The 59,043-nt window shown below is 51.2% G+C and overlaps 2 protein-coding genes and 1 pseudogene across 2 annotated transcripts; all 3 read right to left on the minus strand.

Moving 5' to 3' along the window:
* Positions 1-8,182: 8,182 nt before the first annotated feature.
* RCCD1 (RCC1 domain containing 1) lies at positions 8,183-11,694 on the minus strand. Its single transcript, XM_040969069.1, has 7 exons — positions 11,529-11,694; positions 11,079-11,451; positions 10,829-10,950; positions 10,616-10,732; positions 9,924-10,088; positions 9,242-9,271; positions 8,183-9,088 (listed from the first exon to the last, which is right to left on the minus strand). Exons 1-7 carry the CDS (start codon positions 11,692-11,694, stop codon positions 8,937-8,939), a joined length of 1,125 nt encoding a protein of 374 aa, XP_040825003.1. The 3' UTR covers positions 8,183-8,936.
* Positions 11,695-17,603: 5,909 nt separating this feature from the next.
* On the minus strand, positions 17,604-35,481 carry ZSCAN2 (zinc finger and SCAN domain containing 2). Its single transcript, XM_040969139.1, has 3 exons — positions 35,427-35,481; positions 30,968-31,465; positions 17,604-20,018 (listed from the first exon to the last, which is right to left on the minus strand). The coding sequence occupies exons 2-3, from the start codon at positions 31,377-31,379 to the stop codon at positions 18,652-18,654; spliced, it is 1,779 nt and encodes a 592-aa protein (XP_040825073.1). The 5' UTR covers positions 31,380-31,465; positions 35,427-35,481; the 3' UTR covers positions 17,604-18,651.
* A 10,212-nt stretch (positions 35,482-45,693) lies between these two features.
* On the minus strand, positions 45,694-46,121 carry LOC121149427 (annotated as a pseudogene).
* Between the last annotated feature and the right edge of the window lie 12,922 nt (positions 46,122-59,043).

Raw genomic sequence — 59,043 nt, forward strand, 5'->3', positions numbered from 1 at the left:
ACTATTTATTATTTGAAAGAATTATAGAGAGAAAGAGATCCATCTCCTATCCACTGGCTCACTCCCCAGATGATCACAACAGTGGGGGCTGGGCCAGGCCAGAGCCAGTCCCTCCAAGTCTCCCATGTGTATGGTATAAGGCCCAAATGCTTGCGCTAGCCTCTGCTGCAGTTCCCAGGCACATTAACAGGGAGCTGGATCAGAAGTGGAGCAGCCAGGACTCAAACAGATGCTGGCATTACAGATGACAGGTTTAATTGCACCAGCTCCCTTTCTATAGAGTTTAAACCCAAGTCAGGAGGACCTGAGAAGCTTGGCTCCCTTTCTCTTCACTCAACACACACTGCACAGCTTGTGGGATGAAGGCACTTGCACTGAAGACTCTGAGCTGTGGCTGCTGCAGATGGTACACAGGCCTTCTGCCTCTGGAGTTCCTGGAACTGAGGGGAGCTGTTCCATTACATGGGGTCCTGAGGTCAGTTACACCTCCACCTCCACCCCGGTGCAGCAGGCTCAGTGTTTTCCTCTCCTGCCTGGGCAGCTGCTGCATCTTCCTCATTTGGGGGAGCCACGTGAGCCCAAAGCACCCCAGTTCACCCGCTGACGCCGGCCTTTCCCACTTAGTTCTGGTCGTGTGTGTGTGCTTACATGTGTATGAGTCTCTTTGTTTGTGGCTGCCTCTGCCACCTGGGAAGCACCTGGGTACTGCCCTGTGTGGTCAACAGGATAAAACCTTGCAGAAAGCAGGGACGAAGGCACAGTTGCTCAGGGGTGAATTTGCTTGAGCCAACAGGCTACTCACCTTGCTCCTGTTTGAAGAGAATACTGTACTGGAAAAGAACAGAAGCCATGTCAGTCCTGGTCAGATTTCAGCCCAACACCCCCTTCCCAGCAGGTACAGTCCCTACAGTGTTAGCCACTTCCTCTGCTATCACCCCGACTGCCCTCAGGCTCCTGGACTGAGAACAGTCAGACCAGAGAAAAATTAATTGGGAAACAAAGGGAGACTCTCCCTTCTGCTCCCATCATTCCTGAGGCCACAGGGTGCTGACAGACTGTGCTTCCCTTCTCTGCTCTGGTCACTGGGAAGCTCATGGCCCAGCACGAGGCAGTGGAACTCTGCAGCCGTGCCAGTAGCACAGTCCACTAGCTTTGCCCTTAATCCCATCTTTAACCCTAACCTGTCACCAGCACTCCCTAATCCATCACCAGCACTCCCTAACCCATCACAAACACTCCCTAAGCCATCACCAGCACTCCCTAGTCCTGGCTGAGTGACTAGCAGCCCAAGGCACCGGGCTCTTCAGGAACAGAGCAGACAGGTGCTGGCTTTGCGACTGCACTAACCTAGACTGCCATCCGGCCATCAGGTGGCCACATCATTGGATGTACTTGTCTGCAACGCAGGCCTTACCTGGTTGGTCATCTCCTTTACAAGGACGCAGGGCTAGAGGCCGACAGCTCTGTGGAAACAACACCAGACCTTCAGTCAGGGCTGTGATCGTAACAGAGGAGTGACAGGGGACACCCCTTGGCCAAGAAAGAAAAGCAGCCCCATGTTGATCACTAAGGATCATTTGCTGGAACTCCCTTCACCAGCCCTGCCAAGTGGCAGGATCTCTCCATTCTGAACTTCAGGATTCAAACAAGTCTTGGAGAATAGATTAAGAGGGTCTGGCAACCGTAGCCTAATGGCTAAAGTCCTCGCCTAGCATGTGCTGGGATCCCAAATAGGTGCCAATCCTCATCACTCCACTTCCCTTCCAGCTCCCAGCTTGTGGCCTGGAAAAGTAGTGAAGAACAGCCCAAAGCCCTGGAACCCTGTACCAACAGTAGAGACCCAGAAGAAGCTCCTGGCTCCTGGCTTTGGATCAGCTTAGTTGAGGCCACTTGGATGCAAGATCTTTCTTTCTGTCTCTCCTTCTCTCTATAACTCCAACTTTCCAATTAAAAAACACAAATAAATCTTACAAAAAAAAATTTAAGGGGCCGGCATTCCAGCTCAATGAGTTAAGCCTCCGCCTGCAGTGCTGGTGTCTTCATATCATACAGCCAACTCAAGTCCCATCTGCTTCCCATCCAGCTCCCTGCTAATGAGCCACGGAAAGCAGCAGAAGAAAGCCAAAGGAACCAGTGGATGGAAAAATCTCTCTTCCTCTCTCAAATAAACAATAAATTTAATGTGTCAGGCCACATTAAGCATTCTTAACATTTTGTGTATGCCACAGGCCCCTCCCCTAGGAGCCTTGCAGAGCCCGATTGCAGGAGGCGTTGAAGGGCAGAGAACACACAGCAGGATCAGGGTCACCAAGTCCAGTGGGCTCTCCTTAGTCAGGGCACACTTGTTTCATCAAGTGGTCCTGCTGTGAGGCACTGCTCCTCTGAGGAGGAAGGCTAAGCTCCTGACAGCCGTGATGTGAACCTTAGTAGCTTCCACAGTAGCTAGAGTAGTAGCATAAGGAATTCAGCACAGGTAAAAGCCATAACACAGTGCATGAAACCCCAAGGAGCCATACCCAACTGTGCTCTTCCATAGCAGGAGGTGGTGGGGCACCTGCTGCAGGGACTGTCACGGACATGGTGCATCTGCTGCAGGGAACCCGCCCCTCCCCCGCCCCCTGTGAGATGATTCACTCCCCAAGTGACTGCAACAGCTGGTGCTGCGGTGATCAAAGGCAGAGGCCAGGAGCTTTTCCGGGTCACCCATGCTTTGGGCCGTCAACTGCTTTCCCAGGCCACAAGCAGGGAGCTGGATGGGAAGTGGGGCTGCCTGGATTAGAACTGGTGCCCATATGGGATCCTGGTGTGTTCAAGGTGAGGACTTCAGCCGCTAGGCCACAGCACCGGGCCTCTTTCTTATACTTTCTTACTGACAGTTACCTGACAGTACCTGGGACACAAATGTCCTTAGTTACAAAGCCTTGATTTGTTTCTGGAAAAAGAACAAGAAATTTTTTTGCAGACTGTTTATATTGAACAAAATATGTAGTTACTTCTGTGACAAACCTGTATCAGTGATTTGAGATAATGAAGCATCAAAAATAGCCAGTTCGCCCTTAAATTTAGCCTGTTTCTAAAACTAAAGTAAATGCAACCATTTTGCTAGATCATTCCGTTTTCCTGAAGCAAATAGTTGTGTTGTCCATCATCAATAATACAAAATACAGTAATTAGTGGAAAATTTTTAAGTTTTGAGTTCAATATGTATTTTTCAAAAAACCTTTTGGGCCATATTGGTGAGTGGAATCCGTGTAAGTCTGCTCAGAGGTGTGAGTGTCTGAATCTCGCAGCCAAGTGGCTGTGGCTGGGGGAACTGTGCTGGGTCGGGCTTCCTGCTGAGGATCCTAGCTCCCTGTTCACCACTGCCAAGGAGTAGGCAAATCCTGAGCTTGTCCAAGCCCAAGGTCCAAAAATTTCCTCCGTCCACAGCAATCATGCTGTGGGTGGATCTGAGAGCTCTGTGCTTGCTCAGGACTATGGCAAATCCTGAGCTTGTGGGCGGCCAAAGAACTGACCGTGTCAGGCTTTGTCCGCTGGCTGCCCAGCGGCAAGTTCTGGGGTTTGGGGGGTGTGGAATTACTGCCTAGGGACATCCATGCATAAGGCAACTGTACTTGTAGGTGAGGAATGAATCCTGAAGGACACCCCACAACAGGGCCAAGTAAGTGAGGGGACTGAGACCTAGGGGCTTGGAGGGGAGACTGGAAAAATCTGTATGAGTAAGAGTGATGCACCAGATCAATGTGAGTTGTGAGCTGGGCTTGTTAGCGTGGAACATGGCTGACCACCACACACCAGTCCACATAACAGGGCTGGGGGCCTGTGTAGCAGGACTAGAATCCAGTACCTGACTGAACACTGGAACAGAGGATGGGTCACATTAGGCAGAGCCATGACACTAACCAGCACACAAAACAACCAGGGCTGGGGGTAGATTCTTCGTGGGATACATGAGCAAAACCCTGTAAATACAAGTTCCGCTGGTTAGTTCAAGAGTTGGGGTACATGGGCCCAGCATGATAGTGCAGTGTTTAAGGTTTTCATCTTGCTCTCACCAGGATCCCATATGGTCGCCAGTTCTAATCCTGGCAGCCCCAATTCCCATCCAGTTCCCTGCTTGTGACCTGGGAAAGCAGTTGAGGATGGCCCAAGGCCTGCATCCTCATGGGAGACCCAGAGGAGCTCCTGGCTTTGGATTGGCTCAGCCACAGCCACTTGGGGAGTGAACTGTCAGACGGAAGATCTTCCTTTCTGTATATCTGTCGTTGGGGTACAGTGTAGCCTAGTGGCTAAAGTCCTTGCCTTGTATGTGCTGGGATCCCATATGGAGATTAGTTCGTGTCCAAGTAGCGCCATTCCCATCCAGCTCCCTGCCTATAGCCTGGGAAAGCAGTCAAGGATGGCCCAAAGCCTTGGGACCCTGCAGTAGTGTGGGAGACTTGGAAGACTCCTGGCTTTGGATTGGCTCAGCACCAGCCATCGGGGCCATTTAGGGAATGAACCATCGGACGGAAGATCTGTCTTTCCTCCTCTCTGTATTATCTGGTTTTCTAATAAAAAACAAAATCCTGGGGGGGGGGGTGTAACTGGGGTGGTGATGGGCTGAGCTAGGTGTTACCACACAACCTTTCAACACTCGTGGGTACAGGGACCGTGAATAGGTTGGGCAGATCCAGGTTGTAGCAGCCATATGTGCACCCTAAAACAGTGTGGGGTGAGCCAGGTCACAACATTCATCAACCCATACAAAGGCTGGAACAGAGGGTGTAGGTTATGTCGGGTAAGGACCTAGCACCTCAGGGCATGTGTCAGATCTGGGTCTGGGCCGAGTGGGGGAATCTGGGAAACTTCCCTAGGGGGTGATAGCTCCTTCTGGTGAGCACATGGCTCAGGCCTTGGGGCTGGGCAACCTGGGCAAGATAGCTCCAACTGTTGGCAAATGTGTGGGTTAGTTTTGGAAGGGGGCAGACTGAGCAGGGCTGAGCAAATCTTAACAAGTGGAGAAACCAGGCTGAAGTGCAGGTCATGCTAGGCTAGGCTGCCACACCTACTGCTTTGTATGATCCAGGGATGGAGGAAGACTGGGCAGGGCCAGGTTACAATAACTGACAGTCAGAGTTGGGACTAGGGGCTGACTGCAGCATCCAAAGGCAAAGGCCAAGATAGATGAAGGACTATGCCAAGCAGGATTAGAGTAACCACTAGCGCAATTTACGGCTGGGAATAGGCCTGGTTGAGGAGCAAAGGGGATGCTCTGGCCAGGGTGTGATTTCCATTGGTGAGTGCAAGGGTCAGGTTTGGGGCTGCAGTCTCCTTCAGCACAGGTGTGGACTGGGTCTGGGGGTATGCTAGACTGGACTAAACTCCAGCACCTACTGGTACTCATGAGAACCAGGGTGGTTGTAGGACAGGCTGGACTAACACTCTACAACTACTGAGCCATATATGAGCTGTGTCTAGGTGTGGACCAGGCTTTTCTGGGTTGTAGCATCCAACAGCAAGAATCTGAATGGGTGAGGTCCAGTCAGGAAAAGCCAATATTCCTGCTAGGACAGGAGGTGGACTAAGTAGGGGTGGCTCACGGACCCATTGTATGTGCAAGATCTGGCATTAGGGAGAGGTTCAGATGGAGGAGTTTGGGGAACTCCTCCGTGAGGACACAGTCCCTGCAGGTGAGCACAAGAACCAAGAAAGGGAACAGCCCACACTAGATCAGGTAATGTACCCACCAGCATACATTTGGCTCACATTGGGGGAAAACCAGACTGGGCCATTTCATATCACCCGAGGCAGAATCTGAGCACCAGAATGGAGTGTGATCAGGTCAGGACTCAGGGGCGAGCTGGTCTGGGCTAGGCTGTAACACCCACCAGCGTGAGCTAGAATTGGGGGTGGGTTGGGCCCAGTCAGCCTACAGCACCCATTGGCAAGTGCCAAGGTAAGGCGGACCATGCTATATTGGGCCATGGCACCCAACCAGCACATTTGAGAGTCAGAGATGGGAGTGGGGTAAACCCGGTAGAGGGGTTGCATTGGATTCCCCTGCTGGATAACTACTCCCACTGGTGAGCGTTGAGTTGGGATGGGAGCAGACCAGGCCGGGCAGGGCTATCACACCTGTGGGCCTCATGTGAGTTGGATCAGGGAAAAGCCAGAGTGAGTATGGGTTGGCTGGACTTCGCTGCAGCATCAGCTGGCAGATGCTGGCACTGAGGGCTAATTCTGTCAAGTTAAACTGCAGAATCACCTGGAGAGTTTAAGATTCGGGAGTGGCAGTGGGTCCAGCAGGGAAACAGTGGGCACTTCCCTCCTGGGATGCCACTGTTAGGTGAACATGAGAACCAGGACTGGGGCAGGTATGGCTAGACAGTGGCACCTGCTGGCATGTGTGTACTGGTTGAACTGGGTTTCAATGCACATTGACATGTATGAGAACTTAATGGGATGTGGGACAGAATAGACAATTCTGCTGTACATACTAGCAAGCACAGGAACCAGGGCAGGGGTGGGACTACTGGGGGTTATTGCGGGTCACTTCAACTAGGTTACAGCTCCCACTGGTTTGCGTGAGGGCCAAGTGTGTGATCAGCAGATCAGTCTGGGCTGCAACACCTATTGGTTTGTGCAGAAGACAGAACTGACCCATCAATTGTAATCATTAGCATGTGCATAAGCTGATTGGAGTGACGAACTATGCAGGACCTGTACTGGCAAGCAGACACAAGAATTTGGTCTAGATTCACCTCAGATGAAGTTTCTTTAGGAATGCCCCAACTGAATTGCTGGACTCAACCCCAAGCATGAAGAGAATTGCAGGTTCCATGGTCTGACCGTGGAGGGCATGATTCAAAGCTGGGCCTCCTCAGTGGCTTAGATGGAGTAGTGGACAGCATACCCAGGTGCACATGGAGGATATGGCAGTACATTGCAGTCTGCAGAGGACACCTGGTACCATAATAGGTGATGGAAGACAGAACAAATTGATCAACTACCCCAGCAGTGAGTGTCTGGGCAGACTCTAGGGTAGATTATGTTGACCAGTGGATTCTGGAGAGATTTCATCAAGCTTGGAGTGGTATGATCAGCAATAATTCAGAATTGCTGAACTATCAAAACCTCTTGGGCAGGACCCACAGAGCATACCCTACATCAGGGACCCTGAGGTGGTGGTGGGTGTCTGTCTTCCATTCCAGGGTATAGAAGCATTTGGGAGGCTGGGTGTGACTTCTCCCCTTATCCCTCCCCATCCCCAGATACAGGATGGAAAAAAAAGACAATGTGGAAATAATGGTCTCACCCAACCTTCCTGTAACCCTTGACCCTGATCACCCTAATCAACTATGTAAAAATCATCCCCCAAAAAAATATTGGGGGGAAAAAAACCAAAAAAACCTTTTGGGAACAATGGTATAGAATAACCGGTTAAGTTACCACCTGCAATGTTAATATCCCATATGGGCCTTGGAAAATGGTGAAAAATACCTCAAGTTTTTGGGTCCCTGCACCCATCTGGGAGACCCAGATGAAGCTCCTGGCTTTGGCCTGGATCACCAATGACTGTTGTGGCCATTTGGGAGCATGAGCTGGCAAATGGAAGGTCCCCCTCCACCTCACTCCCTCTCTGTATAACTCTATCAAGTAAAATAAAATAAATGTATTCATCTGAGGAAGAGAGAGACAAAGAAAGAGCTCTCACCCACTGGCTACTAGCCAAATGCCTGCAATAAGCTGGGGCGGGGCAAGGACTGGAGCAAGGACCACTATTCAGGTCTTGCAGGCAAGCGACATGAGCCCATTTACTTGGGCCATCGGTATTGTAGCCAAGACTCACACACAGGAACTCTTGACGTGGACAAAAGCACCTAGATGAGAGGGTTAAATACCCATTCCATGTGCTCTCTATCATACAACCTAACACAGGTGAGAGCTGTGTTGCCGCCAGGTAAGTCCCTGCTTGGGGTATCCACATTCTCTACTGCAGCGCTCAGGTTCAGATCTCACTCCACGCTAATAATGCCTGGGAGGAAGCAGATGAGGGTCCAAATACTGCGTCCCTGCTGCTCACATGAAAGACCAAAATGGCTTCTAGCTTTGGCCTGCGCCTCCTCCAGTTGATGTGGGGTTACTGTAGGTGAACCAGTGGATGACAGATCTCCTTCAAATCCATTAAATAAATCAAATGTTAAGTAAGTAAATCAGATCACTGAACATCCACATGATACTTGAGTCACAGTAAACTCCACACAACTTGCGAGCATACACAACTACCTGGCAAAGTGAAAAATATTATTTGACCTCCAAGTTTTACCCTGAATATTCTGCAGAAGGTCACAAGCACCTGTGCCCACACTGCTTAGCACAGTAGTCACAACCAAACACCAGAGAAAAGGATCTCCTCCATGTTCACATAGTGGAATCCTATACAGCATAAAATCATGGGACTGGCACCATGCCACAGTAGGCTAAGGGTGGGAAAATGGGACATAAACGAACACACACAGGATTCCAGCTACCGACTGACCAGTAAAACACAAACAGAGCTGCACTGGATAAGGACACCACGGTGCTGAGATTCTACAAAACACCGGGGGAGTGAACAATGATAGACAGAGATGACCTAGAGATGGCTTCCCACCATGATCTGGGGGAGACTTGGGGGAGCTCTGAAATCCCACAGCAGCCAGGCCCCATGTCAAGTGACTCAGGTCAGCATCTGGGGTGCTGGTCCCAGGTGTTCAAACACTCCCCAGGTGTCTCTTAGGTACAAAGGAAGGGGCTTCCTCTAAGGAAGCTGACGGGAACGGGCCAGAGCAGGGCTGGCAAGGATTCACCTGGACCCAAGTGGGAGCCTTCCAGATGTCTAACTTCTGCATGTGTATACATTGGTTCTATGCATTTTCCACATAATTGAAGAAATACATGCTCACACAGGCTTATCAGCTCTCTTCTTCCTCCACAGCATACACGTAGGTGTTCCAGGGCCCACAGGTGACAGTCGTCACTCGGAGTTGTTTATTCATGAAATACTCCACCCGGCAGGGCCGATCCATGCTGGCAGTATCCTTGTGGCCAAGCTGTCCGTATTTGCCTGGAGAGAGTCCTGTCATCACTGGACTTATCACAGGCAATCATCCTATTGCCTGTCCCCCGACTCGCCTGTCAGTATGGCCGTCCAACCTGCACTGCCCTCCCAGATCTGCTCTCCCCTTGGTTCAGGGGTTCCAGGAGGCAAACCTCTTACCCCAGCCCCAGGTGTAGAGCTCGCCTGTTCCTGCAACAGAAGGACAGAGTAGCTGTCACCAGTGCTATATGACAAGGCCCCTGCCTGGTCTGGCCCTGGCCCAAGCCACCTCCCAACTGGGTGATGCAGAAGCACTGTCACATCACACTGGGTGTGGTCAACACACCCAGACCCAAACAGCTCATGTTCCCAGCTGCCGCCTGCCTCGACTTGTGTGGCTGAGTTCAGGGGTCTCGAGGTTGGATTGGGGAGACCACCACACCAGGAAAGGCTGGTGTTTGTGGTGGAGGCTGGAGACCAGCAGTCATTCCAGAATGAAGAACCTTCTGTGCCTAGGAGGTTGGGAGCTCCCATCTCAGCTCCTTGGGAATGAGGCTTAGCAGCTGAGTGAGGCAGTGTGAGCTTCAGATGGGACTTGAGTGTCTGCCTGGGTGGAAATCTGATCCCCTTGGGGTGGCAAGAAGGGGATGACAACTTAACCCAACTCCAGGGTACAGGGTAGCGCTGCCACCCTCGAGTCCTGGTGGTTCTTTAAGAACTTGCTGCTCAGTCAGCAGGGGCTTCACTACATTGACCCAGCACAGGTACACAGGCAGCTGCACAGCCAATGATGCCCCACAAGGCCCAGTAGGCTGGTGGCCATCCCACTCCACCCCAAGCCAGCATGCCTAGCCCCACTCACGTGTCACCACGGCTGTGTGTCGGGACCCACAGCTGGCCTTGGCCACCTCTGCGCCCAGGGGGAGATCCAACAAGGCTGGGAAGGGCTGCACAGCTATGAAGGCAGCAGGAACCGCATCTTCATCCTCCACTGCTCTCTCCTCTTCCGAGCCATCTTCCTGCAGCCCTGCGCCTTGGCAGTGATTGCAATCGTTCAGTTAGCTCTGCCCTCATTCACACATCACCTCACTGCTACTGCAGTCCAGGGGCACAGCTGGCACTGCCTTGCACAGAGCTGCAGGAGCCAGGAGCCATGCACACCTGGGCTTCTTCCCACCATTCCCAGAATGCCTAAGGTACGGTGGTATATTCTGGGATGGCCAGGATCTCACCACCCTTTTTGTTTTTAAACATTTATTTTGTGTTTGAAAGACAAAGGTAGAGAGACAGGAGACACAGATTCCACCTGCTGGTTCATTCTCCAAAGGGATCCCAATAGCCAAGGCTGGACCAGGTGGAAGCAGGAGGCCAAACACTTGGCCCATGTTCTGCTGTTTTCCCAGGTGCATTAGCAAACAGCTGGGTCAGAAATGGAGCAGCTGGGACTTGACCCCATAAGGGATGTTGGTGCCACAGACGGTAGCTGAGCTTGCTGTGTTAAGGCCCACCCCTTCCAGCTCCCTCTGTGCAATGCAGCTTCCAGGCCGGCTGCACCCCACCCAGTGGAAGCCGAGGCAGCCTCACCTTGCCCTGAGTCTCCCGCCAAGCTCCTGGTAGGCAGAGCCAGCTGTCCTGATTCATTCCATCCCCAGACATAAACATCCCCAGCCTCTGAAAGACAGCAAGGGGACCAACAAAGTGTGACTCCTCCTCCACTCAAGCTCCCTGGAACAGCAGGCAGCGCTGGAGAGGCTCTGTCTCACTCACCACTCACACACACCGAGTGCCAGCCCCCGGCCGCAACCTCGGCCATTCTCAGGCCCTGCAACGCCTCCACTGGCCTGGGCTCAGCTTCAGCCTCCAGCCCGCCGTGGCCCAGCTGCCCGTGTCTGCACGCGGGGGACAGAGTCCGTCGGCCAACACCCCCAGGAAGGGGCTCCCCATCACCCCCACCCGACCTCGCTCACCAACACCCCCAGGAAGGGGATCCCCATCACCCCCACCCGACCTCGCTCACCTGCCCCCGCCCCAGGAGAACACTTGGCCCTGGGCGTCCAGCAGCAGCGCGTGCTCGGCGCCCAGCTCCAGCCTGCGCGCCCGCAGCCCGGCGGCCAGGGCCCGGCAGAGCGGCGGCCGCGGGCTCACGTAGGCGCGGGCACCGGGCAGCAGGGGCAGCGGCCCGGCCTGGGCCTCGCTCTCCCGCAGCACCTTCTGGGCCCAGAGGGGCTCCCCGCGCAGCGCCGACTCGGGCGCCCAGGCCCGCAGCAGCTCGGCTTCTTCGGGGCCCGGCCCGCCGCCCATCACCACGAGGAGCCCCTCGGAGGCCCACACGGCCCTGCAGCCGTCGGCCGCGCCGCTCGCCGAGCCCGACAGCTCCACGCGGCCTGCACCTGCGGGCCGGAAGGCACGGGGGTCAGGGTCGGGGCGTCCCCGGGACGTGGGGAGCAGGGGCGAGGCGGGCGCTCACGGGTCACGACGGCCGTGTAGCTCCAGGCGGCGCTCACGCAGCGGACGGCGGTGCCCCCGGGCAGCGGCTCCGGGCTGGACACTTGCGGCCCGCGCCCGCGGCCCAGCGCCTGTCCGAAGCCGCAGAAACCGAAGCCGAACCAGGCTCCCGGCCGCTGCTCGGCCATGACGCGGACCCGAGCCCCCGGCGGGTGTCACGCCACGGGCCCTGACGGGACGCCGACGGCTCTCCGCCTTCCGCGCTGTGGGGTGAGGCCTCCGTCCTGAGGCGCCGGCGGCTGCGTCCCGGGGCTCCCGCTCGGCGGGCCGACGGGCGGCCTCTCCACTCGACCAGGAGCCGCCCGCTCGCCCGCCCTGGAGCCTCGGGCGGGGCTTTCGGAAGGAGAGCCCGGGGCGCCGCGCTGCCCTCAGCCGACAGGCCGCGGTCGCTCGGCGGGCGACACCGAGAAGCGCCGTTCAAGAGCCGCGCGCCGGGCGAAGCGGCCATTGGCTGCTGCGCGGCCTCCCCGGGCCAATCCTCGGCGAGCGCGGCGCCGTCATCGGGGGCGGGCCTCCGGTCCAAGCTCAATGGAACCGGTTCTGTCCGCTGCAGGTTGGCCCGGGCGGCTGAGCCGGACCCTCCGGTGGGCGTGGCTCCGCCCCGCCGGCGTCCGCGGGACTCGGGATAGCTGCATCCGGCTACCGGGCTGGCGAGATCGCCCGCGCTGGGCGGGGCCGCGCCGACAGGCTCTCTCATGATTGGTTCGCAGCCTCTCAATCAGCGCTGGTGAACCAATGAGCTTTAATCCTGACCTAGCCCTCAGATGCGAGACAGGCTCCCGGGTGGCCCATCCAGGCCTTGTCCTCCAAGTGGGCTCGGCTGCTAAGTGTGGGAGACCGGCGGTCGATCTGCACTGAACCGGTCAGCCCACTTCCCCTCGGACAACGAAGGCACAGAGCTCGGACACAGTGTCAACACACGCTCTTGGAAGGCCAGCATCCCCTACGGACTCATCCTACAGGAGCCCTGGTTCGAGTCTGGATGTTCCACTTCCATTCTGGCTCCCTGCTATTGCACCTGGGAAGGTAACAGAAGAGCTATATGGAACTCTTCCGACTTTGGCCTGACTCGGTCCTGGCCATTGTGGCCATTTGAGGAATGAAACAGCAAATGGGAGATAGTTCTCTCTTTCCCTGTAATTTCCAAATAAATAAAAATATTGAAGAAAGAGGAAGCAGCAGCAGCGTGGAGCACCTGGCCAGCTGATCGACCACCTGTGAGGCAGCTGGGCTGCTAGGGGAGGCTCGATGGTGAGGCAGTGCTGGCCAAGCCCACACTGCCCGAAGCCCTGTGCATTTCCAGTTGCTCCTGGTGGAACTAAGGGCCATTGGGGGCTGGTGCAGAGGTCAGGGGGTTAAACCACTGACTGGAATGCTGTGGTGGGCATCTTTCATGGCTACCAGTGCCAGTCCTGGCTGCTCCACGTCTGACCCAGTTTCCTACCCTGCCTGGGAAAGAAGAAGATGGCCTAAGGCCTTGGGCCCCTGCCACCACATGGGAAACCCAGATGGAGTTCTAGATTCCTGCCTTCAGTTTGGTCCAGCTCCAGCTATTGGAGCCATTTCGAAAGTGAAATAAATAATTTTTAAAAATGTATTTTTTTTTTTGCAAAGTCAGACATATATAGAAAAGAGGAGAGACAGAGAGGAAGATTTTCCGTCCAATGATTCACTCTCCAAGTGGCCACAACAGCCAGAGCTGAGCCAATCCAAAGCCAGGAGCTCTTCCGGGTCTCTCACATGGGTGCAGGGTCTGAAGGTTTTGGGCCGTCCTTGACTGCTTTCCCAGGCCACAAGCAGGCAGCTGGATGGGAAGTAGGGTCGCTGAGACACAAAACGGCACCCAAAATAATTTTTTGCAGGATTATTTATTTGTATATTTGAAAAGGCTTGACAGAGAGAAAAGGAGAAACACAGAGATTCTCCATCCTCTGGCTCACTCCCCAGATGGTTGCAGTGGCCAGGGCTGGGCCAGGCCAGGCCAAGTCAAGAGCCTGGAACTCCATCTGGGTCACCCTTGTCAGTGCAGGGGCCCAAGGTCTTACATCATCTGCATCTTCCCCAGGCACATTAGCAGGGAGCTGGATCTAACATGGAGCAACTGGGATATCAACCAATACCCAGTTGTAGATGCTGGAGTTGTAGATGGCGGCTTAACCTACAATTCACGAAACTGTACCCCAACAAATCCTAAAAAAAGAAAGAACTAAGGGGAACCTAGCACTCATGCCATAAGTCACAATGGTAACACAAGAGGCTGAAGGGGCCCTGGGCAGGATCCCGGTGTATCCATGTAGGCCTGTCAAAGCTCGCTGGTTGTCCGTCTCTAGGGAAAGAAGCTATGAGATAACGTGCTGGACCCAACTGATTCTTCCCTTACCACAGAAGTACAGAGTGAGCCTCCTCCTTCCTCCCCAAGCATGAACTTTGCCATGGGCACACAGCCGGGGTCATGGCCAGCCCTTCAAGTCAGCCCTGAGCTGAGTGTAAACTCTCACCTACCTTGATCAATGACCCAGAGGATGAGGCTGTTGTTGGGCTCCTTAGGAGACTTGAGGGATACCACTTTAATCAGGAGGGTCAACGTTATCCCAGCCTTGGCCCAAGAACCCCACCTCTGTCAGCAGCTCCAGGAGGTTCCCAATTAGGACCTTCGGCTTGCGGGCAGGATCTGGCAACAAGATGACACCGGTGGGTTCCAATGTGGCCTGGCCCACGTGGACCCTACGACACCAGGGGGACAATGCGAGGGATCATGTGCAGGCTGGGCCATGGGCTGAGCCTCGGCCTTCCCCTCATGCACCCAGGCTGCTTACAGTCCAGGGGAAGTCATGGTCATCACCCTGGATTCCCCCATGGGATCCATGGCTACCAAGTCCCAAGGGACCAGGCCAGCTCTCACTCACCCACAATGATGGCGCCCTCTTTGCCTCGGAAACCCTTCTTGACACCTTCCTTGAGGGCATCAAACATCACCTGCAGTAGGTGGCAGGCAGCCAGGGACACAGCCTAGTTGTCCACACCCAGGATGGAGACCACTTGCCGAGTCCCCAGCACGCTCAGGGTTACCACTGTCTCGGGTGGGAGAGAGGTGGATAGAGGGCTCTGTTTAGGGAAGAGTCTGTAACTCTGAGAGCTAGTGGCCAGATGGAGAGAAGACATCTGGGGGAGACTAGCTCCAGGGTCTTAGGGTGTGGCCCAGGATGCTGCCCAGACAAACCTGTTGGGAAGGCTTCCTAAAGGAAGTGTTCTGTGGGAGTCCCCCATGGCCTCTGCTCTGCTTGGTGCTGAGAAAGCACCAGGAATACCACAGCCCTGAGAGCAGTGAGGGGACATGTCAGCCTGGCACAGCCACCTACCTGGCCAGCAGGCCCAACGCACCTGAGTCCTCCCACATCCCAGTCCTGAGCTCTGCCACACTGTGGTGCTGTGGACCTGCATTTCTGAACTGGAGAACCCCAGAAGGCTTAAGATTGCCCTAACAGGTTGGGGTTTTGTTTCTGTGAATGAGTCAGATAGACAGCTGACAAACCTATGGCTATTGTTCTCTTCCAGCATAACCATGGTGGCTGCTTTTCAATGGTTGCTGACCCAAGGGAGCAAGGGTGAAGGTACGCATAAAGAAAATGCAATGCTGGCAGGTGGGGGATGATCACAAGATGCTTGTTTGAGGAGGTGACTTCCCCATGTGGAGAGAAGGCAGAGGAGGGTCTGGGATAGAGAGGCTGGGAATTTCTGCTGAGATGGGGAGATAAGCCCCTGCACCAGGATGCAAGACCTGGGTCCACGAAGAAATCACCTGCACTTGTCTGTTCCTGAGAGACTCCTGTGCATGCAGGGAGGTGAGTAGGAACTGGATCCTGCCCTTGGCTCAGCTGTGTGTGTGTGTGTGTATGATGTGTGTATGCATGCAGGTAGCCTGGTCCTGCCTGTGGGTGCACGTTCCACTGTGTGTGTGTGTGTGTATGTGTTTGTGTGTGTGTGCAGGCAGCTATGTGTATGTGTATAGCTAGCTAGCCCTGGTTCCAGGTGCAAATTTTACACAGGTATGTACATATGTGTGTGTCTAGGGATGTCCACTTAACCAGGCTGGCCTTTAGATAGGATCAGAGGTCACTTGAGAAAAATGGAGAGAATGGGAGTAGGGAGCCAAGAGCGTCTTGGACCCTGGTTTAGGGGTGAGCTGAGGTCTAGGAGCTGAATGCTTCAGTAAGGAAGAGGTAAGAGGAGGGTGCTTCAAGGACCAAGGGCAGGGAACCCAAAGATGAGCTTCTTCTGCTTATTCAAAAAAAAAAAAAAGAAAGAAAGAAAGAAAGAAATCTGGGTCTGGCGCGGTAGTGTAATGGTTAAGGTCCTCACCTTGAACACACTGGGATCCCATATGGGTGCTGGTTCTAATCCCAGCAGCTCCACTTCCCATCCAGCTCCCTGCTTGTGGCCTGGGAAAGCATTCGAGGATGGCCCAAAGCCTTGGGACCCTGCACTCATATGGAAGACCAGAAAGAAGTTCCTGGCCCCTGGCTTCAGATTGGCACAGCACCGGGTGTTGTGGCCACTTGGGGAGTGAATCATGGGACGGAGGATCTTCCTCTCTGTCTCTCCTACACTCTGTACCTCCTACACTCTGTACATCTGCCTTTCCAATAAAATAAATAAATCTTTAAAATAAATAAATCTGTGCATAATTGTTTCAAAACATATTTTCATCAACTTTTAAAAAAATTTATTGATGTTTACATAGTTGATCAGGATGGGAAGGATCAAGAATCGGGGGTAGTGGGTGATTCTTAATTTTTGAAGGACTCTCAAATGTATAGATTTCAAAAAGTTGTGAAACTGGGTCTTGGCACTATGGCATGGTGGGTAGAGCTGCTGCATGTGACACTGGCATACCATATGGGTCTTTGTTTGAGTACCAGCTAGTCCATTTCCAATCCAGGTCCCTACTACTATGCCTGGGAAATCAGGAGAGGGTGGATCAAGTGCTTGGGCCCCTGCACCCACATGGGAGACCTGGAAGAAACTTCTGGCTCCTAGCTTCAGCTTGGTTCAGAGCTGGCCATTGCAGCCATTTGGGGAGTAAACCAGCAGATGAAATATTCTTTCTCCTTCATCTCTGACATTCAAATAAAAACATCTTTGAAAAAATGTGTTTTTTTTAATCAAAACAAGCTTATAATTTAATTCATTTTTTTCAGGCCCAGCACAGTAGGCTAGTGGTTAAAGTCCTCACCTGGCATGCACCAGGATCCCATATGGGCACCAATATGGATCCCAGCTGCTTCACTTCCTTTCCAGCAAACTGCTTTTAGCCTGGGAAAGCAATAGAGGACAGCCAAAAGCCTTGGAACCCTGCCCCAGTGTGGGAGACCCAGAAGAATGGGTAGTTGCCTTCTGCAGGGACTTCTGGGTGCCAAACTCTCCTCCACGTCCCGTCCCCTTTCCACTGGGCAGGCCCGGGCAGCCCCTCCTGTCACCTCCATGGTGGACCACATCCTGAGACCTGCCAAAGGGGCAGGGCCCATAGTCAGTGCGGGAAGTACCCAAAGTCAAGGGTGCAGGGGGACTCCCAGTGATTGAGGCAGTTGTTTTGCCTTTTTACATTTAGCATAAATCCTTAACTGTCCCGAGGTTATTTATCCCTGTGATCTTGGAAGTAAACTGGTGGCTGAAGCTGAGACCCTGAAGATACACATTGAGGGGAAACAGCCAGGGGTGCAGCCAGTAGGTTATCGCGCTGGGCCTTGGATGTTTCACTTGTGATTCAGCTCCCTGCTTATGCTCCTGGGAGAGCACTGGAAGGTGCTGCAGGTACTTGGGCCCCTGCCACCTATGTGGAAGACCCAGATGGGAGTTTCAGGCTCCTGGCTTTGGCCTGGCCCAGCCCTGGCTATTGTGGCCATTAGGAGAGTGAACCAGCAGATGGATGGAACCATACACACACATACACTTGGCCTTTTGAATAAATAAATCTCTTAAACAAAAAACAGACCGACTCAGGAAGAGAATGAGACTCTACTTTATTGGGCAGCACTGAGTCTTCATCCCGTAAGAATCCTGGCCCATTCTCCACACAGGAGGCGACAACGTCCCACTTCCCAGAAACACCTGACCTGCCCTCTCCTTAACAAACCCCTCAAGGCTCAGGACAAAGCCCTGGCAGCCTCCCAAGGTCGGTGGTGACATCGCAGGACAAACTCCTGCTTCAAGCCCAGATGGCTCCAGATGCTCTGACATTGTCAAAATCGGCACTTCTTCAGAAGTCCTGTCTTGGCAAACAGAAGCTACCCAATTCTAAGTCTGCATATACAATGTAAAAACAGCAGGGAGGTCCCAAGTGCCTAGGGGATACACATTTGCTGGGAACTGGACTATCCAGTCCCTGGAAGAGACCACCCACCCCAGCAGGTGGTTGGGGTTCTCATACTTGCACACATGAGCCCCAGGGGCAAGGATGTTCCTCTGGCAGCCGACCTACAAAGGTAGGCCTGTGATTGCCTCAGTGCAGCCCTTCCTGGTAGGTCCTTGACCCCTGACTGGCCCCAGATGCAGGCCACTTACGTTTCTGTGCTCTGGACAGCTGACCTCCATGCACTGGACTCAAAACTGCAGAAACTCCTCCATCATGGCCTGATACCAAAGCCCAAGGCTCCATGGGCAGGAAAGCAGGATCTGCCATGGGCAAGGGGCCACAGAATGCTGGCAGCTTAGGGTGAAGGTACCAGAGCCCAGCTCAGTGCTGACAAAACAACCAGAACCACACAAATAGTTCTGGTATTCTCTGAAGATGCAGCCCACACAGTGGGCCATACCATCTTCCATCCCACACAAACATTCCCCCCCCACACCAAAGAGGAAACTGAGGCACGGGAGAACTGGAGGAAAGGACCACTCCAGCCGTGGAACGTAACAAAAGATGCAGCTTTTCCGACATCTGGCTCCTGTACTCTTTTCCTGAACATGGCTGAGATTGGGCTGACCAGCACGGTGCCAGCGCCCCAGCAAACAGAGCAGGTGCTGACCGTGGCAACAGGAGACCCCGGGGAAGGCCGAGGAAGAAGGGCCCTGCCTCTCCCTTCTTGCCCTCAGTACGGTTTCTCCTTCATGTGAGTCCGCTGGTGGGTGATGAAGTTGGAGCTGTTGCTGAAGCCCTTGCCACACTCGGGGCATTTGTAGGGCTTCTCGCCCGTGTGGATTCGCTGGTGGATGATGAGGACCGAGTTCCAGCTGAATCCCTTGCCGCACTCGGGGCACCGATAGGGCTTGTCCCCCAGGTGTGCCCTCTGGTGCATGACGAGGATGGAGCCGCGGCTGAAGCTCTTGCCGCACAGGACGCACTGGTAGGGCCGCTCGCCGGTGTGCACACGCTGGTGCACCACAAGCTGTGAGCGCTGGCTGAAGCCCTTGCCGCACTCTCCGCACTTGTGCGGCCGCTCGCCAGTGTGCACGCGCTGGTGCTTGACCAGGTTGGAGCTCCAGCTGAAGCTCTCGCCGCACGCCCGGCATTCGTAGGGCTTCTCGCCGGTGTGTACGCCCTGGTGCGCAAGGAGGCTCGAGCTCTGGCTGAAGCTCTTGCCGCAAGCGCCGCACTTGTAGGGCTTCTCCACCAGGTGCGTTCGGCGGTGCGTGGCCAGGTTGGAGCTGCGGCTGAAGCTCTTGCCGCACTCGCCGCACTGGTAGGGCTTCTCACCGGTGTGCGTGCGCCGGTGCGTGATGAGAGCCGAGCTCTGGCTGAACCTCTGCCCGCACTCGGGGCACGCGTAGGGCTTCTCGCCCGTGTGTATCCTCTGGTGCCGGATCAGGTTGGAGTTGTAGCTGAAGCTCTCGCCGCACTCTTTGCACGCATAGGGCTTCTCACCCGTATGGATGCCCTGGTGCGTGCTGAGGCTGGATCGGTTGCCGAAGCTCTTGCCGCACTCGGGGCAGGAATAGGGCTTCTCCCCGGTGTGCGTGCGCTGGTGGGCGATGAGGTTGGGGCTCCTGCTGAAGCTCTTGCCGCATTCGGCACACTGAAAGGGCTTCTCGCCCGTGTGGATCCTCTGGTGGGTGATGAGGTTGGCGCTGCGGCTGAAGCTCTTCCCGCAGTCCCTGCACTTGTAGGGCTTCTCCCCGGTGTGGGTGGTTTGGTGCCGGCTGAAGTTGGAGCCGTCGCTAAAGCTCTTCCCACACTCGTCGCACTTATAGTACTTCTCACCCGTGTGGGTACGCTCGTGGGTGACCAGGTGGGACTTCCGGCTGAAGCTTTTCCCGCACTGGGGGCACTCATACGGTTTCTCGCCCAGGTAGGTGCCCTGAAGGCCTATGAGCTGGCTGGCGTCCCCACGAGGGCCACCTCCCCGGGGACCCCGGGAGCCACAGCCCCTCTCGCAGTGGCTCTCCGCGTCGGGCACCTCTGCATCCTCATAGGTGCCTGGATTCAAGTTCTCCCCGTTTTCACTCTGCGTCTCAAAATCTGCGACAACGAAAAACACACAGCCCTGACTCACCTCCCTGTCAGGACAAGAGAAAGGAAACCTAAGGGAAACTTTGGCAGGTTAAACTCATAAATGAAGAGGCTAGGAGGGTCTGGGCGCTGGGGTGGAGGGGTTATTTCCTCCCAACCAACTTCCATCATTGACTACCCCTACCACCACCACTCCGTGTCCATCAGCCAGATTCAAAAGTCCTAAATGTTCCCTGTGTCTCTCGCTGTTTCTCCTCTGGGAAGCAAGGTCAGAAGGGAATTTGAAAATCCCAATGAAAGGCCAATAACAAGTACACAGTGACCTCTGCCCTGGCCGTGGTGTCCGATTCTCATGAGATGCTCAACCCGACGACTGGGGCAGTGTTTGGCACAGTGGGCTGGGTGCCCACGTGCCTGGTGGATGCCTGGCTTTTGCACTCAGCTATGCTGCTAGTGCAGACCCAGGCAGCAGTAGCTGATGGCTGCAGCAGCTAAGGAGACCTGGACGGTGTTCTAAGATGATGACTTCCACCTGGCTGCTTCTGAAAGCACGGGGGAGTGAACCAGTGAGGGGGAGAGCTGAGTCTGCATGCTTTTCAAACGCATAAGTAAAGATTACATAAAGCAATAAATCAATCTGATGAACGACTGCATATTTTGTTTTGTTTTACACTGGGACCAGAGAAAGTTTCTCTAAAGCTCAGTCTCCTTTCAAAGGAACTTACATAGTGACCTGTTGCATTAAAACATGTCTAAGGGCACAGTGCGCAGTAGCCTAGTGGCTAAAGTCCTCACGTGAGCCAGGATCCCATATGGATGCCAGTTTGTGTCCTGGCAGCTCCGCTTCCCATCCAGCTCCCTGCCTGTGGCCTGGGAAAGAAAAGGATGGGGACCCTCAAAGCCTTGAGACCCTGCAGATCTTTGTCTCTCTTTCACTCTGTAAATCTAATTTTCCAGTAAAAATAAATAAATCTTTAAAAAAATGTCGAGTGCTTCTCCAACTGAGTATTTGGCCTTTAACACAGGACGAGATGACAGCCCTTGCAAACAGGCTCCTCAAAGGAAAGGAAAGAGGTGGGGACTTAAAGGAGCCCTCTAATTTGTCTGAGTGTCAATTGACATGAACTTTATAGCTTCTTTTTTTTTTTTAAGATTTATTTTTATTGCAAAGTCAGATACACTGAGAGAAGCAGAGACAGGGAGGAAGCTCTTCCATCTGATGATTCAGTCCCCAAGTGACCGCAACAGCTGGTACTGTGCAGATCCAAAGCCGGGAGCCTGGAGCTCTTCCAAGTTTCCCACATGGGTGCAGGGTCCCAAGGCTTTGGGCCATCCTCAAATGCTTTCCCAGGCCACAAGCAGGGAGCTGGATGGGAAGCAGGGCCTGCCAGGATTAGAATTGGCGCCTATATGGGATCCTGGCACATTCAAGATGAGGACTTATAACCACTAGGCCACCGTGCCGGGGCCCAACTTTATAGCTTCTTTAAAATTTATATTCTATTTTTAAAAAGATTTTATTTATTTTTTATTGGAAAGTCAGATATACAGAGGAGAAGAGAAAGAGAGGAAGATCTTCCAACCGACGACACACTCCCCAAGCGATAGCAACAGCTGGAACTGCACCAGTCCAAAGCTAGGAGCCTGGAGCCTCTTCTGGGTCTCCCACGTGGGTGCAGGGTCCCAAGGTTTTGGGCTGTCCTACACTGTAGGCCGCTGGATGGGAAGCAGAGCCACTAGGATTAGAACCAGTGCCAATTTGGGATCCTGGCATGTGAAAGGCGAGGACTTTAAACTCTAGGGTACCATGCCGTGTCCTAAAATTTATATTCTTAATTTGAAAGGCAAAATAACAGAAAGAGATGGGAAGAATCTTCCATCCCCTGGTTCACTCCCCAGTCCACCACAGCCTGGGTTGGCTCAGGCTGAAGCCAGGAGCCAGGGATGCCATTTAGGTCTGCTGTATGGGGCCAACAGGGGCACAAGCACTTGGGCTGTCTTTGGCTGCTTTCTCAAGCACGGAGGGAGAGGCCTGGCTGGTCATGAAGCACCTGGAACTTGAACTAACACTCTGATCTGGGATGTGGGTGTTTCAAGTGAAATTTGACCTATTGCACCACAACACCCACTCCAAATGGAATTTTTAAATTGGTAGTAAGACTTTCTAGTTTGCAAGAACTTGTCAAACTCCCCTTTTGGAATACCTAGCAAGTATCTGGGTAAAAATGATTGAGCAGGTGTTTGGTGTGTGGAAAAGTTGCCACTACTTCCATGACTGCAGTACCACCTGGCTCAAGTCCCAGCTCCTCCGTTTCCAATCCAGTCTCCTGCTCAAGCGCACCCTAGGAGGGAGCATATGATGGCTAAGAGCCTGTGTCTCTACTGCCCTCAGGGCTTTGGCCTGACCCAGCCCTGGCTGTTTCAGGCGTTTTGGGGGACTAAACCAGCAGATGGAAGATAGTATACACACACTCTCTCTCTCCTTCTATCTCTTTCTTTCTCTGCCTTATCAACAGAATGAAAATAAGGAAAAACCAGGGGCCAGTGTGTGATGGAGGTTAAGCCACCCTGTGATGCCTGCACTCCATAACAGAGTGCCTGGTTCGAGTCCCTGCTCCTCTGCTTCAGCTAACTCTTACCACCACCCTTGGAAGTGGTGGCTCAACTGCTTGAGTCCCTGCTACCCCCGTGGAAAACCCAAATGAACGTTCACCCCTGGCTTCAGCCAGGCCCTTCCCTGGCTATTGCAGGCAACTCTTCTAACACCGTTCTGCTCGTTCTCTTTCAGAAGAAGAAAAAAAAGACAAAATATATGTTTTTTAAAAAAAACACCAAGGAGGAACTGCTCCAGGAAGTCTCCTTAGACGAGAGACCCCTGGGGAAGCTGTGGGAGGAAGGCTGTGCGTCTGAGCACATGGTTCTGGACCCTGTCCCCCAGCATAACTGTTTCCTGTACTGCATGCTGGGTCAACAGCCCTGGCTGACATGGACACAGACCCAAGGAAGCGTCACAAGAATTAATGGTCTTGGAATGTGAGACTGTCAGGAAGTCATTCACTATACTGTTTACCCCACACAATGTCCTCTTGATGAGCCTGAAGAACTTCCCTCTTGTATTGAATGCCACCACTCTTGAGTGACCAGTTTGTGTCCACTTCATGCGGTAAGCACCTGTCACCATGCCTCCTGGGGAGCTCATAGCCAAAAGCTCAGTGGAAGAACACCGAATGCTTTCACAGCATGCATTCTGTATATTCTGATTTCAGGTTCTTCCTCTCACTACGTTTACTATCATTGTCATGTGCTATCTTGCTGGAAAGTATCTATATATATATATTTAGACACACACATTTTGAATTCTGTGGAGAGTAGAGAAACGCATGTATGCATCACAGCCTGATAAAGCCCTGGTGAACTCTGATGCTGTCTCAGGTCAGCTGCTCACCCATCACCACCCCTAATTTCTAGAAAGTAATGAAAATGGCAAAATCTGACATGCCTCTATCAAGCAGAGCCTGCCTTCTAGTCAGTACAGGATCACAATATCTCGTGCGTATGCACACACCTGCTGCAGGTGTCCTTTCGGCCCACACCCTGGACGACAGGGAGGAGGGCACTGCGTACTCCCCACCTGGCCAGAGCCAGGAATTCAGCTCTCTGGCTCCTAAGACGGCTGTCCCTGCAGGTCCTGAGCACAGAGCTCTGCACTTCTTCCTTAGGGTGTCTGGGTCAAGGTCCCAATGTATTTTTGGCAAGCTAACATGATCAAAAGCATTTGGTGGGGGATGTCTTTAGTAACTACTGTCTTCTGAATAGATGACATCAACTAATAAGGCTTTTTGCTGTTTCACAGTTAGAGCCAGTAAGGTTCTGTATAAACTCAGAGGCAACAGTGAAAGCAGTAAAGGGCACTGTGACTGGTTATGCCACCACCTGGGGCACCACCTCCCACGTGAGAAGGCCTAGGACTGCATCCTGCCTCTGCTTCCATGCCAACTTCCAGCTAATGCAAGCAGCAAGTGATGGCTCAAATACCCATGCAGGAGACCCAGTGGCATTTCAGGCTCCTGGCCTTGGTCTGACCCGGATACATGCTGTTGTGGGCATTTGAATTAGGAGAGGGAAGATCCGTCACTCTGCCTTCCTAGTAAATGAAAAGAAATAAAGTTTAAATACAGAACAAACCACAGGGCTGGCATGGTGGCTCAACAGGCTAATCCTCTGCCTGCCAGTGTCTGCATCCCATACAGGCGCCACTTCAAGTCCTGACTGCTCCACTTCTCATCCAGCTTTGTTTATAGACTGGGAAAGCAGTGAGGATGACTCAGGTCCTTGAGACCCTGCACCTAGATGGGAGACATGGAAGAAGCTCCTGGCTCCTGGCTTTGGATTGGCTCAGTTCTGGCTATTGTGGTCATGTAGGGAATGAACTAGCAGTTGGAAGATCTTTGTCTCTCCTTCACTCTGTGAATCTGCCTCTCCAATAAAAATAAATGAATCTTAAGAAAGCAAGATGCAATTTGCAGACACCAAAATACATGCTTAATTTTCACAAAGCAGCAGAGACTGGGGAGAAAGGCTGTCTGAGAACGGTAGAGGAGACACCAACATGGACAGTGTTCTCACCCCAACTCCCACCAGCACAAAATGCGCTTGGGAAGTGGCTCAGCAGGACTGGCCTCTTTGGCTCCCAGAAGGTGAGGGGATGGGCAGGATGGCACAGCAGAGCCATGTGGCCAGGGAAGGGGAGAGCCTGTGCTTGCACACAGCTATGACTTGCACACCACCCTCCACAACAGCAGGGCCATGAGGAGGCACTTGCCTAAAGGAAAAGTCACGGGGCAGAACTGGAGGGAGAGGTGGTGGGAGAAGAGGAAGAGACAAAACACAAGCTGGCAGGACTGGGAGCAGTTGGGGACATGAGCATTATAGGAAATGGAGCCAGCGTAGGAAGGCCCACAGAGGATCCCAGGCCCGCACCTGGGAAAGAACAGAAAGGAGAAAAGTGAGAACAGCAATTACACGAGCTGGAAACAAGGTTAAAAAGATGATAGAGAATGGCAGAAACAGAAGTGAAGTAAAAGGAGAACCACTCTGTAACCAGAGCTTTCCAACATGGAAAACTCAAAGGAACTGAACAAATGCTTCAGATAAAATCTGCAGAAATGTTACCACATGCCAAGGAAAACCCAACTCAGAACAGTCAGTTGTCAGGCAAGTCGGCCCCGTGCAGAGGCACAAACTACTTTTAAAAGGCCTCTGAATTTCTGTCCAGCAATACCCAACACCTGCAGTCAGGACAGCAGTAGCTACAAAACGGGCAAGAAAATTCGGGTCGCAGGCTTTGTGTTCTGTAAAGCTGTCCTTCAAGTGTAAAATGCAAAGGCAAACAGCCTTGAGCACACACAGATTCATGAACTACTTACTGTTCTCATGAGCTCTCCATGGACAAACTACTAGCAAGTGAATTTCTTTCTTTTTTTTTTTTTAATAAAGATTTATTTATTTTTATTGCAAAGTCAGATATACAGAGAGGAGGAGAGACAAAGAGGAAGATCCTCCGTCCTATCATTCACTCCCCAAGTGACTGCAATGGCCAGTGCTGCACCAATCCGAAGCCAGGAGCCAGGAACTTCTTCCAAGTCTCCCACATGGGTGCAGGGTCCCAAGTTTCTGGGCCATCCTCAAATGCTTTTCCCAGGCCACAAGCAGGGAGCTGGATGGGAAGTGGGGCCACTGGGATTAGAACTAGCGCCTATATGGGATCCCAGAGGGTTCAAGGCAAGGACGTTAGCCATTAGGCTACCATGCCAGGCCCATAGGAAGTGAATTTCAACCTCAATCAAACATGAGAGGAAGAAGACTCTAGCACAAAATGACTGTGGATGAATACTTAGTAATCTTAACTTCATTATTAAAAAAATTATTAAAGGTAGAATTAGAGGAAATATACACAGAGAAAATTAATTGTATTAAAAAAAATTTCTCAGAGATTTCTTAGAGAAATCTTCAGTGCAGATTCACTCCCTGAATGCCCACAGAAGCCTAAGCTGGCCAGCCTGAACCCTGGGGCCAGGACCTCTCTGTATGTCTTTATTATTTTTAGAGTTTTGTTTAAGATTTATTTATTTTATTTTTATTGGAAAGGCAGATATACAGGGAGGAGGAGAGACAGAGACAAAGATCTTCCATCCAATGATTCACTCCTCAAGTGATCGCCATGGCCAGTGCTGCACCGATCCGAAGCCAAGAGCCAGGAGCTTCTTCTGGGTCTCCCACACGGGTGCAGGGTCCCAAGGCTTTGGGCCATCCTTGACTGCTTTCCCAGGCCACAAGCAGGGAGCTGGATGGGAAGTAGGGCTGCCGGGATTAGAACCAGCACCCATATGGGATCCCAGCACACCAAGGTGAGGACCTTAGCCAGCTCTGGGCCCTGTATGTCTATTTCTAAACTGCCTGTTTATCCCTCTCACCTTTCGGTCTAGTGGGTATATGATGACCTTTCCCACTCAGAATCATGAAGGCCCCTTCTCCTCCTTCTGATCCAGGTCCCCTGCATAGATCTGTACCATTCCTCAGTCTCCTCTTGCATAAGCTGTGGAGCAGGTCTATGTTTGACTTAGAAAGCAGGACCCCACCTTCAAAATGCCTGGAGCCCTGTCCTAACACCAGCCACTGCACAGTCCTTTGACTGCCCCTCCCCTTCCTGGCAGGTAGGCAAAAGACACCATCATGGCTGAGTCTAAACCAACATATCCTGTGTTTTCCTTCCTGGGACATGGCTCTGGACGCGAGTGCCCAGTGGGCTACTGTGGCTGCTCAAAGGGTCTTTGCAGGCTGTCGGCCTCTTCCTTCTTCACACTAGAAACCTTCTCAGAATGAGTGTGACAAAAACTGGTGTCAATTTGGGGTATCTTTGGACTCATTTATGAGGAAATATACCGATGTCTTACACTGATGTGGTAGTGTGTATCTGATTCAAATCTTCTAAAGCCTGCCTGTGATCACACTGCGTTGTCAGCACTGGCCAGAGTCACAGCTCTAAGGTACTGAATGCCTCTGGTCCTGATTTTGCCCACACTCAGCTCTTGCCCATGCCAACTGGCAGTCTCCCTGGAGGAGTGCTGTTCTGGTGAGCCTGGGGAAACCTGGCTGAATCTGAGGGGCTGGGGACAATGTCCACTGAACTCTGCTGCCTAAAAAGGGGCAACCATGTGGTGACTTAGCAAGCTAATCCTCTGTCTGCCAGTGCCTGCATTCAATATGGGCACCTGATCAAGTCCTGGCTACTCCAAGTAGTAGAGTATGGCCCAAGTCCTTGGGCCCCTGTACCTGTACAGGAGACCTGGAGGAAGCTCCTGGCTTCTGATTGGCTCAGCTCCAACCACTGCGAACATTTGGGAATGAACCCATGGATGGAAGATCTCTCAAGCTCTCCTCTCTCTAAAATTTGCTTTTCAAATAAAAATTTAAAAAGAGGGCCTGGCATGGTAGCCTAGTAGCTAAAGTTCTCCCGTTGCATGCACTGGGACCACATGTAGGCACTAGTTCTAATCCTGGCAGCCCCATTTTCCATCCAGCTCCCTGCTTGTGGCCTGGGAAAGCAGTCAAGGATGGCCCAAAGCCCTGGAACCCTGCACCTGCATGGGAGATCTGGAAGATGCTCCTGGCTCCTGGCTTCGGACAGGCGCAGCTTTGGCTATTGTGGCCACTTTGGGATGGAAGATCTTTGTGTCTGTCTCTCCTCCTCTCTGTATATCTGCCTTTCTGATAAAAATAAAAATAAAAATAAATAAATCTTAAAAAAAACAAAGCAAACAACAACAACAACAACAACAACAAAAAAAAAAAACAGAAAAAGGTGACAGAGGTGTTTCCCAGCACGATACAGCTGGGCACAGGGAGAAGCGGCTTCCCGCGGAGGGCTGGCTAAGCATAGTATCAGGAAAGTATTTTATCCAGAGATGAGCAAGGCCATTCCAACGCTATAACTCAGGCACAAAATGCCCAACACAGGTTACATGCAGGGACCAGAAAGGTCTGCTCTTAATGCAACAGGGGCCTCAGCAGGGGCATCGGAGAGGCAGTTTGGGGTGCAGTGGGAGTGTTGGGCCAGGAGTGCCAAACAGAACAGGGCGACAGCAGATCTGTGGGTACAGGGGAACTGTCAAGATTCTCAGGCATATCACTGTGGCAGCAACAAAGAGTGCCCAGGAAGGGGAGGAGATGGGGGGTGCTGGTGGCAGATTAAGGGGTGCAGCACTGAGACCTGAGGACTGCTAGGGTATGGGAGACACAACAGAGATGAGCTCTGCCATTTCAACTCTTCACTCACTTTAAATATGGGCACTCAAAGGTGCCTGTGGCCAAATGTCAAACCTTCACCATCTAACCAGACCTTGAAATGTCTCACGCTGGCCTGGGCTGGACCCACAGGACAGAGGGTTGGCCGACCCTCTGAGGGAGGGCCATCATGAGGGAGGGGGCAGCACTGGCTAAATGAAGACCACCTCCTACCAACACACATCCTCCTGGGAGGCAGCAGGTGATGGCTCAAGCCCTGCCACCCCGTGAACCAGGATGGAGTTCCCAGTGCCTGGCTTCAGGCTGGTCCAGCAACTGACTGTGGCAGGAGGGTGGGAAGGGAGCCAGGGGACGGGAGCTGTCTTTCTCTCTCTCTGCTTCTCAAGGAATTTTTTTTTAGTGTTAAAAGAGGGGGTAGGGGCAGAAGTCAGAATCCCAAACCCACTCATCTCAGCTTCCAGTGCAGACAGGAAACACAAAGCCCTCAGTGCGGGCCACCATGGATGCTGCTGACATCAGCTGCTCTAGGACTGCAACCCCCAGCCCCAACCACAGTATCTGACTGAAGATCCTCACGTTTTCTACACATCTGTTGCATTCATCACGAAACAGGATGTGAGGTTGCTAGTTTATTTTTTTTTCTTTAAGTAGGACGAATAAAATTCGCTTCAAATGATAGGAGCTCCCAAATACTCACAGAAGCCAACAAGCCTGAGCGTGAATCCCAGCTCCACATCCAGCTTCCGCTTCCTGTGTGTAAAACACCTATCCAATCCACCTTCCGGGATTCTTAGTGTTCCTGACACTTCTCTGTCCCAGGCAATGGCCACAGACTCTGCTCCGTCACCTCTCCTTCCCTGCCCTGCCTCTCCACATCTGGCCTCCTAACCCTTCCAGGCCAGATAACACAGACCCTCATTGTCTTTCTCGCCAATAACCATTCCCTTGCAATACCCAGTTAGGAAGGCCACCACAGCGGCATCCATGTGATGAGAGGTTTACGATCAGTTGCCACGTCTTGTCCTCACACACACAGCAGTCTGAACGGTGCCTCTGAATTTGCAGGAATCTCATCACTTCTCTAGCAAAGATAAACTCCATCTTTCCCCCACGGGGTGCCACTAGGCATACCAGGCACTTGGTCTGGCCTCCAGAAACAGCTGGGTGCATGCTAGCCACTGCCAGTTTGAGCTCCTGCTCATGTGTCCCATTTGCTTGATGCCTGTTGTCCCTGCTCAGCCTGATCCCGGTCACCGTGTGCCCTCCAGTCGCTTCCCCCACCAAACTCCTGGAATCAAACTCACATCCTGTTGGCAGAATCAGCTTCCTCCCATGCCCCCAGGGACCTCGTTCAAAAACCAACAAGTTCAGTCTCTCCCTCCTTACTCTACTTCCCACCACTTCCTCATGGTACACTTTCCTCTCCAGCTGCCAGCCCTCCCATGGCCACCTGAAGCTGGTCTCCCTTCCCGCCCGGCTTTTGGGCCACACAGTTCCTCCCAGGAGGCACAGAGATTCTGCCCCAATCTGGGCCTTTCCAAGTCAACTTCACTCTGCAAACTCCAGGCAGGCTTCACGTCCTCCACCGAGCCTGCCAGGCCCACACCTTTCCTCCCCACTCCGCATGCCCCGCTCTCACCTGCAGGTCTCATCCTGTCTCTCTCAAGTAGTCCTACAAACAGGTGGACCCCAAATGAGTTATCTGACAATCTAGGGGGTCCAGTTTACAATGGTGGCCCTCATGTAGTCCTGGCACACAGGGGGACTCCAAATAATTATCCGATAATCCAGGGGGCCCAGTTTACAATGAAGACCAAGGTGGAGACAGAGGAGTCAGTGGCAACCCACCCAGGAGACCCACACAGCCTCCACCGCCAAGAGCTCAGGTTGGGACCTTTAAGAGCCCGGTATGCTCTGGGATGCCTTTATCCCACAGGGAGTGCTTCCTGATTATTAGCTATTTGGCCATTTGTCTTGGTTTTGTTATCACTTTGAAAAAAAAAATTCAGGTGTTTAAAATCCTGGAGTTGTTTTTAATCTGAAAGGCAGAGTGACAGAGAGAGAGAGAGAAAAAAAAAAGAGAGCTTCCATCTACTGATTTACATATCAAATTCCCACAACAACTGGAGCTGGGGCAGGCCAAAGCCAGGAGCCAGGAACTCTACTGGGTCTCCCTCAAACGCATGGACCGTCCTCCCCTGCTTTCTAGGGCCATTTAAAAAGCAGCTGGATTTGGAGTGCAGCAGCTGGGCCTCCAACTATCATCCTGCTGGGGAATGCAGCATTCAAGCAGCAGTCTCACTCCCTGGGCCACAGTGCCAGACTGCTGGGCTATCTGGATGCTTATTGACGGGCAAGTGCAGAGGCTGAGGGCTGCTTTATAAGGTATCTTCAGCTTCTCTTCCCACAGTCTCCATCAGCTTCCCACTCATGGCAAATAAACACTTGAGCAAAAAAAAAAATCCACTGTACTCATTCTGCAAACATGCTCTGTGTCCCACCTGGACAGGAATTTTCAGCCACCACCACACAACACAGGGCACGACAGGGCAAGGAACTTGCTGGCTGCCTGTGAACAGGCAGAGTGCTAGCCCCCACCTCATCTTCCTCACCTAGCATACTCCCGCACCCCGGTGGGCACTCTCCCTTCTCACCTCTGTCCCGAAGACTCTGGGTCAAGTCTTCCACCAAGGCCACCGCCTCCTCGCTGCTTTCCGGCCGATGCTCTTGTAGCCAGGCCTGGATTTCCCTTGGCAGCACAGTTAGCATCTGCTCCTTGGTGTGCGTCTCTGGCCTCAGCCAGCGCCGACAGAGCTCCCGGAGGCGGCCCAGGGCTCCCCGTGCTGCCCCAGGCGCCATCTCCTCCTGCGGGCTGCCCCTGCCGCCACACCGGGCAAAGGGCTCCGACTCAGGGCCGTCCTCCTGCAGCACGGCTTCCTGCACCCAGGAGTCATCCTCTAGGAGCCCAGGGGTGGCCTCCTCCTCCTCTTGTTCATCTTCCTCCAAAGGCACCTGGACTGAGGAGCTCAGGGGAGCGCTCATGCTTGGCACTTCAGCAGCCATCATCCACGTGGGCTTCAAGACTCGCCCCTTGTCTTCTCCAGCCAGGCCCTCTGAGAAGACGCTACTTTCCTCAAATCCCAAGGGCCGACCTGCTGGGAAACAAGACAGAGAACCAAAGCACTTAACAGCAGCTCAGCTCCGGTCACCAAGTCAACCTTACAATCAAACCGAAGAGAAGTTTCCCATCCCTCTTTATGGCATAACAGCATATTCCTGAAAACAAAAAAGCAGCCATTGAAGGAAAAGCTGAGCAGGACCACAAGCATAAAAAGACAGCACCGTGATGGCACAGGCACTGTGAGTGCCAACTGGTGCCCTGGCTACTCTACTTCCAACCCAGCTCCCTGCTAGTGCACCTGGAAACGTGGAGAAGGATGGCTCAAGTACTTGAGCCCCTGCCACCCACCCACATGGGAAACCCAAATGCAGTTTCTGGATCTTGGTTCCCTCCTGGCCCAGCTCTAGCTACTGTAGCCATTTATAGAGTGAATCAACAGATGGAAGATCTCTCTGTGTCACTATGCCTTCCAAGTAAAAATAGAGAGAATGAAAGAAAAAAAGAAAGGATAGATATATGAAGCCAATAAAAAGACCAGGACATAGGGTTGGCACAGTGGCATATCAAGCTAATCCTTTCTGATCTTCATTTCCTTGTCTGAGAAACAAGGATAACTCAGTGTCCTCTTTAGGGAGCTGGTGAGGATTAATGAGCTGATGGAAAGCTCCTTGTACCGCTCTTAGCACCTGGTGGTTGCTCCATAAATGTCAATGACAGGTGTGTAGTAGGCTAACCCTCCACCTGTAGCAAGTCCCAGCTTTTCCACTTCTCATCCAGCTCCTGCTAATGGCCAGGAAAGCGGTGGAGGATGGCCTAAAGCCTTGGGACCCTGCACCCATGTTGGAGACCCAGAGGGAACTCCTGGCTTTGGATAAGCTCAGCTCTGGCTATTGCAGCTATTTGGGGAGTGAACCAGTGGATGGAAGAGTGTGTGTGTGTGTGTGTGTGTGTGTGTGTGTGTGTGTGTGTGTGTGTGTAATCTCCTTTCTCTGTAAAATCTGCCTTTTTTTTTAAAGATTTATTTTATTTTTTATCACAAAGTCAGATATACAGAGAGAAAGAGAGTCAGGAAGATCTTCCATCCGATGATTCACTCCCCAAGTGACTGCAATGGCCAGTACTGTGCCAATCCAAAGCCAGGAACCAGGAGCTCTTCTGGGTCTCCCACATGCGTGCAGGGGCCCAAGGCCCTGGGCCGTCCTGGACTGCTTTCCCAGGCCACAAGCAGGGAGCTGGATGGGAAGTGGGGCCATCGGGATTAGAACCAATACCAATACGGGATCCAAGTCTGAGCAAGGTGAGGACTTTAGCACTTAGGCCACCGTGCCAGGCCCTTCCTATATACCTTTAAAAAACACTTATTTTGATTTACTTCAAAACAGAATGTGAGAGATCTTTCATCAGTTCATTCCCCAAAACATCCCCAACAGCCAAGGCTGGGCCATGCAAAAGCCAAGAGCCATGCACCACACCTAAGTGTCCCTCCTGGGTGGCAGGGGCCCAATTACTGATGTGTCACCAGCCACCTCCCAGGGTACCCCAGCAGAAAGCTGGCAGATGGCAGAGCAGCAGGACTCCCGGCGCCTAAGCACCCTCCACCCGACACCTACCCCTTTTCCCACATGCTCTAAGCCATCTCCAAGTCACTTCTTACGTGGAATCTGCACAGTGGTTAAGATGCTGCTGGGGCACCTGCTTCCCACAGCACAGCCCAGGTCCGTGTCCTGGCTCTGTTTTGGATCTAGCTTCCTGCTACCATGCACCCTGGGAGGCAGCAGTTATGGCACAAGTGCTTACTTCCCTGCCACGCATAGCGGAGATCCAGAGGGAGCCCTTGGCTTCCCGCTTTCCCAGCATGGCCACTTGAGCAATTCAGGCTGTGTGAGCCAGCAGACCGAAATTTGATTTTTCTTTCTCTCTCCCCTTTTACAACAAAACAAAAATAAAAGTTTAAAAATATCTGCAACGGGCCCGGCACGGTGGCGCAGTGGTTAAGGTCCTCGCCTTGCACGCCCGGGATCCCATATGGGCGCCGGTTCTAATCCCGGCAGCCCAGCTTCCCTTCCAGCTCCCTGCCTGTGGCCTGGGAAGGCAGTCGAGGATGGCCCAAAGCTTTGGGACCATGCACCCGCGTGGGAGACCCAGAAGAGGCTCCTGGCTTCGGATCGGCATAGTATCGGCTGTTGCGCTCACTTGGAGAGTGAATCATCGGATGGAAGATCTTCCTCTCTGTCTCTCCTCTCTGTATATCTGCCTTTCCAATAAATAAAAATAATAAAAATAAATCTAAAAAAAAAATATCTGCAACAAAAGAATGGCTAATAAGTAACAGCTAGGGGTAAATATCCTGGTGCTGCAGCAGGTTAGGGTGCTGCCTATAGCCCACACATCCCATAGGAGATCCAGTTCAAGTCCTGGCTGCCCCACTTCCAATCGCCCTCCCTGCTGATGGGCCTGGGGAAAGAGTGGAGACTGGCCCAAGTGCTTGGGCGTCAACACCTGTGTGGGACACCCAGCTGGAGTTCCATGTTCCAGGCCCAGCACCACCTGTGGCAGCCATCTGGGGAGTGAGCCAGCAGGCAGAAGACCTCTTTTTCTTTGTCCTTTCACTCTGCCATAAATAAGTAAACATTTTAAAGATTTATTTATTTTTATTGGAAAATCAGATTTATAGAGAGAAAGAGAGAAAGATCTGCTGGTTCACTCCTTAAGTGGTCACAATGGCCAGAGCTGAGTCAATCTGAAGACAGGAGCCAGAAGCTTCCTCTGGGTTTCCCATGTGAGGGCAGGGTCCCAAGGCTTAGGGCGGTTCTTGACTGCTTTCCCTCCGCACAAGAAGGCAGGTGATGGGAAGTGGAGCAGCCCTGATTAGAAGCTTAGAAGCGGCGCCCTTATGGGATCCCAGCACATGAAAGATGAGGACTTTGGTTACTAGGGTACGACGGCAGGCCCCACACATAAATCCTTTTTTAAAAAAATAATTACCGGGCCCGGCGTGGTGGCGCAAGTGGTTAAGGTCCTCGCCTTGCACACCCGGGATCCCATATGGGCGCTGGTTCTAATCCCGGCAGCCCCGCTTCCCTTCCAGCTCCCTGCCTGTGGCCTGGGAAGGCAGTCGAGGACAGCCCAAAGCTTTGGGACCCTGCACCCGCATGGGAGACCCGGAAGAGGCTCCTGGCTTCGGATCGGCATAGTATCGGCCGTTGCGCCCACTTGGGGAGTGAATCATCGGACAGAAGATCTTCCTCTCTGTCTCTCCTCTCTGTATATCTGCCTTTCCAATAAAAAAAAATAATAAAAATAAATCTTAAAAAAAAAATTACCACACAAGCACAGAATAAAACGTAGTTAAAAAGTGTGCAAACCCAACAGCTGCTTTCTGGACGGGTAGAATATTGCCTGGGAGGAAAGGGGTCCCTGGGAGGGTTCTGGGGTGTGGGATTTGGCAATGACTCAAGCAGGGCCTGCATACCAGGGCTCCATCAGCTCACTTCGCTGAACATATTTTTAAATACTTTTAAAATCAGATTGACGATGCTGTTTATCATGAATGATTTGTTAGTACTCCTGACAAGGAAACAATAGATTAAAAAAAAAAAAAAACTAGGAAAAGCCTAAAAAAAAAAAAAAGCAACAAAAAGCTAATGACAAGTCAAAGCTCTCAACGCCTGGAAGGCATTGGGGTTAGCTGATCCTCCATCCGGATCTGGGGGGCCCGCCCCCTCCCCGCCTCAGTTTCCCCATCTGGGATCCGACAGGCTGCACAGGACGTCGTCGAAGCCCCCTCTTTCCCAGTTCAAGCCCTGCAAGGAGCTAGCTCCCTGCCAGGAGAAGCGCGGGCACGGTGGCTTCCCTCAGTCCGTCCGGGCGCCTCAGAGGGGGCGTCGGGGGCACGGCACCCCTCCCCCAGCACGGCTGGCCCCGACCGGGACCCCCTCGCCTCAGCCTGCTCCCGGGGCCCGCGGAGCTCCAGGCCCGGCCTCCCGGCTCACCTCTCCCGCGACCCGAGTCCGCGCACACCGCCGCTCGCGCGCAGAAGCGCCCCCGGGCTCGGTCCGGCCCCTCCGCATTCACCTCAGCTCTAGCCCGTGGGGCACCGAGAACAATGTACGGGGTAGGCCCGCCCACCACCCTGCTTATTGGCTATATCCAAAAGCCCCTGGAAATTCTGCCTTTCTATTGGTGAAGACAGTGCCAAGCCTGGCGGCGGGAGGGAGGCCGAGCCCGTAGCATTGTGGGAAGTGTAGTCCATCCGAAAGCGGTGCGGCGAGCCCAGATTGCACTTGGTAGCCTGCGGGCACTGCGCGTGGGCAGGAGACTCCGTTGGCTGCAGGTCAGGCCTTCGGTCTCTTCGGAGCGGGAGACAGGTCTTTGCACTCCTCCAAGCCCTCCGTGTATCGTCTATATATAAAAAGGCGAAGATTGGGCGGGCAGACTTGAAAGTCCTTGTGGGCTGCAAACTGGATGACAGGTGCATATTTTCAGCATCTCTGAGAGACCAGAGTTGGCCGTTATCGGCGAACAAACGGAGCGGTCCTCCTGGGGCCCGCCCGCGGCTTTGTAGGGGCATGTGTGCACGCGGCCTCGCACGGCGCCTTTGTTTTTGCGCATGGTTTCCCTCCTCCTGGGTCTCCGTCCTGCCCTCCTCGCTGCAGCATGCCCTGTGACCACCACCCTCGACGCACACCTGTTGTATCCATAGTGTTGCCGTGTATGGGGCTGCAGCCGTGGAGCAGGAGGTGGCAGGCATTGTAGAGGGGTTTCTAGAGTAGCATAGTGGACGTCATGAAAACACCCGAGACGTTTGTTGTTAAACCCCATGGAAAGGGACCTCTGTGAAGGATGAAGGAAAGGCAGCCTCTGTGGTCTATGATAGAACTTAAACCAGTGTTCATTTGGGATGCCAACATAGCAGGTGGCAGTTTCGCCCACTACATCAAGATTCCAGCTCCCTTTCTTCGTTTTTGTTTGTTAATATTTATTTTAGTTTTTAATTTTACTTTTTATTATTCTTTTATGATACCGTTCCGTAGGTCCTGGGACTTCCCTTGCCCTCCCTCCTAATATTTATTTTATTTTTATTAGAAAAGGCAGAGGTAAAGAGAGGAGAAACAGAGAAAGATCTTCCATCCCTAGCTTACTCTCTAAATGGCTTCAATGGCTCGAGTTGAACTGATCCAAAACCAGGAGCCAGGAGCTTCTTCTGAACCTCCCACATGGGTGTGGAGGCCCAAGGACTTGGGTCAACCTCCACTGCTTTCCCAGGCACATTAGCAGGGAGCTGCATCAGAAATGGAGCAGCTGGGACATAAACCAGTGCCCATATGGGATGCCCTGGCATTGCATGACATTTTTATGTGGTAAAATGTACACATCTTGTTATGGCCTCTGAGTTTTGTGTCAGAAAGTTCTGTCTACCAGGCTGAAGATTACTTGAAATTCACCTGTTATTTGCTAATACACCTCTTTAAGTTTAGCACAAAGGAGCAAACTGGTGTCAGGCTTGGCTATCAGATGGTGGAATAGGAAGTTTTTCAGCCCAACAGAACACAGGCTGACCGCGCCCCCTTCAGGCAGCCCTGAGAAGTGCACATTCAGTGCCCGCATAGGTCCACCACCTGGTGCGGGGCCAACATCTGAAGAGGCAGAGGTGATGGTGGCATGGGGCAGGTCCATGGGTTATCAAATGTTTGTTTCTCTAGTTGTATGTCCTCTGCAGGAATAGATATTTTCACAACAGGGAAATGGGTGCAAGACAGAGTGGGATGTAGTCTGCAATAGCCCGAGAGTCCTCCCACCTCTCCCTCAATCCCAAGTCAACCTTGACTCCAACTGCCCGCACAAGCTGTGCCCGTGTGCACACTTCTCTGGGAAGCTCGCCCTGAACCATGCCAACATTAAGCAGAGAGCAAGTCACACTGAAGACCATTTTGTGGCATAGCGATTCTACTGAGAAGGACGCTGATACATGCATGTCTGCTCTCCAAGACCAGCCTGGGACAGGGAGGCAAGGCTGGAGACAGCCAAGTTCAGGGTGGCTCCATCCACTGTCCTTTCCCATAAACCTGCCCTGGTTGACTTGGGCCAAAAGGACTCAGGGAAACATTACCAGGAAACTCATGTCCAAGAGCCAGGGAAGCATAAGTGTGTGCCCAGGAACCACTGGAGGAACCTCTCAGGCAGTGAGGCCAGTGTGTGCACTGCAGGGCTCTGCCTTCCCGCCTGCTCACACCTGGGGCACAATTTGAAAGGTGATTGGAGGGCCCGGCGCGGTGGCGCAAGTGGTTAAAGGTCCTCGCCTTGCACGCCCGGGATCCCATATGGGCGCCGGTTCTAATCCCGGCAGCCCCGCTTCCCTTCCAGCTCCCTGCTTGTGGCCTGGGAAAGCAGTCGAGGACTTTGGGAACCTGCACCCGCGTGGGAGACCCGGAAGAGGCTCCTGGCTTCGGATCGGCATAGCATCGGCCCGTTGCGCTCACTTGGGGAGTGAATCATCGGACGGAAGATCTTCCTCTCTGTCTCTCCTCTCTGTATATCCGCCTTTCCAATGAAAAAATAATAAAAATAAATCTTTAAAAAAGAAAGGTGATTGGAGCTGGCTCTGAGCTCTTCCCTCAGTACCCCTGCCCAGGGTCACCCTCCCAGCTCCAGGGGCTAAAGGCACCTTAGGACAAGCTGGACAAGCAGGAACTACTTGGGACACTAGTTGTCTTATTTTTTGATAGTTTATTTTTATTTGAGAAAGAATCTTCCATCTGCTCAGCTGCTTACCTGCTTTCTTACCCCCATCTCCCATTTACCTGCTTTCTATAACACCTGGTCACAATCAAGGCCAAGGGCTCCTAAGCAGATGTGGCTTGAGCCTCAGGCCCAGGGGCTGCAGGATTCAGCTGCAGCTCCTATTGTTGTTGCCGAACTCCACCCACTTCCTCCAGAGCAAGGCGCTCTGGTTGTGCTCAGGTGTCCTCTGTGTGGTGCTGCGAGCCAGGGCCATGCAGTGTGATGGGGCGAGGCCGTGGAAGTGAGCAGTGCTGTGGGGAAGTGTAGGGCTGACCTACTCAGGGGAAAGGACTGAGGGAGCGGGCGCTGATCGCAGAGCTGTGGTGAGAGAGGAGACACAGGACCATGTTTCGAAACAGGAGTATGAAGGACAGGTCACTGAGCAGTTGTGAAATCAAGCCTCAGCATGACCTGGTCGAGGGAAGAGCTAGAGTAGAATTGGTTGTTTTGAATGTTGATGTTTTGCATCAGGTGTGATAGTGACAGAAGGAGGCGCTGGCATTGCGAGCCTCCTGAGCTTGTGCTGCCCCATGGGGGCTGCTGGCTTCTCCTTGACTTGACCTGTGTGACTGGGCAGCCCGGGCCTGTTCCAGCCCCTTCATCCCCAGCAGAGGGAGAGGATCCCACGCATCAGCCTGTCCCCACACCCCGCTCTGAACTGCTCTGTTCAGGCACATTTGTGGGAACACCTCGGGTGCCCTGGCTGTCCAGCCTGACCTGGAGGCTGCCTCAAAGTAGGGTGCTCTCAGCAAGGACACAGAGGTGAGAGTGGCACCCCAGCGCAGCTTGGGACACAGTGTGGGATCCATTGCCACAAGCTCCAGTGCCCCTCCAGGTGTTACAGGTAAAGATGACTAAGATAGGAAGAAATAAAATGAGCAATTTGCATAGACACACACACACACACACACACACACACACACACACGCACACGCATGCGCAATACCAAGAGACTTCAAAATAACTGGTGGAAAATGCAATGCAAAAGGAAGCTTAATGGGGACAAATGATAGGAGGGAAAATGAGGAGATGGATGGGTTGGGCAGGATGAACACTCATGCCCATAAAACTATGTCGTGAAAAATAACAGACAAGAAAGGGCAGCTTATTTTGAAACCCATGCGTGGGTCTTTCATGATACTCTTTTCTTCATGAATTTTCTGAAGACCTTGTGTATAGGCCCTTGAGTGTTTGATTCATAGGAAGAAAATGAGTCTGTAAGTGATTTTCTGACTGCTGGGTGCAGATGAGGAAAACGCTTGCAACCTTCAGTAAAGCAGTGCTTTTGGCAAGCAAAAGTGACTTCAAGGCTAGTTCCTTAACTGGCTTGTTAAACCCTCCTAGCCCACTGCTATTTAAAGTACCAAAGGCGCTAACTGTGAGATGTATGGAAGCATATGGCCTGGGGTTGTTGAGAAATCCTTGGGGAATTTTTTGGTTTCCAAGACGGTGCGTGGGTTCTACTGCTGCATTTTTTATGTACTTCACACAGACACACACATACACACCGAGAGACACAGGCGTATATGAGCAACTTGAAACTTTTACTACCATAACACTAGTGTAGCCAGAAGTCATGAAGAAAAATAGAGGCAAATCTGAACATAAGAAAAATTTAAAAAAAAAAATTGCAGCATATAATCACTAACGAGGTGAGTGGGTAATGACCAGAGCTGGCATTGTGGCACAGCAGGTTAAGCCACTGCCAGCAATGCCCAAAGTTCAAATCCTGGCTGCTCTGCTTCTGAGCCAGTCCCCTGCTGATGCATCTGGGAAGGCAACAGATGATTGCCTGAAAACTTGGGGACCCTGGCTGTGCTCTGGGAGATTTCGATAGAGTTGCTGTCTCCTGGTTTCAGCCTGTACCTGCCCTGGCTGTTGTGGCCATTTGGGGAGTGTAACCAACAGCTGGAAGATTGTGTGTGTGTGTGTGTGTGTTTCCCTATCCTCCATCTCTGTAATTCTTCCTTTCAAATAAATATTTTGAAAAAGAAAAGAAGGCAAGAGAGAGACAAAAAACTTAGACCCATTAATAATTTTGAAAATCAAAAACTAGCATCGTATTTCTCCTAGAATATCTGGTGCAGACGAAATGTTAAGGCATGATCATGTCAGGTCATACTGACTGGGCAGTGTTTCCGTTTATGCTGTTGCTGGCTGCACTAAGTGCTGCAGACATTGGGAGGGTGGCCAGGCAATCCTATTGCTAGGGATATATCATATAGATGGGATTGTAAAAGTATGCTGAGATAGGCACAAGAGTATTCAGTGTACACCATTTAAAACAAGAAATAGAATTAATCTGGATATTTATGGGTAGAAGGCTGGGTAAAAAAAAATCATATATGTATATGTGAACACCTAAGCCTCAGAATTTTATTCAGCTGCTTGAAAAGATGAGGTTGCTTTCCAGAACTATGTTATTAACAGAAAGATCTTTAGATGGGTGGGAAAGGGCAAGCTGTAAACCGTATACATACATTTTGTGAAAAACTGTGAAGGAGAGAAACATTTAGGAGGTGGGCTTTTGGTGCTGCCTGGATTCTGTATTACAGGGATTTGTCTCTACTCCACTCCTGAGGCCAGCTGCCTGCTAATCTCACCCTAGGAAGAAGCAGGTGAAGGCTCAAGTGACTGGGTCCCAGGCGCCAGTCCCCCATGTGGGAGACCAGGATGGAGTTCCAGGCTCCTGGTGTCAACTTCACTCCATCCTGGCTGTTGGGGCCATTTGGGGAGTGTACCAGCAAATGGATTTCTCTCTCTCTCTCTCTCTGTAATTTTGCCTTTCATATCAATAACTCTTTATTTTATTTTATTTTATTTTATTTATTTATTTTTAAAGATTTATTTATTGGAAAGTTAGATATACAGAGAGGAGGAGAGACAGACTGGAATATCTTCCATCTGATGGTGGGCGCAATGGCTGGTGCTATGCGGATCCGAAGCCAGGATCCAGGAACTTCTTCCGGGTATCCCACACGGGTCAGAGTCCCAAAGCTTTGGGCCATTCTCGAATGCTTTCCCAGGCCACAAGCAGGGAACTGGCTGGGAAGTGGAACTGCCGGGATTAGAACCGGTGCCCATATGGGATCCTGGCACGTTCAAGGCGAGGACTTTGGCTGTTAGGCCACGCCGCCAGGCCCAATAACTCTTTATTTTTTAAAAAAATTATTTGTATTGGAAAGGCAGTTTTACAGAGAGAAGCAGACACAGGGAGAAAATTTTTCCAACTGCTAGTTCATTTGCCAAGTGGCTACAATGGCTGGAGATGAGGCAATCTGAAGCCAGGAGCACGGAGCCTCTTCCAGGTCTTCCCTGCGGGTGCAGGGTCCCAAGGCCTTGGGCCATCCTCTACAGCTTTCCCAGGCCACAGGCAGAGAGCTGGATGGGAAGTGGAGCAGCCAGGGCAGGAACTGGAGCTCTTATGGGATCCCAGTGCTTGAATGGCGAGGATTTAGCCACTGAGCCATGGCTCCAGACCCAATAAATCTTAAAAAAAAAAAAAAAATTGTTTTGTCTTAAACAAAAGCAAAGGGATCATGTGATGTTGACTTTTTGAAAACTTTTTTTTTTTTTCCCAAAGATCATGGATTTTATGGCTCTCAGCACTCCAGGGGAACAACATTAGCACTGCGAATGTTTCCTTCCTTGCATTCTTTGTTGGCTGCTTAGTGGAGTCAAGCCAAACCACAACAATCAGGAGCCATCTAAAAATGTTTCCAAAACAACAGCATTCACATAACTTAAGATACCTGTATCCCTCTCTCCTGGGAGTCCTTGGGCACCCTTTTCTGACTCCAGCTTCTTGTTAAGGCGGACTCTGGGAGGTAGCAGTGATGACCATTCACTGGGGAGACCTGGATTACCTTCCTGGCTTGGACATTTGCGTAGTGAACCAGTGGATTGAAGCTGCCTCTTTCTCTCTCTGCCTTTCCGGTAAACGAACACATTTTAAAACATTTCCAAAAAATACATGAATCTAAAACCAGCTCTGGTCTTGAATCAGGCATTTACCTCACTGTTGGAGCTGCCTTTTCCCTGAGGTTTGTGGGATTTAAGGGAGTGGGGTGGTGTGTGTGGTTGTGTGTGTGTGACCTGCTGCAGACAACAGAACGACTTGGGTGTCCCAGCTGCTGCTATCTCTGTCATTGCTCTTTGTCACCACGAGGTGTCACTCTCTGATGTCTCTCCATGCTCCCACTCAGGTGGGACTGACAACCATAGAATCAGGCCAAGGCCATTAGGCTCTTGATAGCATCATTTGTTGGCTGTCCAGAATGATCGACCTAGAAAGAAAGACGGCTGGGAAGTGTACTGAGTTTCAATCCTACCTGTGGTTGCTTTGATAGGGCCAGAACAAATGATGCTATGGGTTAAGATCAAACCATCTTTGTCCCTGCCTGAGAGGCAGGGTTGCGCTGTCTTGGCACCTGTCATTCAAGCCAGAGCCCTCCCTGGTCCCCTGGGCTTGGTTACTGGGGCCAAGCCTTTCATGCCCCCTAAACGGTCCCCCTCCCAACCCACACTCCGCCCCTGGCATGCTCAGTACCTCCTGGATGACTTTTGCCCCTGACAATTCCCTCCTTGGCCTTTCTCACCCAGGTTTAGAACCTTCAGGCTAACCCAGTTCTGAGCTACAAATCCTACCCACCCCACCCCTCTGCCACAAGAGGACCTCAGGCTGATTTGTGACATCTTCTACCTTCTTCCCCATAACGGTTGCTTCCTGATTTCTCACTTCCCGGGACACCAGCCCCTTCAGTTCCCCAGAGGAAGAATGTCTCCATGGAGTCTGACCTTGTCTTAATACACCCCAAGCTAAGTGTGAACAGAGCACCTGCTGTATTCCCGAAGTCCTTCATGAATTATTATAATCATCTGTAATTGTGCTCGCTTCGGCAGCACATATACTAATAATCATCTCTAATGGCTGAATCTTATGATCCTGCTGTCATTTCATAATAATTTACTTATAATAAGGTACTTCAGTTATTCTTGTTTTTTTTTTAGCTGTATTTGAAAAATTTTTTCAAAGTTTGTTATTTAGGGCCTGGCGCAATGGTTTAGTGGCTAAAATCCTCGCCTTGAATGCGCCAGGATCCCATATGAGTGCGGGTTCTAATCCTGGCAGCTCCACTTCCCATCTAGCTCCCTGCCTGTGGCCTGGGAAAGCAGACGAGGATGGCCCAAAGCTTTGGGAACCTGCACCCTTGTGGGATACCTGGAAGAAGCTCCTGGATCCTGGCTTCGGATCGGCGAAGTGCCGGCCGTTGCGCTCACTTGGGGAGTGAATCATCAGATGGAAGATCTTCCTCTCTGTCTCTCCTCCTCTCTGTATATCTAAAAAAAGTTTGTTATTTATTTTTATTTTAAGGGCAGATTTATAGACCGAGAAGAGGAGACAGATCCTTTATCTACTGGTTCATTCCCCAGACGGCTGCAATGAGCTTCTTCCAAATTTCTGCACGTGGATGCAGGGGTACAAGGAGTTGAGCCATCCTCCACGTCTTTCCCTGAGAGCTGATCGGAAGTGGAGCAGCCAGGACTGAAATCAGAGCTATGATCTGGGATCCGGCCTGGCAGGTGGCTACTTAACTCACTGTGCACATACCAGCCCCATTTCTTGCTCCCCAAAGGGTACTGGTGTGCCTGAGTTCTGATGTTGCCCTGTTTCTGGGATTCTGCCCCTTAGATTTTCCTTTTGTGACAGCCTGGGATTACTTTGACTCCCTGTTGCCTGTTCTGACCTCATTCCTGCTGTGTGGACACAGAGTGAAAACATGCAACCAGACCCCTTGTTAAAACACAGTGCCATCAGACACCCAGAACCCAAGTCTGCTCACACACAGGCCGACAGCTGGGACAAAGTACGGGTTTGCTGCAAGGTGCAGAGCTGCTGCCAACTTCCAGGAGCCTTGGGGACAAGGGGGACAGGACGTGAAGGATTGAAGTTGGGAGTGAGAGATGCACATTTCACCCAGGCCCACCCAGGTCCACCCAGATCCTCCCAGGTCCCAGGTCCCATCCCTCCTGGGATGGGTCAGCGATGTCATGTTATTTTGGGAAACTGGATGATGACAAAGACTGCAGCCAGGCAGGTGGGAGCAACTTCTGGCTCAGGGCCTGGCTTTCCTGGAAATACCCTCCGGACCAGAGTAGCACTAAGATGTTATCTGCTGGGGAGGTCAATGGTCCTGTGACCTGGGACCTTGTGGGCTGGCTGTTTCAGCTGCGAGAGGAGGAGGGAGGGGAGCTGGGAGACTGTGGACAGCCAGGACCTCACGGTCCAGGATCAATATCTGAGGCACCACAGGGACCTAGTTTCCATAAGAGGGGAGAAGTTTCAGGAAAAGCATGGGAAACACAACGGGATTTTTTAGTTTAAGGCTTTGGGCGTGGGGAATCCAGTAAGTGGACCCATCAGATGTGTTAGCCCCAATTATTCTTATCCATAAAAATGCAAGTTAACTGTGCTTGGTAGGATGCAATTGATTACTGCTTGGTGGAGCTGCCTCTTTTGAAGTTGTTTAGAAATTCATTTTATTATTTCTTATCTACCTCTACACATCTACGTACGTATGTGTGCGTGTGGTTTTTTTAAATTTCAAATTCTTATTCTTTTCATTCATTTATTATATTTATTTGAAAGGTAGAGAGGGAGCCGACATTGAGGCAGGGTAGGTTAAGCCTCTGTCTGCAGCACCAGCATCCCATATGGGGTGCTAGTTTGAGTCCCAATTATTCCACTTCTAAACCAGCTCCCTACTAATGTGTCTGGGAAAGCAGCAGAAAATGGCCCAAGTCCTTAGACTCCTCAACCATGTGGGAAACTCTGGCTTTGACCTGGTCCAGCCCTGGATATTGATGATTATTTGGGGAACAAACCAGCAGATATAACATCTCTCTCTCTCAGGCCCAGTGCAATAGCCTAGTGGCTAAATTCCTTGCCTTGCATGCGCTGGGATCCCATATGGGTGCAGGTTTGTACCCCGACTGCTCCACTTCCCTTCCAGCTCCCTGCTAGTGGCTTGGGAAAGCAGTAGAGGATGACCCAAAGCCTTGGGACCCTGCATCAGTTCTGGCCATTGTGGCCACTTGGGGAGTGAACCAGTGGGTGAGGATCTTTCTATCTCTCCTTTTTGTGAATCTGATTTTCCAGTAAAAATAAAGAAATCTTTAAAAAAACAAAAAAGATTCTCTCTCCCTGTCTCTCTCTATAACTCTGATATTCAAATAAATAAATAAATCTTTTTTTTTTTCAGGGTGACAAATACTTTATTTTGTGCATCTCACAGCAGCAGTTAAGGATGAACTGGAGAAAAGGCATGGTTTAGGGGTGTGAGGGTATCTGTGGGCCTCCTTCTGGGGGATGGGGAAACACCAGGGTATGCCTTTAGAGCTGCAGGCCTGGGAGGCAGAGGGAGAAGAGAACCCAGGCGGATCAAGGTTGTCCTGCTGCTGGGACAAAAGTAGGATGCTTCAGCCAGCCTGGGCTAAGAAGGGCAGAGAGCAGACACAGGAGTCCAGCCAGAGTGGAACAGCTCACTTTGTACTGTCTGACCAAGAGGGCACAGTGGGTTCTTCAGCACCAGCTCCATGTGCAGTGCACTGTGGATGTGATGTAACATATCTCGAATGGCCCCACACCCAAGTCGGTATTCACGACCACCTTGATCCCAGTGGGCATCTCATGGTGGTGGAATTTGTAACGCTAGATTGGAAGGCCAGAAAGCCATCCTTCATGTCTAGTGGGGACATCTTGTTGACAAACGGATGAAGAAGAGCATCCTGTAACTCAGCTTGTACTCCTCCTCCTTGAGGATCCCTGCTTGCTTCTCACAGTGTCACTCGCTGTAGTGCAGATACACTCCATTCTGGTCAAAGAGGTACAGGTTTTGGATGGTCATCTGCAAAAGCAGGGGTGTGTGTCAGGGAGAGCCTCACTCCGGGGCTGCTCTGGGAACACCCTGACACCGTGGCCTCAGGCCTCCAGCCCCAGGATCCCTTACAAACAGCTGCTGGGAAGGGACCCCCCCCACCCACAAATAAAACTTAAAAATGAAAGGTAGAGAGAGGTGGGGTGGGGAGTGAGACAGTGGGAGAGAGACTTCCCTTCTGCTGGATTCATTTCCTCTCAAGTCCAGGTCAGGCTGAAACAGTCCAAAACTCAGTCTCGGTCTGGTCACATGGGTAGCAGGGATCAAAGTACTTGCGCCATCACTGGCTGCCCTCGGGGTGTGCATTAGCAGGAAACTGGAATAGAGAGCGAGCCCACGACTTGAATCTAGGCACGGTAATGCGGGACGTAGCAGCTTTAGTCGCTTGCCAAAACAGCCTTTGGGTTGTTCTGTGTGCTGGTGACATCTTCCTGGCTTCCTGAGGAATGAATGAAGTAACACAAATTTGATGTGTGTTTTAGCATATGGTAGAGAGTTATGATTATTTCTTTTTATGAAAGATTTATTTTATTTTTACTTGAAAGGCAGAGTTATAGAGAGGCGAGAGAGGGACATCTTTCATCCTCTGGTTTTCTCCCCAAATGGACTCAACAATTGGAGCTGGGCTAGTCCAAAGCTTAGAGCTTCTTCTGAGTTTCTCACATGGGTGCAAGGACCCAAAGAGTTGAACCACCTTCTGTTACCTTCCTAGGTCATCATCAAAGAGCCAGATAGGACGAGGTGCTGCCAGGACTTGAACCGGCATCCATTTGGGATGCTGGCACTGCAGGAGAAGGCAAGCTATGCTATGCCACAGTGCCAGCCTCTGACTATATCCTCTTTAAAAAATTACCTTTGGGGCTAGTACAGGCTAATCCTCTGCCCTGCACTTCCCATATAGGTGCCGGATTATGTTATGGCTGCTTTGTTTCCCATTCAGCTCTCTGTTTATGGTCTAGGAAAACAGTGGGAAGATGACCCAAGTCCTTGGGACCCTGTACCTATGTGGGAGACCTACAAAAGACTCCTGGCTCTTGGTTTCAGATTAGCTCAGTTCTGGTGGTTGTTGCCATTTGGGTGTGAACCATTGAATGGAAGACCTTTTATCTATCTCTTCCTCTCTTTTCAAATAAAAATAAATACATCTTTTAAAAAAATCATTTAAAATATCAGCCATATTAAAAGAGCAGATTCAAAGGTGATGTGCTGGATCCATTGTGGAGACAGTTTATTTTCAAGATCAAAATTTATTTTAAAGGATTGAGCTTGGACAGTCAAGTTCATGATGATGAATCATTAACAGAAGCTAGAATCATCTCTTTGGGGCCCAGCACAGTGGCCTAGCTGCTAAAGTCCACATCTTGAACGCCCTGGGATCCCATATGGGCACCGGTTCTAATCCCGGCAGCTCCACTTCCCATCCAGCTCCCTGCTTGTGGCCTGGGAAAGCAGTCAAGGGTGGCACAAAGCTTTGGGATCCGGCACCCACGTGGGAGACCTGGAGGAAGTTCCTGGCTCCTGGCTCTGGATTGGCACAGCACCGGCCATTGCGCTCACTTGGAGAGTGAATCATGGGACAGAAGATCTTCCTCTCTGTCTCTCCTCCTTTCTGTATATCTGACTTTGTAAAAAAACAAAACAAAACAAATAAATCTTTAAAAAAAATAAAGAATCATCTCTTCGGCTTAGAAAATGTGAATATAATCATATGTATTTCCAAACTTTCAATAAAACAAGGTATAGTCCATATGTCTTTCTAATTTCGATTTTTAAATTAAAATGTTTAATTAAAGAGAGTGAAAAAGAGAGAGAGAGGGATAGAGATCTTTCATCACTGGTTCATCCCCTCCCCAAATGCCCACAATAGCCGGGTTGGAGCCAGACCGTAGTCAGCAGCCTGGAACTCCCTCCGGGTCTCCCACTTGGATGTAGGGGTCCAAGGTCAACTCTTGCTGCCTTCCCAGGTGCATTAGCAGGAGCTGGATCAGAAGCAGAACAGCCAGGACTTGGACTGGGGCCCTGGTATGGGATGCTAGCATTGCAGGCATGGCCTAACTTGCCGTATCACAGTGCTGGCCCCAGTGATGGGACAATTTGAATGTAGAGAAAAAGTTGCCAGGCCGGCCTGGAAGAGAGGATATATGTGCAAGGCAGGGACCAGAGCAAGAAGACTCCAGTCCTGGAGGGCAGCTGAGGCACTGTGGGAGTCCTGGAGGTTTGAGTGCCTCAGTTTCCCCAGGCCAGTCAGGTGGGCAAGGCCCAGAGCAGAAGAGGGAGCAGGCTGGGAGCAGTGCTGGAGCGGAAGTGGTCGGCAGGGAATCCCCTCCTGGGGAAATGACTCAGTGGTCAGATTAGAAAGTTGGAGAACAGGAACTGCAGCCCTCCAGTGGGAATGTGGTTGTGAGTTCCAGAGTGAGGTGGGGGTGGGGGTGGGAGGGATGCAGGCAGACCAGGAAGTAGAGGAGACAGGAGGCAAGACTGAAGTGCAACTTCAGCCTTTAGGGGGAAACAAAGAGTTGAGAGTCCATAACACTAGCAGGGTCCTCATGTGGCCACGTCTTACAAGGCTGAGATGATAGAGTTGTCAGTGGCCAGAGCAGGAGCCAGCCTGGTGGTGTAGAGGGGTAAGCTATGGCTTGCAACCCCAACATCCCATGTCAGTTTCAAATCCAGCTCCCTGCTAATTTGCCTGGGAAGGCAGCAAAGATGGTTGAAGCGTGCTTGGATCCTTGCCACCCAAGAGGGAGACTGGGATGGAGTTCCTGGCTCCTGGCTTTGATTATTTGCATGTGTGATCTCTCTCTCTCTCTCTCTCAAATAAACAAACATTTTTCTAAAACCTGTCTGGAGTACAGGAGGTGAGTACAGGACCAATGGGCACAGCTGGCAGAAGTATAGCATGCATGTGTGCTGCAATCACTAGGAACGACACAGATTCTAAGGTCATGCAGAGAGCTGCAAGGCGGTGGTTCAGCATCCGTGGGGGCTTGTGGCCATCTGTGCTGACAGTTGGGGCATCCCAGTCAACATTCGGAATTGTGGCCCAGCTCGTGGACAGTGCTGCCGCATGTAGGGTAACAGGAGTCCCAGAACTCTGTATGGAGGACAGGGATGGGTGGGTGACCAGAAAGAGACCACGCACAGGTCCAGCTCTGCTGTCATGGCCATGAGAGTCTGGGGAGGATCCCAAACAGCTTCCTTCTCTTCCACACCTGAATTTAGAAACCAGAGGGAGATTGAAAGGGAAGCCTTTCACTTGCAAAATGTAGCAATTACTGCTTGTATGTGTTGTGAATAAAAATATGGATTGTTAGGGTCCACAGTAGTCCAACAGGGGTATGGAGCCTGCTGGGGCTTGCTTGTGGCTCCCATGGTCAGGAAGGATTTTGTTGAAAAGACGAGGAGTGAAAGAGAAGGAAGAAGATGGGGAACCACATCTTGCCGATATCTGAAGGAGCAGGAACCTGAAGAAATCCAACCTGGGGGCTGGCTATGTGGCACATGAAGCCAATGCCTGCCATGCCAGCATCCCATAGGAGCACTGGTTCAAGCCCTGGCTGCTCCCACTCCTGATCCAGCTCTCTGCTAATGTGTCTGGGGAAGTACCAGAGGATGGCTGTGCACCCACACCCACATGGAAGACCTGGAAAAGGCTCCCAGCTTTCAAAAACTCAGGAGACATGTAAATTGAAGGAGGCTTAAGCATGTACTTTAGCAGAATGTACCAATATTTCAACTAAACATCCTTTCTGAATCAATTTTACAATCAATTTCTGTGATTCTGATTTTCAAATAAAATAAAAAGTTAGGAGCCAGGAGCTTCTTCCAGTTCTCTCATGCGGGTACAGTATCCCAAAGCTTTGGGTTGTCCTTGACTGTCTTCCCAGGCTGTAAGAAGGGAGCTGGATGGGAAGTGGGGCAGCTGAGACATGAGCTGGCACCCACATGGGATCCTGGCACTAGCAGGTAGATGATTAGTTACTGCACCAGCAGTCAGGGCTGGGTGTTTGGCACAATGGTCAGGATGCTGCGCTAGACATCTACATCCCACATCAGAGTGCCTGGTTTGAGTCCTCCTTCCTCTTTTCCGATCCAGCCTCCTGCTACTGCACGTCCCGGGGGCAGCAGGGACTGGCTCAGGTATAAGAGTCCCTGTCAGCCATGTAGATGACTTAGCTTCAGTTCCAGGTTCCTGGCTTTGACCTAGTCCAGCACCAAATGCTGTGGACATTTACAGGGGGATGAACCATGAAACTGGATAACTCTCTGTCTTTGTCTCTCAACCTTCCAGAAATAAACAAAGCATTTGAAAAATTGGAATCCACCCAAACATTGATCCATGGTAGAGATTCCTTGTTACATTCTCAGTGCTTTTAATTCTTGTAATTCACAGTAGGTGTGTTCTCACTGCATTACTGCAAACCCTGAGTCAGGGAGTGTGGACCCATTGCTCCTGGCAGACATACAAGCTTGCACGCCTGAGTCCCTGCTCTCAACACCTTCATCAGCTGTCAGCAGACAACCTTGAGTCACATGTGTTTCTCCTCAAAGATGTCTTGTGGGACACCTATGTCTGACGAATAACCAATTTCACTATCTACCAATGACTAATAGTTGTAACTTCGGAGTTGTAACTTGCACTATATAACTTTACCTCCAAGGCCCTTGCTAATCAAGCAGTCTGCATATCAAAATCTTGCTCTTTCATGGAGTCCTCCTCCTCTACAACCCTGAGCTTCTGCTTTAAAAATTCTTCTTCCATACTCTCCTGATCTATGGAACTTGTTGTAGACTTGGCAGTTTCCATACGGTACCACCTTTTGAAACATCGGAGGCAGTGAGCCAGAGAGGAGCAGATTTTGTATCTTCTTGACTCAGGGGTCATTGGCAACTAACTGGGTTTTTCACCCTGAGAAAAATGCTGCTAACCAATGTGAAGTTGTTGTGCTCTCTATTTTTGAAAGTCAGAATTTTAGAGAGGGATGGAGGAGGAAAGAATGAGAAAGAGAGACCTTCCTTTTCTGGTTCACTCCCCAAATAGCCACAACAGCCAAAGTTGTGCCAGCCTGAAGTTGGGAGCAAGAAACTTTTGGGTCTCCCATGTGAGTGCAGGGTCCCAAGGCCTTGAGTCATCCTCCACCTCTCTTCCAGGTGCGTTAACAGGCAGCTGGACTGAAAGTGGAGCAGCTAGGACTCCAACCACAGATCATAAGGAGTGCTGGCTTTACCTGTTATGACACAGCCCTGGTCCCAATATATACAATTTTTCAAAATTGTTAATGTGTTCATTTGAAAAACACAGAGAACTCCTGTTAGAATGGACTGTTTCCAAATGCCTGCCCAGGCAGCTCACATTTTCACCACTTTGTACATATCTGTTAATAACCCTGATTGCTCTGGCCTGGTCTTCTGCGTGACCCACCTCCTCTGCTGCTTTCCCAGGCTCATCAGCAGGGAGCTGGATCAGTATTGGAGCAGCAGGAATTCAAACCAGACCTCCAATATGGGATGCGTATAGTGTAAACAACAATTTTACCTGCTGCCCCAAAATGCCAGTCCCTGAAATAACCCAATTTTAAACGTAAGCACCCAGGGCTGACACAGTTGCTCAACAGGCTAATCCTCCACCTCCAAGTCCCAGGATCCCACATGGGCACTAGTTTATGTCTCAGCTGCTCTGCTTCCCATCCAGCTCCCTGCTTTTGGCTTTGGAAAGCAGTAGAGGATGGGCCAATGCCTTGGGATCCTATACCTGCGTGGGAGACCTGGAGAAAGCTCCTGTCTATTGGCTTCAGATCAGCTCAACTCTGGCTATTGTGGTCATTTGGGGAGTGAATCAACAGATGATAGATCTTTCTCCATTTAAAATATCACAGAGCAGAACAAGGATTGTGGAGGGAGGTTGGGGGTGATAGCGCGGCATCCAGGGAAGAACGTGAAGCCAGTTGTGCAGCCAACACCCTTGTCGTCTCTGATTTGCTGTTTTCTGCCACTTGCTTCCTTTTTCTGGGCAAAAAATGCTTTCTGAACATGACCCCAGCAGCACCCTGGGTCCCAAGAGTATCCTAACCTCACAAGTCTCATGCACCCTTGGGTGGGAGTCTCCCAGGTGTCGAGGCCATATTCCCAGGAGTGACAATGTGACTGGGCCATGGATCATGTGACCTTGGTTCAATGTCCTCTGTCATTCAGCCACCCATCAAGAGAAAGCAAGCTGGCCCCGGGGACCCACTCCAGCAAGAAGAGCTCTTCTCAGAGATGGAGCAAGTAGCCTAGTGAGGAACCTCACAAGGCACTCATGGTTGTGACGTTCACTGGATAGCTGTGTCTGGGGCCCTTTGGGGCCACTGTAGCCTTCTGAGGTCCCTGGCTTCAGATAGTCAGAGATGAGTTGCCAGCTGTCAAAGAGGAAGCAAGGTTTTCTTGAAGCAAGCATTAAGCAGCACATTACTCCACAGACAGAACAATCCTATATGTGTTTCCCTTTGTGGAGCTTGACAAATGTATGTTAATAATCTTGGGTGGGACCAGAACCCTGGCATATTAGGCTAAGCTTCTACCTATGGTACTGGCATCCCATGTGGGTACCAGTTCTAGTTCCGGCTGCTGCACTTCTGATCCAGCTCTCTGCTTATGGCCTGGGAAAGCAGCAGAGGATGGCCCAAGTCTTTGTGTCCCTGCACCTGCACCATGGGAGGAGTGGAAGAAGCTCCTGATTCCTGGCTTTGTATGAGTCCAGCTCTGGCCATGGCAGCCGTCAGGGAGTGAACCAGTGGATGGAAGATCTTTATCTTTTTCTGTCTCTCCTTTCTGTGTCTGCTTTTCTCTGTAGTTCCACTTTTCAAATAAAAATAAAATAGATCATTTAAAAGGCAGTCTCTGGGCCCGGCGCGGTGGCGCAAGTGGTTAAAGGTCCTCGCCTTGCACTCCCGGGATCCCATATGGGCACCGGTTCTAATCCCGGCAGCCCCGCTTCCCTTCCAGCTCCCTGCCTGTGGCCCGGGAAAGCAGTCGAGGACAGCCCAAAGCTTTGGGAACCTGCACCCGCGTGGGAGACCCGGAAGAGGCTCCTGGCTTCGGATCGGCATAGTATCGGCCCGTTGCGCTCACTTGGGGAGTGAACCATCGGACGGAAGATCTTCCTCTCTGTCTCTCCTCTCTGTATATCCGTCTTTCCAATGAAAAAATAATAAAAAATAAATCTTTAAAAAAAAAAAATAGGCAGTCTCTGGTGGCCATTGTTAACAATCAGGGATTCATTCCCCTCTCCTCTTTCCCTCCCTATAGGATCATGTCCATGAGTTGTCATGGCAACTGTGAACTCTCAGGGCATGAGAGGAAGTTATTTTTACAATGCTAAAGCGTTCTAACACATGTATCATGGGAATTGAAGTCTTCTAGCCTAACTCAGGTTGCGTCACCCACCATGTTGGATCCAGCCGGCTTGAGCCAGTTCTTTTGCCTGTGTCTTGTTTTTTTGACTCGCTTCCTGGTGGGTGGAGCTGAAGCTTTGCAGACACGGTGTCACAACCCCAGCACGCATGTCTAGAAGTGCTGGTAAACGCAGCATCTCACAGAACAGGAGTGCTGGGATTTCAGGGAGCGGGGTGGGGTAACCAACTCTCCTGGTGTGAGGCGATTTCCAGGTTGTCAGCTTTGTGTTCTAAAATGAAGGCGGCTTTTAAGGGCTTTGCGGGATATGATGATTTCGAAAAACCAGGGAGTCCCAGGCAAACCAGGATTGGTTCATCTCTCCTAGATTTGGGAGATTGACTCTGATCTTGAATCCTGGCTTAGCTGCGAAAGCCACCCCAATTTTCTCTTACAAAAATGAGGATCTTTAGAGTTTTCTACCTCTAATCTCTGAATCACAGAAAAGCATACACATCCTCACCTGAGATCAGTGTTTCTTTTCTCAGGCTTCTTGTCTTTCTTGTATTTCAGTGTGGTGTGATGTGGTCTTGTCCCTCCCTCCCTCCTTCCCTCCCTCCTTTCCTGCCTTCCTGCCTCCCTTCCTTCCTCCCTTCCTTCTTTCCTTCCTTTCTTCCTTTTCAATTTGAAAGACAGACAAAGAGAGAGGAAGAGAGACCTTCTATCTGCTAGTTTTTTCTCCAAACGCCCTCAACATCTTTGCCCAAGTCAAGGGTCAGGAATTCCCTCTGGGCCTTCTGTGGGAGTGGTAGGCACCCAAGCACTCAATCCATCAACTGCTGTCTCCCAGGGTGACATGGGCAGGGAGCTGGATTGGAACTGGAGGAACCATCCAGGACTAGAACTAGGCACTCCAATATGTGATATGGCGATCCCAAGCAGCCACTTAGCCATGGTATAAAAAACAGACCCTGCCCACAGTTATTGTTTATGCCTCATATTATGGTCCGTGGCTAGTTTTTCTTTTATGTTGTTCTGTATTTTTGCATTTTATATTAGAGCATTTAGAGCTGTCTCTTTATTGTTAATGACTAGGTACTATTTCTAGCATGGGAATATCACAGTTTATCTAACATGATCTCCTATTGATGGGTATTTTAAAGTCCTTCTTTTTTTTTTTTTTAAAGATTTATTTATTTATTGGAAAGTCAGATATACAGAGAGGAGGAGAGACAGAGAGGAAGATCTTCTGTCCGATGATTCACTCCCCAAGTGAGCGCAACGGCCGATGCTATGCCGATCCGAAGCCAGGAGCCTCTTCCGGGTCTCCCACATGGGTGCAGGGTCCCAAGACTTTGGGCCATCCTCAACTGCTTTCCCAGGCCACAAGCAGGGAGCTGGATGGGAAGTGGAGCTGCCAGGATTAGAACCGGTGCCCATATGGGATTCTGGTGCATTCAAGGTGAGGACTTTAGCAGCTAGACCACGCCATTGGGCCCTAAAGTCCTTCTTGACTATAAACTTTATGACAACGTGATAGTATCTCTCTCTTTTTTTTTTTTCTTAATTACTTTTGGGCCTGGTGCAGTGGCCTAGAGGCTGGACCATGTGTCTACCTGGACCATCAACTTGTGGAAACATCTCTGCACATTCATCTGAAGGATAAATTCCATGAAGTGGTAAAGCAGGAATGAAAGACCTATTGTTATTGTTATTTATGATTATTGACTACTATGAATCTTATTTAATCTTAAGAAATCAGCTGTTGGATCTATTTTTTCTTTCTAAAAACTTTTCTCTCTGTGCATAAAGAGATAAGCGTTTAGTGAGGCTTACAAGTAAGTTTATGAGGTCCTGATACTGACATCCTGGAGCCTTCTAGAATGTCTCTGCCTCATCCCTTCTCCTTTCCTGCCCATCCTTGTTTCCTGCTTTCTTCGGCATAGGACCCCATTGCCACAGAGTGTGTCTGTTGAGATGGTGTTTTAGGGCAGAATCAGAGCTAATAAACTTGGCAGTTTATAGGGGTATAGAACACCAAGGGAGCAAGAATGAAGGAAAAAGGGCGCAAGAGGGAGAGTGAACAGAAGAGTGTGCGTGAATGTGTTGGCCACAGCTCGGTAAGACCCGTGCTGTCTTCTGCCTCGTGGGCCAAAGCAGCCTGACTTCTGAACAGCCTGTGGGCTCCCAGGGACAGGGGGCAGGGGCAAACTCAGGAGTAAGCTTGTCTACAGCTGCTTTCTCCTGTTGGTCAAAACTTGCCCCTTTGGGCCTTTCAGCCTGGTGGTTAGCATGCCTGTGTCGGAGCACTTGGGTTTGGTCCCTGGTTTGGGCTCTTGTTTTCTAGCAAGCAGCAGCTGACACCCATGGGGGTAGACCCGGAACAAGTTCCTAGCTTCTGGTTCAGCCTTGGCCCGACCTCTGCCCTGATGGTCATTTAGAGTTTTGCCTCTATTACTCCCTGATCTTTTGTCCCTTGAATAAATCTATAAAAGGTTTTTTTTTGTTGTTGTTGTTGTTTTTTCCTTAAAGCTTTTGCCCCTGAGGGTTTCAAATCCTGTTTTTGAGTAGAGCTGAAGCTACAGAGGGAGAAGGTCCCCACTCAGCAGGGGAGCCCATGTGGCTGGGCACCCTTCAATAGGGCAAGCCTGGGTGTACTTGTGGGATGTAAGCTGGCCCAAGGGAGCTGGTACAGCGGTATAGCAAGCTCAGGCTCTGCCTAAGGCGCCAGCATCCCATTTGAGGGCTGGTTTGAGTCCCAGCTACTCTCTGATCCAGCTCCCTGCTAACAGCTTGAGAAAGAAACAGAGGTGGCCCAAGATCTTGGGCCCCTGAACCCATGTTGGAGAACTGGAAGAATTTTCTGGCTCACAACTTTGGATCAGCCCAGCTCTGGCCATTTCAGCCATTTGGGGAGTCAATTAGCTGATAAAAGATCTTGCTCTCTCTCTCCCCATGACTCTGATTTACAAGTAAACAAAATTAGAAGATGTATTTATTTTTACTGGAAAGACAGATTTTACAGAGGGCAGGAGAGACAGAGAGAGAAATCTTCTATCTGCTGGATCTCTTCCCAAACAGCCACAATAGCCAAAGATGGGCTAATCTGAAACTGGGAGGCAGTAGCTTCTTCCAGGTCTCCCTTGTAGGAGCAGGGGCCCAAGGCCTTAAGCCATCTTCCTCTGCTTCCCCAGGCCTTTACAAGAGAGCTAGATGGGACAGGAACCAGCTAGCATATGAAAAGCTGGCACTGGCAGGTGAAAGATTAGCCTGTTGAGCCATTGCACAGGCCCCCCAAAAAATAACTCTTATTTTTTTTTTTTAAAATATCTATTTATTTTTATTGGAAAGTCAGACATACAGAGAGGAAGATCTTCCATCCAATGATTCACTCCCCAAGTCGCCGCAACCAAGTGGACGTCCCAAGGCTTTGGGCCATCCTCAACAGCTTTCCCAGGTCACAAGCAGGGAGCTGGATGGGAAGTGGAGCAGCCAGGACACAAACTGGCAAGGAGGCTTCTGGCTGCTAGCTTCGGATCCGCTCACCTCCAGCTGTTGTGGCCGCTTGGGGAGTGAATCAACGGAGAAAGATCTTCCTCTCTGTCTCTCCTCCTTTTTGTATGTCTGACTTTCCAATAATAACAAAAAGAAATCTTTAAAGAAAAGAGAGAGAGGTTAAGTCAAGATCCAGCCATGTTGGGAAATGGGGATTTCTTCACTAGGATGTGCTCTGCTTTGTAAGTTAGCTGAGCACTTTTGCAGGGAGAATGACGAACTGGATCAGGGGGCAATGGGTAAGGAGAATGGGCTTAGGCAAGTCCGAGGTCGTTGAAACCAGTCGGGCAGTGCCTTTGATGCCTGTTTCTGACAAGTGGTCCTAGTCCCCCCTCAGATGGGGGCACTTTTGGCCTCAGGCTGGGTGGCCACAAATTCCTTCCTTGTCTGAACTGTGGTTCTTGCCATTTTCCTGGATCACTCGTTGAACTCACATTGATTTATTTTCATTTTATTTGAAAGGCAGAGAGGTGGAGACTGGCAGAAAGAGAGAGAGCGAGGTCTTCCATCTGCTGGTTTACTCTCCAACTGCCCACAATAGTTAGGAGTGGGCCAGGCTGGTACCAGGAGCCTGGACCTTAATCAGGTTATCCTATATGGGTGGTAGGAATCCAACTACTTGAGCTGTGGTGTGTACCCTGCCTCCCAGGGTGGACATTAGCAGAAGGCTAGATGGCAAGTGGAGCTTGGACTCATTTAGCCACTCTTCTACAGCTGTCCTGAGCAGTGCCTCATTCACTGCATCAAAAGGCCACAGCAGGACCTGAAATTCTTCAGCAGGCATCATTTGATAAATTAACAATTATAATTAGTCACAAGATCAGAAATAGCCTTTAGTTAATTCTTTTTAAAGATTTATTTACTTTTTATTGCAAAGTCAGATATACAGAGAGGAGGAGAGACAGACAGGAACATCTCTGTCCGATGATTCACTCCCCAAATGGCCGCAATGCTGGTGCTGCGCCGATCCAAAGCCAGGAGCCAGGAACTTCCTCCAGGTCTCCCATGTGGGTGCAGGGTCTCAAGGCTTTGGGCCGTCCTCGACTGCTTTCCCAGGCCACAAGCAAGGAGCTGGATGGGATGCCGGGTACCGGAATTAGAACCAATGCCCAAATGGGATCCTGGCGCATTCAAGGAGAGGATTTTAACCTCTAGGCCACTGTGCTGGGCCCAGTTAATTAAAAAAAAATATTTTTATCTGAAAGGCAGAGCTACAAAGAGCAAAGGTGAGACAGAAAGAAATATAGCTTCCATGTACTTGTTCGTTCCCCAACTGGCTATAACAGCCATAGCTGGACCAGTACAACGATGGGAGCCAAGAGCTTCTTCCAGGTCTCCCATGTGGGTGCAAGGGCTCAAGGACTTGGGCCATCCTTTGCTGTGTTCCAGATACATTTGCAGGGAGCTTGACTGGAAGTGGAACAACCAGGACTTGGATGTCATTGCCGCATGCAGAGGCTTAACATAAAATGCCACCCCATCGGCTCCAGCAATGAGCTTTTTTGTTAAGTGGAATGGGGAAACAGAAAAGGCAACAGATTCTATTTAGTTGTAGTTACAGCAGGATGGGAAGAGAAAAGCTTGGGGATAGGTGTGAGTCCAGGGAGTGTTGTGACAAGCCCTGGGACAGTGTACTCCGTGCACCTCACACCAGAGTACTAGCCTCTGGCAAGCACAGGGTACATGAAGGGGCACAAATGAGTCTGGTGTCACTTTCCAGGCATGTTCAGCTGCCACTGATCTGACCTGTGGGCATCCATGAGCTCAGGATGTACCTTGTACTTGGTGACATGTCAAAACTTCATCGATTGTGGGCCCGGTATAATAGCAAGTGGCTAAAGTCCTCGCCTTGAACACAACGAGATCCCATATGGCTGCCGGTTCTAATCCTGGCAGCTTCTCTTCCCATCCAGCTCCCTGCTTGTGGCCTGGGAAAGCAGTCGAGAATGATCCAAAGCCTTGGGAC

Source organism: Ochotona curzoniae, unplaced genomic scaffold (genome assembly GCF_017591425.1).
Source record: "Ochotona curzoniae isolate NIBS_2020 unplaced genomic scaffold, NIBS_Ocur_1.0 scaffold_4701, whole genome shotgun sequence".
In the NCBI taxonomy this organism is placed as follows: Eukaryota; Metazoa; Chordata; class Mammalia; order Lagomorpha; family Ochotonidae; genus Ochotona; species Ochotona curzoniae.

What these genes read in the sequence shown, in the direction of transcription:
- ZSCAN2 (XM_040969139.1), bottom strand. Translation starts at nt 31,379, where the DNA reads ATGATGGCTGCTGAAGTGCCAAGCATGAGCGCTCCCCTGAGCTCCTCA. An exon ending in CCAGAGTCTTCGGGACAGAG is followed by an intron (nt 20,019 to 30,967) that starts GTGAGAAGGGAG and finishes TCGTTGTCGCAG; the next exon opens with ATTTTGAGACGCAGAGTGAA.
- RCCD1 (XM_040969069.1), bottom strand. Translation starts at nt 11,694, where the DNA reads ATGGCCGAGCAGCGGCCGGGAGCCTGGTTCGGCTTCGGTTTCTGCGGC. An exon ending in TTCTCCTGGGGCGGGGGCAG is followed by an intron (nt 10,951 to 11,078) that starts GTGAGCGAGGTC and finishes CCCCGCGTGCAG; the next exon opens with ACACGGGCAGCTGGGCCACG. An exon ending in GCTCTACACCTGGGGCTGGG is followed by an intron (nt 9,089 to 9,241) that starts GTAAGAGGTTTG and finishes GACTCTCTCCAG; the next exon opens with GCAAATACGGACAGCTTGGC.